We start from the raw sequence: 72,089 nt of genomic DNA on the forward strand, positions 1-72,089 counted from the left end.
TTTGCTCCACACAGAATTTGGCCAAGCAATCTACTTATTGGGCTGTTTGTGTTGAACTGTGAGAGAAAGGACGGTAGCTAACTGTGTGGAGATGTGTGGACTCACACCCCCGAGCCACTCTGCCATCTAGTCATGGGTAGCACGTTAGGGAGCCTGGGCCTGGACCATTCACTGGGGTCTCTTTCTCTTCAGGGGCCACAGGCAGCAGCGATAGCAAGCAGGGCCTTGTGATTCCTGCCACGTCCACTGATTCTCAGCCACTCTCAGATCAATAGCAGTCTTTCAGCAAAGCAGAGGCCTATTCAGGCTAACTTAACCAGGGCGGAGCAATTCCACTCCTAAAGCATGACGGATGCATCCTAGCGTCATCCCGTCATTAGTCAGTCACCACGGGTGAAAACACAGACTCGCCTCTAATGGGAATTTAACGCACTTCAATGTACCTACAGCCAAATAGGAACAAAAGGCTGCTGCTCTTCACAGACGATGACTCAGAGAGGATATTAGATCTCCACAGCCAAGGCGGCGGACATGTATCATAAACAGAATCTCTTCATGTGTACAAGCAGGCAAATAAGAATTGAGCCTGATACATTTCATGTACCACCGGCGGGTATTGCTCTGTGAATGGATCATTTATTTTGGACGGAGGGAGCAAGTGTGTTGTGTGTGTGTGTGTGTGTCTGTGTGTGTGTGTGTTTGTGTGTGTGTGTTTTAGTCCTACATTCAGTATATAATTGATTGAATTAATGACAATGTAGGTGGACCTCCCTATAGGGACGTCATGATATCATAAGGCTGATATGGGTTTAGCCTCGCTTCATTGGGGCAGGCTAGGAAGACACACGGCCGGTCTAAGATGCGCCCGACACGGCATGAATGTGGAAATACGTGCCCCTCCCACCCAGCATGGACTCTAATCTAATCTCATTGGACAACTTCTAAGAAACCCCAGGAAATCTTATTTATGCTCCTGTGACTCTTTAATTGATCTAATTATCCACTCAATTTAACATTCGAAAACTTTCCTTTGAAGAATTCTCGTTAGTAGTTGTTTTTGTTTTTTTACCACGGCACCTAGCTGAGTACATATTTTCGCTCTTTAAAAGAAGTTAATGTGTGAGTAGGTTCATATTTGTCACAATAATGACATACATAATTACAATTATTTAATACACTGATGCCTTCAGGGATATGACCAATACAGCATTTCACTGCTAAATGCATTTCCATTAAAAAAACAGTATATAATTAGATTGCATGACGTGCTCTATGGACATATTCCGTTTCAGCAGTTGATCTGCAACTGGTTTGCAAATGCCCAGTGGTTCCTATAGCCTCCCTGGGCCACCAGGTCCGTTCCGTGCCTTGCCCTTCACCCTGCCATGTGCAACACTGTTTGCCCTCACACTGTGGAGAGATAGGGCCAGCTGTGGGGCTCTACTGGTGTTCATGGACTTTTGTCCCCGCACCCCCTCCTCCCCCCCCAGTATTGAGCTCTGGAGTCCTGGAGGACGAATATAAAACATGACAGTATTGGCAGGTCCCCAGATAGCTGACCGCTCGACTTTCCAGGGGGTGTTAGGATTCATAATAGCCCCATACACTTCTATCAAATGTGTATTGAGCGCTTGTGACACATAAAACTGCCATGCCCATGATGAGAAATAACCACTGTCAGCTTCCATCTGTGCTTCAAAAGATTTAAGCTCGGATAGAGGGAGAGAGTAAGACTGTTGGTTGCGCCGGAGAGAGAGAGAGAGGAGGAGGGGGCAGAGGGCAGACTGCATGGCAGACCAGTATGATTGATGCGCAAGTATGACTCTCTCTCACACACACACACACACACACACACACGCACGCACACACACACACACGCACACACCCACGGGCATATACAACACTCTGATTCTTGCTAGTACTGTCTTACAGTGTTGTGTTGCTCGTACTAAAACACAGATGATGTGTCGAAACAACTTAGTGAGATACCACCACTACTTAGTCAGACTGACGGATTCACAGCATGCTCCCTCTCCCACAGGGGGGTTGCAGGTAGCCCTTACTGTTAGTTGATTGTTAGCCTGAATAGCGGAGCTCTGTGGGGGGTGGTCTTATCAGAAGCGTGTGGTGCCTCTGTATCACGTCATCAGCCCTCCAGTCCACATGAGTAAGTACAACCGCCACACACACACACACACACACACACACGCACAACTCCCATCCGACAGTGACTAACCAAAGTACTGACGTCACTACGTAATGGTGCATGCATCTGCTCAGCCTGTTAAATTGGAACATGTTGACCTGGGGAATATGACATGTACAGTTTCCCTATACCTTTCTCCCAACAGCTTTGAGCTCAACATTACGTCTGCAGTACACGCCGGAGGAGGAGGAAAGTGTGCCCTTCTCACCCCTCCTGCCTGCCCCCCCCCCCTCCCCTCGTCTCTGAGTCAGATTGTTCTCTGTGAATTAGATCTCGCTACCGATCTCCCACCCCCCCCCCCCCCCTTCTTCTTTCTCCATCTCTGAGTCAGATCCAGGTGGATAGTGCAGAACCATGTGTGTCGCTCTCCTGATTGGAGGTGTCCCTGGGGAGATGAAAGGGGGGGAGGTTCAGGGCCCCACACAAATTAAAGCAAACCCTGTTTTAATGAGGAGCCTGATTATTAAGTCCACTCAGGGACCCAGTGCAAGTGCTTAGCATTTGCTCTCTAATTAGGAAAGCTAAACAGTCCCTCTTGCTGAAGATCAACCATTAGGAGAGGAATGGCTCAGTCTGTGTGTTGGGTGCAGATTGTTGTGCCAAAGCAGGGGAGGAAAGAGAGAAGGACAGGGGGATGGACAGAGCTGACAGACAGATGTATAGCAACAGAGCAAATAATGAGTAAGAGTGAGAAAAAGAAAGAAAGAAGCACTGTTTGAGCATTAGAACATGTGTGTGTAGTCATAAGATATCCAGTTGACCGAGCGAGAGGAACAAATGAACAAATCCGGATGTCACACACACACACACACACACACACACACACACACACACACACACACACACACACACCTCTTAAAAGATTGCTCTATACCCCAGCATTCAGGTGCTTTCACTGTATTTGCTACAAGGCTACCATCTAGTGGTCAGTTATGACATCATCAGCCCAAGACACAGGCATAAGCCATTGAACAATTTAAATTTTGTTTATTTTATTTAAACTTTGTTTAACCAGATAGGTCAATAGAGAACCAATTCTCATTTGCAATGACGACCTGGCCAAGAGGCCAAACAGAAAGCAAGTCTGTACAACACAACACAGTATATACAATATAAAACATGAGTACAATAAACAACAAAAGTCAATTTTAAAAACATATACAACATCACAATATATACAGTATATAAAACAGCAGGGACCAGAGGGAAGTTATTTCAAAAGCAGATGCAGTGATCATAGACTATATCTAGTGATGAGTTTGTAAAAGAGGGCAACAACATGAAGGTGTTGAGTTTTAGTTTATTTTGCAACTCATTCCAGTCCTTAGGGTCAGCAAACTGGAAAGGGTTACGGCCAAAGGAGGTGCGGACTTTGGGGATGACTGTCTATAACGATGAATTTGCTGGAGCGTAGATTGCATATGATGGTGGAAATGTTCACTAGTGAGCGGAGGTGCTTTGCGGAGGTTTTGCAGATGATGGATTCATAAATGAATTGATACCAGTGGAATTGGGAATACAGGTCGCAGTGATGAGTGTTGAAAGGGGCACCGGTGACAAAGCGGATGGCAGTGTGATAGAAGTGTGATAGAAGTGTGATAGAAGTGTGATAGCAGTGTGATAGAAGTGTGATAGAAGTGTGATAGAAGGTTTTTGGGGGCAATCCTATAAATTCGGTCGCCATAGTCCAGAATGGGTAGAAGGCCATTTGAGTTAGCAGCAGCATGAGCAATGCCCTGAGGGACACCCATGGACAGGGACAGTGGGTCAGATAGCAAGTCCTCAGCTCTCACAGACTGTACACGGCCAGAGGAGTAGCTGCTGAACCATGCCAGACATCCCTCTGCGAATCCCACGTCCTTAAGTCTGTCAAGCAGGATGCCGTGGTCCACGGAGTCAAAAGCCATTGCCAGGTCAATAAATACAGCTACACAATAATGCTTAGTGTCAATGGCGCATATGATCATTTAACACTTTGAGTGTTGCAGAGGCACACCCGTGGCCAGTTCTAAAGCCAGATTGCATAGTGCTGAGAATACTGTAGGACTCCAGGTGGTGGGTGAGCTGATTGTTGACCAGTTTCTCAAAGACTTTGGAGAGGCAGGGCCGGATGGATATGGGCCTTCGGAGAGGCAAGGCAGGATGGATATGGGCCTGTAACAGTTTAGGTCTAACTTGTCACCTCCCTTGAAGAGTGGGATGACAGCAGTAGATTTCCAGTCCTTGGGGAATTCCGAGGTTTGCCGGGAGAGGTTGAACAGACAGGTGATGGGGGCTGAGACAATGTGAGCTGCCAACTTCAAGTAGAAGGGGTCCAGATCATCCAGCCCGGCTGATTTATAAGGGTCCAGTTTAGGCAGCTCCCCAAGCACCTCATTCTCCTCTACTGGCTGGAAGGAGAAGGGCGGGAGGCTTGGGGGGGGACCAGTGCTTGGGAGACAGCAAGGTTGACAGTGGGAGTGGGTATGGCAGCTGCAAAAGCATGACCAGCCCTAACAAAGTGCTTGTTAAAACAGTCCACCATGGAGCCTTTATCTGAGATGACAATGTCCTCAATTTTAATTGCAGTAGGTAGTTGAGAGGATGGGTTTTTGTTTTACATAGTTTTAACAGAACTGTTCCAGAACAGTTTGGGGTCAGAGCCGCATGTGGAGAACTGTTGTTTGTAATCATTTTCTTTTGCTTTCCTGATCAACCAGAGCGGATATTTTTGCTGCCGGATCAGCTCAGACAGTTCAGTGTTAAACCAAGGGCTATAGTGGTTTTTGGTTCTATTTCTTATTTAAAAAGGAGCATGACTGTTCGTGGAAAAGGTCGTTTCAATACTGAACTCTTACCCTCCGAGACGCCCACTCGGCATTCACAATTCACAATAACAATCATTCATCATCAGTGGATATTAAAACTTTCCAAGTAAGAGATGGGAATAGCACCTGTGCAATTACCTCCAAGGATTTGCTATTGTTCCGTGCAGTTTTCGATAATAAAATGAAGTAAATTGTTCAGAGATAGAAGCCATTGTTCTGGCGCCTGCTGTAGCCTACTCTAAGTATACACATAGCTGCAGAGTGCACCAAAGAGCCAGCAGTAATCACTAACATTCAGATATAATAACCACCTGCATTTCTCTCCTTTGAAGAAATTGCTTGCACTCCGCATGGTGAATAAGGCCGCTATGTGTGAAGACAATGGATGTGGCCTAGCGATATTAAGCAGTCTCTCGCCTCGGTGGTATAACCTCGGTGGTATAACCTCGGTGGTCTTCAGAGAATGGCGAGGGTATCATTGTGTCCTGGTCTTCCTCTCATTCAAATTCAAAACAGCTGCTTGATTCATCTTTCCCCATTACCCAGAGTGCTGCTCGTGGTTTGCCAAGCACTTTTGTTTTGTTATTTACAGAACTGAATTTTGGATGGGTGTGGTGATAATAGCGAGAAAAGGGCCCAGGCCTTCCACCCTTCGCTCCTCTCTGAAATCTGTCTTACCTACAGCGACTCCCCTCCACATGGATCATGTTCTGCCAAACAAAAATGTTACACCACTGAGAAGTGGAGTCACTTCATCATGGGAGACTGATCTTCACTAACACCCATAACTTCACATACTCTCCAGCCTGAGGAACTGAAGGTGACAGACTGCATATGCCTGACCCTCAGTGTGCTTCCTTCTCTTCCCATAGGCAGTCACAAGGTGATTGTTGGGCTGCCTCATCTCTCTCTCTCTCTCTCTCTTTCTCTCTCTCACTCTCTGTCTATCTCTATCTCTGCCTCTCTGTGTCTCTGTCTGTCTCTCTGACTCTGTCTCTCTCTCTGTCTCTGTCTCTCTCTAACGCAGACAGTTCACCACTAGCATGGACACCAGGCTGTCTATTTTTAGCTTTGTCACAGATGGGCCCGTGCGTGTGTCAGGGATCAGAATGTTCTTTATCTCAGCTGTCATGCTTGCCCTGTGAGTGGAATTGGTCCTCTTCACTGGCAGGGGCTAAGTATAGTATAAAAAAGTACATTCTTTTCTTTTCTTTTTTTACAATTATTTTAAAGTAGCTTCAAACTAAGCAAAGTCACCTTAATAAACCAACGTTTAATACCAATACTTGTAGCACATCATTTCTGTGAACCCTGATCTATCCATCTATTTGTAACTATTGTTGATGTATTATTATTAGCTGTAGTGATGTGGTGAAATGACCCTTTCCATCCAGTCCCAGGGGAACTCGAGTGAACTCGAGTGAAGACCTGCAGTGAAGACCTGCAGTGAAGGTGCAACATGGATCATCTAAAGCAGGTTCCAGCAGGTGTCCATTCCTTGGGAGATAACGACTGGGACAATAGGGAGATCACGCCAGAGACACTTCAAGCCAATGCAGTAACGATGCAGTTTTCTTTTTTTACCAACATGGCTGCATCACGGCGTCAAGTAGCACACTTTTTTTTAACACAGTTGAGGGAGGGGTGGTTGGGGGGGTCTGTAGAGAAGGCAAATTAGTCAAGCCAGAACCAGGAGTCCATCTCGTCAGCCTGTCAGTGGGCATTCAGATTGTCTTCTAAAGAATGAGTCTAAAACCATTCTTAACAGAAAACTAACCATAATAGCCCCTCTGCATAGCCATTGCCAGCTTCATCCTTATACCATCCTTATATAAGAGGAGAGGAATGATTAGCAGCCAATTCCCCCTGAGGATTGGACTAGATGTTGACCTTGAACTGTGGCTGAATTGTCAAACACATGAATTATGATTGTACTATAGTTGCCTCACATGCAAGTCCTGTCCTTAGAGTATACACAAGAGGGGGTCTCACGTGTCGATCAAAGACAATTCACTCAATATCTGGATCTTCACAGGAGCCCTCCTCGAATCAAGCTGCCTACTTTGTTCATGTCCCGTTGCATAGTGAGTCTCTTCCCTGAGGCAAGGTAAAGCAGTCCCCAGGTACAGTCAAATGAAAAGTGTCATGTTTGTGTCACCTAAACAATACCACAGACATCATGTGACAGTGGTCAACAAAAAAAGATCACTGATCACAATTGTCTCCATCTGACCAGCAACAGACTACCCTACTTGTATTGTAAAAAGGTGGTAGTAGCCCCAGAAATACACAGTCTGGAATGGACCAGCCATTTAAAAGGCTTGCAGAGTAAAGATACAACAAGTGATGTTTCTCAATCTCAAACCTGAAAAGAAAGAAAGAATGACAGAAAGAAAGAAAGAAGGACCTTAAAAGGAGAACACTGGCTACTCGGAGAGCGCATGGAACTTAACAACAGTGTGATCCATCGATTATTAATCGATGCATCACCATCGGTATAGCGCACAACACCCATATGAAAATCATTAGATGAAACTAGTTCTGTGTTCTCAGCAGTTGGTGCATGGCCTCTGGGCTCCACTGCTGTCTCGCAGAGAAAAAGGTTGCTCAGTTGTGAAGAAGGTCAAAAGCAGCTCAGTTTGAAATTGTGGTGTTTCCATGGTAGCGACACGAACAAACATTGTACAAACCTTGGCGATAGATCGAGAAAAGATTGTGCATGAAAGCTCACCATAGGACACTGGAGAAGGTGGCCAATAGGAGAATGAGGTCCAAACTCCTGGCCATCATAGACAATCCCTTCCATACCCTACATGACGTTCTACTGTGGCAGAACGGAGAAGCTCTTTTAGCAACAGACTACTACAACCACGCTGCACTAAGAGATATTTTATGCCTGCCCTAATTAGACTGTACAACTCCTCCTCCGGCTGGCTCGATCGGGGTGATCAGAGTCAGGCTGGGGGATGTTAAATCATGCTGGACTGTTCTTATTGTATATTCATATTTCAGATGTCTATTTTATTTGTATTCTATTATTCTATTGTTACTTTATTTTGTTGTTGTTTGTGAGCTGCTGTAATGCCTTAATTTCCCCTCGGGGAAAAGTATCTATCTATCTATCTATCTATCTATCTATCTATCTATCTATCTATTTATTTAAAGAGTTCAACTAATGTCAAGTATAAACACAGCTCAGCGAGCAGGTAGCTATATTAAGACTGATAGAAGAGACACAAAGTACATTGTCATTGTACTATGAACTCCAGACGGAAATATCCAGATTTGAATCTGGTAATTAACATCAATGACAATGATTCCCAATGACATTAAATTTGGGATTCAAACAACAGCAAATCGGTCACCCCATGTTAGAAGTAATAGAGAAATTACTAATGACAAAATTTAAATATTTTTAGGCGTTTATTAACGCCTTCCAGTTAAACTTTTTGTCTACTATAACCCCCTAGTAGTAGTGGTAGTAGTCAAAAGTGTAAATCCATCCACCATAAATACACATGGGATTTGTTATCTGTGTTAAATCTACCACTAGCTCTTTGGTTTTCAGTACATTGAAGTCTAGATAGTTGGCCTCACCCCATTTCACAGGAAGTCTATCGCCGCCCTGTGAAGGGCATGGATGCACACGGTTGCAACACAGTGCGCTTTACAGGACAATTAAAAACAGAGAAGAAATAAAAAGACAAAACATGAGAAGATAAATATGACAAAACAGAACAAAATAAAACACAACAGCCATGGGAGTTCAAGACAGTAAAAGCAGAGAACAGGTGAGGACTGTAGAGATGTACAGTATACCTGCTAGATTAAAAAAAAGAAAGAAAAAAATAACTGACCGACTAAAATACTAAAAACACCCTAAGTAAAATCAAGGGTCAAAAGGTATGTTTTTAAATGTTTCAGCTGCCCTCGGGTTTACTGGCAGGGTGTTTCAGAGGCTGGGCAGAGGCATACTCTTGGTCCTTGGCTTTGGAACAATTAAAAGGCCTGTGCCAGGTGACCTGTGGGATCTACTGGGTACATACTACAACTATTAAATCATCTTAAATTCAATTCTAAAACTAACAGGCAATCAATGAAGAGACTTTAACACTGGTGTTATGTGTGCTTTCTCTCTGGTCTGGTCTTGGTCAGGACTGTGTTCTACGACCTTTGACCTTTGACCTATGACCTTTGCTTTATTTGGAGAACATTACAATAGACGAGGATGCTAGTAATAGTGTCATGCATTAGTCTGTCATTGTCACTCTGACAGAGAAAATGTTGCACTGTAGCAATGTCCCTCAGTGATAAGAACATATATTCATTCTTGATATGAGTTTTAAAATGAAGATCTGAGTCAATGATTACAGCTAGATTTTTGGGCTGGTGCTTGGTGTTAAAGGCCCAGTATGTCATGACATTCAAGCTTTCTAAAAGCTTCCTAATGGTTGGAATGACTTTGTTTAATCAGTCACGCTCAGGGAATGCTTTGAAGTAATATTTCATTTACAAAAGCTGTTTTTGTACTGTTTTAGTCGAGACTGGGTTTGCATATAAACGGGTGGTTACTACCAGGGGTGTTCTAGGGGAGTCTTGTGTTTCTGCATCCACACACGATTCGAAGCGGCTGCCACCAGACAGAAAGGTGAAAATGGTTGAGTTGTGACTTTAACCAGTGTCAGTCAAGCCTTAAAATAACATGCAATTAATTTGTAATATATTATAATAATATAGTATATAAAAAGTAACGTCAGGTTAAGTGATGACTCCAGTGCGCCATGGAATATGCGTCTTGGTAGTAGTTTTTTGGTTTAAAAACCTGAATATTTTTACGGACAAATAATAACCATGATTGTTTTCCCCGTTGCTTTCGTGTCCAGGAAGGGGAAGGTTTCAAACAGTCAAATATCTGTATTTAAGTCAAATCATTGATGGTACAACAAAGCCTCTATCTATGGAACATCTGCTGTATACATTCTTAATTCTGGTAGGCTACCCAGCGCGTCATACGAGGGGGGCGGAGCCTTCGGCTCGGCGCAGGAAAACGTGAGCGCAGGAAAATGTGCACGTTACGTGTTTGAAAATCCCCCCCGTCCGTTTTTACAAATATTTCGAAGCTTGTTTACAATGACATCGTCAACAGAGTAAAACAATCTCGGTTCTGCTGTAAGGCAATCGAACTAAGCGCATGTGACATTTACAAGTTATATTCCTCGATAATCAATCGCGCGCCTATCATAAGACATCATTAATGTCCTATACGATCTATAACATTACATGACTCACCTCACGGTAAACAGTGAGACATTCTCCCGGCCGGTAGGTGGCAGCACTGAAAGTTCACGTCGGATGTTGTGATTCAACGTTGTAATCGCGACTCGAGAAAGCAGCAAAGAACAACAACATCATCAGTTCTGCAGCTGCCCGCGGTACCTATGACACATTTTTTACACAATTTTATTATAATGAAGCGAACGCGTTTTATTTCATAACACATTAACACGGTTGTCTGAGATGTGTCAAAAACACTTTATCTCCACGTTTTCTTGAATGTGACTGTGGCGCTATGATTTGCAGATCAGCCCGAGAGAACCGTTGTTTCTGGGCTATGAAGATAGCCAATTAATTTAGGGACACGCGCGAGCTTGACGATCACCCGACGAGACCCACAGAGTAGCCAAGCGAACGGATTTTAGCCCGAACGGTGTCTCGGGAGGGTGGTTTTAGTTTGTGTCCATGACAATGTCTCTGACTGCATGCAGTCCATAGGAATTGCATAGAGGAGGATGCTATCCGGTTAGCTAAGCTAGTAGTAGCATCAATTACACACTAATGTGCATGCATGCCGCAGCCTTATAGCTAGCCATGTTTGCAACGGGCAGGCCTTCTCTCTCCACCCCCCGATAACTTCAACTTCTGCTCTTGCAGACTTCATCTCTTTGGACCCAGGAACGTGCTGGCCGGTGAGCAGGGTGTCGGATCGAGACAATGGACCACAGAGCGCTCAAGAACCCCTATGCAGACTATGATGGGGACCCTGCGTGTGCACAAGGACTATTCGACTGTCAGGGCAGGGTAAGGCCCCAATAAGATGATTTTTTTTTCTGTCATAGATATTGCTTTAAAAAAAAAAAAACGTGTCTACTTTGTCTAATTTAGCTACCAAACAGATTTTTCTTGTAAAAGGATTATTAACATTTAAAGACTGTGCGTGTGTGTGGTCTGTCAACTATAAAGCTCTCAGCAGATTTTGCTGGACGGTTGAGCAGTAAGGTCAGTGAACTCCTATCCGTCATGGAGAATGGGCTCAGGTCTGCTGACCCGAGGGACTGCACCAGTTATACTGGTTGGACAGGTAAGCAAGCACACCATCTTTATCTTGAGTAAATAATAATACATTCCAACTCAAATTACTGAAGATTACGCTATGATCTAGACTCTAGATCATAGCGTAAAAACACCATCTCATCAGTCTCTAGATTCTAGAGACTGATGAGATGGTGTTTTTTCGGCACATGTCCTATTGCCAGTCAAATAAGTCTCTATTAAATAATAAAACTCTCCTAACCTCAGTCTCCCTTTCCCCCCCTCCTCCATAGGTATTGCCCTTCTCTACCTGCATCTACATGGAGTGTTTGGAGAGCCCTCCTTCCTACAGAAGGCGCTAGAGTACGTCGGCCGCAGTCTGGCGTGTCCGACGCAGCGGCACGATGTGACTTTCCTCTGTGGTGACGCGGGACCACTGGCCGTAGCTGCAGTGGTCTACCACCGACTGCAGAGGGAGCAGCAGGCGGATGAGTGCCTCAGCAGGTCAGCCCTGGTCGCCCAGTGTCTCACAGGATAGAGTACTACTACTACTACTACATGACAGTAGAGTGGAACTCTGATCCTGGAGAGCTGCAGTGTGTGTGTACGCTTTTGTTCAAAGCCCAGCTGTAACCCTAACCCTGACATACTTGGTTCAGATATGTTCATCTTCAGTTTAGAGCAGGGGTTTTCAAAGTCCAAGACAGTGAGCCTCCCCTAAGAGAATTGTGACATACACAGCCTAACCCTAACCCCACAGTAAAAAAAGAAAGAAAGAAAAACAGTAAAATAGACAGCAAGACTGAATCCATTGAAAACTATTTGGAAATTTCTTTTAACTAAACGCAAGTTAATATCCAGCGGTATAATCACCAATCCAACGGCATTATAACACTTTTCTCTGACAGTAAATTCAACAGGGTTGTGCCAGGTTGTACGGAACTAAAAAAGGCAACCGTCGTTTCAAATCAAATGTTTCAGAAGGCGTCAATTATATGCGAGCCACGGTACTGTCTGATAGGGTCTAGTTTAGCCGCTTAGCACACATTTCCTTGGCAGCTGGCAGCACTAAGTTTTCCCCAATAGTGTGCGGCTAACCTGCTTTGGCAATGCGTAATGCCACCCGATATGATGCCTCAGTAGCCTTGACATTAGTTTGACTGAATTGTTGAATGACCCGCTTTTCTCCTAGTAACACTTTGAGTTTCCTTTGGAAAAACTCTGGTGGTTTGGATACTAGCGAAGTTTTGCAGGTCTCATGCTGTCATTAGCCAGCACCTCTTTGCAAATGAGACATTGCGGTCGTGGGATGTCGTTTGAACTTATCCAGGTAAATCCTAAATTGATATACGCTTCATCGTATTTCCTACATTTTGGTTTGCTGCCAGAAGGCTCAGGCTGTGGCACTGCTGGTGTCAGAAACCTCTTCATTTTGTATTTCTACTCTCTCACGCTCTTTCACACTCTCTCTCACATCGTCGCTAGCCAGACATCCGTTACGGACAGACGTTTTGGCGCGTGACTAACTATAAAGCAGGGCGCAAGGCTACATTTATTTAATTTATAGAACGCAATACAGCCTGCAATGTCCTCACATTTAGTCGAAATTTAGATATACATCTCTCCCGTTATTCCTTTACATTTCCTTTGTCTTTAAAAAAAAAATCACATTTCATTCAAAAACATTAAACCAATAATGTTGGTTTAAGGCTCCGAAAATCACATTTCATTCAAAAACATTGAAACAACCAATATTGTTATTTTACACAGGCTCCGCGCCTCCCTTCAAGCTCTCTGGCGCGCCTCACACTTTGAAAACCCAGTGGTTTAGAGCATTACTACACGTTCTAGCTGGGCTGGGACAAAAGACTACAGGGACACTCCGACTCTAAGGTCGAGACAGTCAGTCGGGTAGATACTATTTGAGAGGTTACCGTCCTACAGAGTTGTAACGAGTCCTCTCCTCTATGCTCCTTCCAGGCTGCTGCAGCTCTATCAGACAGTGGTGAAGGGGGACGGGGGTTTACCGGACGAGCTGCTCTATGGCAGGATGGGATACCTCTACTCCCTCATCTTCATCAACCAGCAGTTTGGCCATTACAAGATCCCTATCCAGTACATCCAGCAGGTCAGTCGAGTCTAACGTCTAACTCTTTTGTTCACATGTCTAGGGGATGCCATTAGTACAGCGTTACTACCGCATACTTAGATAGATATGATACTTTATTGATCCCTGAGGGGAAATTAAGGTGTTACAGCAGCTCATATCACCAACGACAACGACAACAACGAAATGAAGTGGTGAGTCCAGGGTGACACCGAGGACCGAACCAGCTTTCCTAAAAAAGCTTGTTCAGCCTCTTGGTGTCACCCTCCTTGATGCTGCCCCCCCCCAGCATAGCACCACGTACAGCACTGCACTGGCCACCACTGACTGGTAGAATGTTCAGCAGACGTCCTGCACATGCCAAAGGACCTGAGCCTCCTCAGGAAATAAAGCCGGCTCTTGTACAGGACATCTGTGTTACCAGTCCAGTCCAGTCCGGTTTATTGTCCAGGTGCACCCCCAGGTACTTGTAGCTCTGGACCTCCTCCACCTCCTCTCCCTGGATGGAAACAGGAGACAGGGGGACCATAGTCCTCCTAAAGTCCACCACCATCTACTTTGTCTTGCGGATGTTGAGTAGCAGTTGGTTCTGCTCGCACCACTCAACAAAACTGTCCACCAGTCCTCTGTACTCGGTCTCCTGGCCTCCACTGACACATCCCACAATAGGCGAATCGTCCGAGAACTTCCGCAGAGAGGGCAAGTATCTGTGTTGTGCCTAAAGTCCCAGGTATAGACAATGAAGGATACCTTATCTAGTGGATATCCTCTAATTTATTTAGTTGCATTTAGATCCATCATCCACTTCAATGATTTATTCCTAATAAGCAACTAGAGGGGGTCTGAGCTCTGTGGTATACTGTGACTCTTGTGTCTCTCTCAGATCTCTGAAGCTGTGTTGGCGTCAGGGGAGAATCTGTCTATGAGGTTCCGGGTTCAGGAACAAAGCCCTCTGATGTACGAGTGGTACCAGGAGCAGTACATCGGCTCCGCCCATGGCCTGGCCGGCATCTACTACTTCCTGATGCAGGTAAAGCCGATTGGCCCGGACACGATGCCTCCTCGCACTCCTTTCCAGGAAGTCCACTTCCATTTGGTTCGGGGGAAATGTCTTGCCCCTGTTCTCATTCTGATCCATGGTGTCTGTGAGTTATTCGTTGAGTGCCTGTGTTCTCTTGCCCTCTTGTAGCCAGGCTTTGTGGCCGGGGAGGAGCGGGTGCACAGACTGGTGAGGCCCAGCGTGGACCACGTTTGCAGACTCAAGTTCCCCTCGGGGAACTACCCGCCCTGCATAGGAGCCACGCAGGACCAGCTGGTGCACTGGTGTCACGGAGCCCCGGGGGTCATCTACATGCTCCTGCAGGCCTACAAGGTAAACCTGGCCTCTTTACCGCCACCTGACAGGTAGTCCATCAGTACCACGGCCACCATCTTCCCCCATGTATTGCAGGGGCCGTGTTGAATAATAGCCCGCCCCAGGGCTCTTTCTTTTCAAAGTGTGGAAGGGGCCACCTGGTGGTGAACTGGATTTGCTGTGTGGAGCACATCATGTATACCAGTGTCAGTGTCTTGTAAATATAGATACACAAGCTTTCCCCTCTTTCACATAGTCGCTAGACGTGTCTATAGAAATGTGCTTCTGTGTTGTACATATGACAGAAGGCGTGAGTCTGTCTGACCTCTCGGATTCGACACAGACCTTATTGACACGATCAGACCTTATTGACATACTGTATCTAGTGTAAACTTGACATGTCTCTCTCTCTCTCGTCCCACGCCCTATCCGCAGGTGTTTGGGGCCGGTCAATACCTGGAGGAGGCTCTGCAGTGTGGAGAGGTGGTCTGGCACAGGGGTCTCCTGAAAAAGGGCTACGGGCTGTGCCATGGGGCAGCGGGGAACGCCTACACCTTCCTGGCGCTCTACAAGCTCACCCAGGACCCCAAGCACCTATACCGAGCCTGCATGGTGAGAGCTCCCCATCACACCAACAACACCCCACCCAGTGGATCTCCATTGACATGATGAATGTCGTTAACAAAGAGCTAAAGATTTTTTTAATTTAAGAGGAAGATGGGGTCCGCATGTATAGCAACCGTAGCAAGCTATTCTATAACTTTTACATCCTCAGCTTGAGAATAAGACTCTGAAGGTCACATTAAACATAAAAGCCTCACTTTTCAGATGGTCTAACGTTACTTGAATAATTTCTGATTTTCAATCCGGCCAACAGCATAGCTCTCACTCAATGATTGAGTGCACTTCAAAATGTGCAACATTTTAGCATAATTATTTTGAAGTGCACTCAATCATTGTGTGAGAGCTATTCTGCTGGCTGGATTGAAAATCAGAAATTATTCAAGTCACTTTAGGCCATCTGAAAAGTGAGCCTTTTATGTTTATTGACAATTGGTAGGTCGCTGTCAGTATGTGTTGGCATCAGCAGAGATCGGGTTAAATATTCACTAAGTCTCTTTTGGACGGCTTCCACATGGCCGATGTCCCATGTGTAGTTTAATTAGGATGCGGCTATTCATATCCAGCTGGAAATAGTCTGTCGGATACCTATGGTAACTCTGTTACCACATCGAAGTGGAACGGCCATTGATCCCAATGGCTTCTAATGTTTCACTTTCTAAGCCAGCTATTTGTTTGGCGGTGAGATTCTAGCCTTCGTTTCCATTCTCTTGAGACGGTAGTCTGCTACAATCCTCCGTTACTCCTGGAATGTGACTGTTGTTTACTCCCTGGTCTTTTTTCCCCCCTCCTCTGTAGTTCGCAGACTGGTGCATGAACTACGGCAAACATGGTTGCCGGACCCCCGACACTCCTTTCTCTCTTTTTGAAGGTAATTCACCGCAAACTGTCCTTTAAAATATCCCACTTAGAAATTGAATAGTTTTTTTGTTTTTTCAAAATGATCAGAAAAAGTGCAACGTTGTTTTACATGTGCAATCAGTGTGTAATTTCCTGTCATTTCCTACAGGCATGGCTGGAACTATTTACTTCCTGGCCGATCTTCTGCAGCCCTTCAAATCAAGGTTTCCAGGCTTTGAAGTGTAAATGTATCCACAAATACCTGCAGCAGGAAATATGATAGACAACCTAGCCCTAAATCTCTCTATCTCTCTCTCTCTCTCTCTCTCTCTCTCTCTCATACACACACATGCACCCACACACACTCACTGCAGCTACATTCGCAGTTGATAATCAAGGCGAGTTTTCCATTACAATAATATCTTTCCATGGGGTCTCCCCTGATTGGCTGAATGATTGTGTCTCATCATTAGCCGACTATGTCGTGTAGGGAGTGAAGCAGGGGGCGCTGTTGCAGTTTGAAGCAGTAACTACTGTGTGTATGCTTCGGGCTGCTCCTCTCCTCTGTTCTGGGGCTTTACAGTCTCATTAATCCGCTGAATCCTACTCTCTAGCTATGTATGTATATTGAGTGGAAAGAGAGAGCACCGCTCAGCAATTTATATTTCCTTGACTGTTGTTTCATGCTAAACTATTGAGACTGATTGATGACTTTGTAGCTCTTATTAATGTTTATGTTTAATTTAGATAACTGTTTATTGAATAACTGGAATGAGTATTCCATTTTGCATGTAGATTGTTCATTTTGCAGATTGTGCTGCAATTTAAAACTTGTTTTGTAAAACTGTACTGAATATGCATCATGAAACGTTTTGTGTGATGTAGGCTTTCTTTTTCCTTTGGTCATAGTAACTTGGCTGCTTCACATTTCTGTCTGCTTATCAATAAACAAGAGTATTTGTATGTCCTGCTGATAACTGTCTGTTACCTGATGTTGTAGTAACAGAATAAAACCACTGAGGGGAGCCATAGAGTTATTTTATTTACAACAGCAACATTGAGCAGTGACAGTGAATCGATAGATCACTTAACTGACCTTATCACAGGATAATGTTGACAGTTTCTATTTCCTAACCGTGGTCTCCCCTCTATTGACCTGACACAGGTTAGTCACAATAATGCACTGACAAAGTAAACTTCTTTCAATAGTCATGTCAACTGGATCCAGGTCAGTTGTGGGGGAGGACATTAGCTGAGTGAACATATTTACAGGGCGATAATTGGGCTTGTTGGAGAGCTGGATGACTAGTGAAACGATCTCTCCTGTCCTATCCCCTATGGTACATGCCATGGATCTCTATTCCTAATAAGGCTCATGTAAAAATCCCTGAGGGAGTAGGGACACAATGCCGCAGCTCTTTTTTAAGACTGCTCCTTTACGATGTGCGGATTTGGCTCACGCAGGGGGGGAGGGGGACGGATGTAGCGAGGGTGCGGACGGAGTGTCTCTGAGACCCCTTGAGGAGCTACTGCTGCTGTCCCCCTCTATGAGATCGTATGAGGAGAAACTAAACACCTCATGGCTGTGGGTTAAATATAGTTCTCATCTGTCCAGGGGCGAGGTCTCCCAAGCATGTCCTCTCTACTACACTATAGGCTACAGGAGAGGAGACAAACACATACCGTGTCCCTGAGATGGCCCTCAACACTCAGAATAGGTCGATCATTATTGTTGGGGTATGCTATTGTAGTTGGCCTTGACCCCTGGTAGGCTGGGTAATATCAACAGTTATGTCACCAATGACATGGACCTTGACCAGGCCTATGGTGCGACATTTCTACTACATTTCAACATTTTCATTCAGCCAACAAATTACTTCAAAAGTCAAATAGCAACCTGTTGTATTGATGACTTCAAATACAGCACCAAACCAAATGCTGAATTGTTGTGCAACATTAGAAAGCAGGGGTATTATTGTGTTGCTCTCAGATGTTCACACTATACAGTTAGGTCCATAAATATTTTGGACAGTGACACAATTTCCATAATTCTGGCTCTGTACGACCCCACAATGGATTTGAAATTACATTGAGATGTAATTGACGTGCAGACTTTCAGCTTTAATTCAAGGGGTTGAACCAAAATATTGTATGAAAAGTTTAGGAATTGCAACCATTTTCATACACAGTCGCCCATTTTCAGGGGCTCAAATGTAATTGGACAAATCAACATAAACATCAATAAAATGTAATTTTTTAATACTTTGTTGAGAATCCTTTGCAGGCAATGACTGCCTGATATCTGAAACCCATGGACGTCACCAAATGCTGCGTTTCCTCCTTTGGATTGCTATGCCAGGCCTTTACTGCAGCTGTCTTCTGTTGTTGTTCATTCGTGGGTCTGTCTTTAGTTTTGTCTTCAGCAAGTGAAATGCATGCTCGTTCGGGTTGAGATCAGGTGATTGACTTGGCCATTGCAGAATATTCCACTTCTTTGCCTTAAAAATCTCCTGGGTTGCTCCCGCAGTATGTTTTGGGTCATTGTCCATCTGTACTTTGAATCGCCGTCCAATCAACTATGCTGAATTTGGCTGAATCTGAGAAGACAGTATATCCCTAAACACTTCAGAATTCATCCGTCTGCTTCTGTCTTCTGTCACATCATCAATAAACATGAGTGACCCAGTGGCATTTGAAGCCATGCATGCCCATGTCATCACACTGCCTCCACCGTGTTTTACAGATGATGTGGTATGCTTCGGATCATGAGCCGTTCCAAGCCTTCTCCATACTTTTTTCTTCCCATCATTCTGGTACAGGTTGATCTTAGTTTCATCTGTCGAAAGAATGCTGTTCCAGAAATGGGCTGGCTTTTTTAGATGTTTTTCGGCAAAGTTTAATCTGGTGTTTCTATTCTTGAGACTTATGAATGGTGACATTTTTGTGGTGCCGAGCTCACCATTGCATTCTTTTTTTCTCAGAATGTACCAAACTATTGATTTGGCCTCTCCTAATGCTCCTGCTATCTCTCTGCTGGATTTTTTGGGTTGTTTTTGCCACCTAAGGATGGCGTTTCACTTGCATTGAGAGATCCTTTGACCGTATGTTGTGCGTTCACAGCAACAGTTTCCAAATGCAAATGTGACACTTTTGCCACTCAAATACCACTCAGACCTTTTACCTGCTTAACTGATGAAGACATAACAAAGGAATAGCCCAGATCTGTTCATGAAACAGCTGTTGATTCAATTGTCCAATTACTTTTGGACCCTTGAAAAAGAGGGGGCCACTTTATTAAAGAGCTGTAATTCCTAAACCCTTCCTCCAATTTGGTTGTGAATACCCTCATTTTAAATCTGAGAGTCTGCACTTTAAGCCCATATTCGTTATATATCACTGTAACTTGAATATGTTTTGGTAAACAGCTAAAATAACATAATAACAAAATTATGTCAGGATTATGCCGTCTTCCTCTCCCAGTCTGATTGTATAATTTGCTTGTGGTGTCACAAAAACAACTGGTTTCTATATTATGTGGGCAGTTACACGTCATTACACCCATCATGACCGCCACAAGTGCATGAGTGCTTGGTTTATGGCAGCATCAAAGCCCCATCTGCAAACTGTAGGCCTATAGTAGCTATTTATGCTCTATTTTCACCATTTGATTTTGTAAACTTCCAGTGGCTTTGTCTGTGATGTCACTGGCCAGTTCAACACCTTTACAGTTTTTCTCAATCGCTTACACACCAACATCAGAACTTGAGACACAATGACCAAAACCTGAATCTTGTGTATCTCACACCAATTCTTCACAAATACAAACACATTTCCTGCTTTTCACTCATTTTGCAGTTATAAACCACACAGTTATCAAAACACGAAACACTACATTTGGCACAATCTTCCTTGATAAAATCTCTTGTGTTCACATGGAAAACACTACCATTCAGAATGCTTAACTCAAACCACCAATCACACTCATATGGGCACCTATTGCTTTTGAACTAGTAATCATAGCTTTAGCAATACAATGTGAGCTCTCCTGTCTTGGAGAACAATGGATGCAAACTTTGTAGAGAAAGGTAAAGCAAGAGGTGTGAGAGTCAGAGGAGGAGGAGGACGAGCAAGAGGACAACCTACGACCTCGGAGAGCAATTGTCTCTGATGAGATTTGGGCCACTTTGGCTGACCACGTTGATGAAGTGGGTTTCAACCTTACAAAAAGGACGGCAACGGGGAATGTTGGAAACATTGTTGAGGTTGGGGAACATCATCGTGTGCACAGGCATAGATCACCAAGACGTCCTCCATCACCGTTCAACCCTTGGCCCCTACAATAATGCCCATCTCATAATTTTTCTGGACACACGACACAATATCCTCACCCCAGCCGAGCAGATGGATAACCCAGAGCAGCCCAGGTACGTTGTCATCTGGGACAACGTACGTTTCCACCGGGCTGCTCTGGTCCGCAACTGGTTCATCTACCACCCACGTTTTTCCGTTCTTCATCTGCCACCATATTCCCCATTTCTCAACCCCATTGAGGAGTTTTTTTCAGCTTGGCGTCGGAAGGTACATGAACGCAGCCCCCATGGGGTGCATATCCCTTCTACAAGAAATGGAGGACGCATGGTGATATAGCTGCTGAAGCAGTAGGCTGGTCTGCGTCGTGCCAGGCGATACTTTCCCTGCTGCTTGGACAGGGGGAGAATATTGCCTGTGATGTCGATGAGGTCCTATGGCCAGACAGAAACGAAAGGCAGGATGCAGCCTGATTCTCTTTTTCTTTACAGTATATGCGGGAGGCGTACTTTCCTTTTTTCTATTGTTTGTTCTGTATGAAGAACGTTTTACAAATCCAACTATTTGCTGAGATGTATACAATATTTCAGAATAAAAAATACATTATATTCTTATATTTGTGTGTTTTATATTTGAGTATGAAAACATAACAGTTTATAACAGGCTATGTATGTAGTGTAACACTGAAAATGCAAAAGGCCTACTGATAATGCTATCATGGTAATGTTTTCCACTGATCATAGTGTTTTCCATTGAGCGCATGAGTGTTTAATTGGTTCTTAGAAGTGTCTATTCATTTGATGGTGTGTGTGTGTGTGTGTGTGTGTGTGTGTGTGTGTGTGTGTGTGTGTGTGTGTGTGTGTGTGTGTGTGTGCGTGCGTGCGTGTGTGTGTGTGTGTGTGTGTGTGTGTGTGTGTGTGTGTGTGTGCGTGCGTGCGTGCGTGTGTGTGTGTTACGTGTGTGTGTGTAACGACACATTTTCATTTTAAGAAGACACAACACTATTTCGAATGCAGTGTTTGCTTTTGCAAGAGATTTGTTTAGGGTTTTGTGTGTGAGTTTTGGGGGATTTGTGTTAAGAGTTAAGAGAAGCCATGCTTTCAGAAAATGTATTAAAGCGATATAGAAAAAACTGTAATAATAGTCATTCACCTTTATTCACCGAACAGATGCACAATTGTATCGGGGTAATTGAATCCGTCTTTCCTTCTGCATTGGCCATTATTACACTGTATGGTGAAGTCATGCAGGATAGAATATAGAAAAACCCAAGTTGTCTATAATTTAATCAGATTTCGGGACGATCTGATCAGCACCACGCACCGCGGACAGCTCCAATTACGCTCCGATGAGTCTTATTAGAGTCGGTCACAGAGAGCACACACACACACACACACACACACACACACACACACACACACACACACACACACACACACACACCACCTCACACACACTTACACACCACCTCACACACACACACACACACACACACACACACACACACACACACACACACACACACACACACACAAGCGTGAACAGATGTGTCTGTGATGTGTATGAGTCACACAGCAGACACCTCACAGCGCGGAGGAAATGACAGATTGGCTGACTTTCTTGCCCATCTGTCATTGACGTGATCGTCACAGCACTTGTTCGCGCTTTCATGAACATCGACTCCAGACATAAATACGCTACTAGGCCTACAGAAGGCTACCTCACTGTGCCCGTTGACCGCAGACGAGGGAGAACAACATCAACTTGATTTGATTGATCGGTTGCTTTATTGTGTTATCATCGCCAAATGAATTCGTTTTCCTAGGATCTTACTAGTCATTCTCGAACACGATCTGTTACATATCGTCAATGCGAACCGGTATCTTTTAGACAGCGCAACATTGCTTTTTTACTCAGATATTTGTCACATGTTGCATGTGTCCTTGATGGGTTTCATTACGTCACTTACGGGACCACATTGTTTGTGTTTGAGTTTTGATCACTACCAGATATAACCATAAGAGGACCAGGTTTAAAAATATCACCTTGTAAACGAGAAGCTTCCCCGAGTTGTAGGCAGTAGGCTAGTCGATTGATGGGTTTTTATCAGTTCAGTGAGGCTCATATCCAGTACATTTCAGTTCCATATCAGATTTGAAATGTCAACGAATAACTTGTTTATGGGACATCAATGTAAGTGATTTAAAACGCTGACCAAAGACAAGGAGCATTGAAACAGTCCCTTAGCTGCCTAAAAATAACCCAGTCCCCTTCTAAAGGCCTACTCCCACTCCGAGAGGGGACCACAGCTCCCCTTCCCGTTTGCCCTAAGAAAGTTAAAGAACTTCCAGAACGTCATCTGATCCACCCTGTGACATCAGACCCAGCCATAAATAAGAGGGGCTTTGACCATGCTTCAGGACCACTCTCTCTTGGGACTCTCAGCTACTCTTCTCCTTCCCGCTCCTCCATCTCCTCTCTATAATGGTGTGTACTTTTGGACATTTGTGTGGGGCCATGTCGCTGAAGTTATTTTGAGATTCTTTATACCAATCCATCCGTTGTGACATTGATTTGGATCTAAAAGTGTGACACTGCTACAGAACTACAATGGCATCAATGTGATCGTTATAAAGAGAGGATATGAGGACTGGTCTTTTCCCTACTTTGTGGCGTACTAATGTCTTTGAAGAAACCAAGAAGGGGGTGTCAGATTGATTTATCCCATTGTGCTAAAGAATGAAAACATGGAATATATCCCTCATTCAATCTTCACATTTGTGCCATTCAGTGTATTCATTTATTTCCATCTTCACACTAGTGTAACTCATTACCTGGCATCTAATGCATTTGTGACTAAACAGACGCAAATGCATTTTTAGAATGTTTTTCTGTAGAGACCTTTTGCACCGTGTATATGATCGTGTGGTGTAAGTATGCTGTGTGGTGTTGGAGTGGTAAGAATTGGGACTGATGTGTTGTTGTTGTGCGTCTGACAGGCCGATGCCGCTGCACCCGCTGCACCTGCAATGTCCGAGTTCACAGCGGACCAGCTTGAAGGTAAGTAAAGCCCAGGCGTGATGCGTGTTTGGTGAGAAAAGTGGATCATTTGAGCCTTTCACAAGTGAAGTCAGGTTTTTTTTTTTACATTCCCTCTGTGTTGTTCAAAGTAGCACTCACAGGTGTAGACAAAGAGTTTGTAGCACCTGCACTCCTAATATGATCACTAATCGATAAGAGAGTGGAAAGACCTCACATAGAACCCAGTTTGGAGCCCTTGACACCACTAGAGCAGAATCCACACAGGGGGTGGTCAGCTGTTGGGAGCATTTGTGTCCTGTCTATTCTGAGCCCGGTGCCAGGTCTTGAATTGCACAGTGGTCCTTTAGAATAGTGTGAAATCTCTGGTTGGACGTTTAAGATGCAGAGCATGTGGCATCTCTACACAGCAAGAATGTAAACCCATGATCCTCTAGCCTTTTGTTCCTCGCTGAAAGACATGGCCCTTCATGAACGTCCTTCACAAAGTATTATGTCTACAGTTGTCCTGTGTAACTGGTGGCAGTCCAGTATTATATATGCCATATGTTTGTGCACATGTGGATAGTTAGTGTATTTATCCGTTTTTTTTGTACTGTATGAGAAGTATACGTATGGCAGCAATAACTGCAGTAGTACCTATTTGATTGAGTAGCCCTGGTGAGGCGCACAATGTATCAGGGCAGATCACGTGATTCCTCACCTTCTTGTATTCAGCTTTTTATCAGATAATTCACTGGCAGAAAACTCCCCTCTTCCTGCATAATGAGGAGCACTTGTAGCAGCTTAGATGCAGTCTGGAATGTAGTAGGCGCAGGCCATGCAGGGGGTGTCGGTTGCACTACTGTCAGCATTTTTATGTTTAACTCGAGCCAGGCGGAGACAGCCGTGCCCATATATGGCATGGGTTAGTTTCTCAGGGCGTATCAATTGCCTGCCGGTGCTCTAAATGCCACCCAAACGCTGGCGGAGGGGGACAGCTGCTGCTGTTCGGAAATCACATGAGAACATTAATCTGTCAGGAGATCACTCTCATTACGCTTTGTCATTTGCTTCCTGATGGGAGTCCATAGAAATAGCTATCCCTTGTCCTAACCCGCTCCCTATCTTTCTCTCGTCAGTGTATACACAACTGTTGCTTGTAATTAGCAGGGGGAAACGAGGGAAGCTTTTGGTCTTTGACCCTGCCGCTTAGGATAGGACACTTGCCGACATACCAGTGCTCTATTTCGATCTGTCCTCTGTATCCTCAGCATAACATTTGCACGTTTTGCCATTTTCTATTCTTGTCATATTTATGATAAATGAAAGACAATAATTGTGTTATATCCACAATCTCATGGATTTCTTTTGTAACCTTACATGAATTATATTAATATTCCCATTTATTTAACCATGTTGGTAACATTTTCTGGTCTAAATCGGCATGTGTCTGCTTTTTCTATACATTCTGTTATGTCTGTCTGCATTTTCTACCCATCTCACCAAAAACTCCTCTGTATCTCTCTTCCAGACTTCAAAGAGGCTTTCGGTCTCTTCGACAGAGTTGGTGACAGCCAGGTGGCCTTCAGCCAGGTGGCCGACATCATGCGCGCCCTGGGACAGAACCCCACCAACAAGTCGGTGAAGGCGATCCTGGGTGACCCATCTGCTGACGGTGAGACCCCCCATAAGCTATGAGTGGTTATGATGATGTGCCTGGTTGGAATTAGTCACACGTAAAGACACAGAACTCTCTTCCTATGTCATAAAAAACACCACAGCTGTTGAAAGAGACACGGTTATAGAATTGTGAATAGAAATTGTAGTAGACATAGTTACTACCCATAATGGGAGAGCCAATCATTTTTTTGTCCATACAGTCGATTCTGTGTGGATTATATTGCGTTACGACATGTGTTCGTCTGTCATTCTAGTGCGACCCGTGTCACCTGAACGACTGTCGGTATGGACGGAGTAACACCGACAATCTGTCAGAAAAAAAACTATGGTGTGTAATCTCGTTCTGCTCCCCATCTTTTCAGACATGGAGAACAAGAGGATCGGTTTCGACGCTTTCCTGCCCATGCTGAAGACAGTGGATGCCTGCCCCAAAGGTGCCTATGATGACTACGTTGAGGGTCTCCGCGTCTTTGACAAGGAGGGCAACGGCACAGTGATGGGCGCTGAGCTGCGTATCGTTCTGGGAACACTTGGTGAGTCAAAGGCCCAAATATAGACATAGCCAAGGACACTCCAGTAGGCCCTGTCTATGTTGAGCTGCTACTGAATGTGAAATGTGAGACTCAAGAAATGTGAAATGTGAGACTGAAATGTGACTCCTTGTGCCACTCTTAGGCGAGAAGATGACTGAGGCAGAGATTGAGGCCCTCATGACAGGACAGGAAGACGAGGATGGCAAAATCCACTACGAGGGTAAGTCTGTTCACTGAGCAGAAGGAATATCAATGATCATTTCACAGATTGTGTAAAACAGTACCATGATATGAGCATTGCTATAGTGTCATCATGTTTGGTAAGGCTATATACTCTCAATGTGGATATCCCACCGTCAATGCTATTATGGCTAACTATTTAAATGTGTAATGATTTAGATTAGTGTATAGGAGGGGAGACTGGGGACCTATGTAACAGGGGTCAATTGTAACACCTTGCTTTTCTTCAATCAATAAAAAGTGAAACTCACTCAGTACAGTTAGGTTTACTCCCTGCATGGAAATAGTCAGTGAAATATCTATTTTAAAGGTCTTACATTTCCCCCCCGCCTACTGTTACAATTGCCCCGGCCCCTGTGATCCCTGCATCCTCTTTAGAGACCTACAAATGTATGAATGGTAAACTGATGTTTAAAAAAACAAAAAAACATGCTGTGTAGACATAGAGCTCCCAGAACTGTGTACTAATACTTCCTCTTTGCTATTCTCCCCTAGCTTTCGTCAAGCACGTCATGTCTGTGTAAGACACCTCTTGTTGCTGAAGAAGCTGAAGTTTGTCTGCAGACCCCATGGTGTCAGGACATCCACACTGTTTCTAAGACCAACCTAGGAAAGAAAAGGACTATGGGATGTCAAAGCTTATCCATTCAGTTATTTTTCTTTTTTGTTCGTCACTTTTCACTCCCCCCTTTGGAAGCTACGTTTCCACTGCAGACCCTCTCCTGGCCCTCCCTCCCTCTGGGGTGTTTCTCTCCACATGAGATGGGGGAGCAGGGATGACCACTCATCAAGTGGGGGGTTGTTCCCTCTACCCCGCTCACCCAAGTCATGACATCACTGCCCCAGCAATGCCAAAGGTGCTGGACACGATCGTGGATTGGCCGCCAAACCTCCCTCCTTCCCTGAAAGTTGTATTTATTTTCACTCTGTGATTTCAGAATAAATGTTTCCAAAAGGACATCCCACCTGGCTTGATTCTTGGTCTTTCATTATGTATAGGACATAGTGTATAAAATGAGTCCATTGATCAATCATTACTTTTAGATACGACAGGCATAGAGTATTTGCATGAGCACACAGTGAAGATTGAAGCTATTTGATATACTGTAGCTATAGGATATAGCCTGTTGCCTGAAAGATGACACTTTGCTGAGACTTACTTCAGTTATAGCTACATGCTGTCATGGTAAGATCATGGGAGGACAGAGGACATTTAAAGATTTGAGATCAGCACATCTCTGGTGTCAACTCAAGTATCATATTTACATTGCCCTGTGTACTGTCAGTATATGGACAGTGAAGCACGTTTCTTCTTTTAGCTCTATACTCCAGAAGTTTAGATTTGAAATCAAACCGTTAATATGAGGTTACGATGCAGTCCGGTATTAAAAGTATTAGGCTATCCATGATTCAAATGAAAACAATTAGGATCTACATCTAATGAAAGTGACATATTATACAACATACTCTAACACATAGAAGTACTATAGTACATACAGTGAAATAATGATCCTATACTCCTCCAGTAGTAGTATACTGTATTATTATGACCTTAAATTGAAGACAGACTACATTAATCAGGATATATTCACCATCTCTCCCAGTCTGGTGAGTAGGGTCGTGACTCTCAGAGATTGGGACCCCATCAGAGTTTGGTTGAGGAGGAGGAGCTACAGGCGACGAGGACGTGTGGACACGTCAAAAATGTACGTCTGGACATGTCAAACATCTATGCTAGGACATGCTTTTCTAAGTCGTTTATTGCCTTGATGACCTTCCATAACAGCGTGGACCAGAAGGGGAGACACACCACGTACGCACAACATCATTATGCCACGACTGTCACTCATACTTCTTGGTCACCCACCTGTTTTCCCTGGTCTTCCCCCCCCACTTGGCCACCGTTAGGTCCCTGGCTTTTATTGTTTTATTGTAGGTCCCTGGCTTTTTTTGTTTTATTGTTGCTTTTAGTCCTTTTATATCCTTTATCTCTTCTTTTAATTTGATCATATCTTGTATTGTGTTGCATTTTATTTAATATTCTGCACTTTGCCTGTTCTACATCTGTGAAGCACTTAGGTTCAGCTGCTGCTGTATGTAAATGTGGTATATAAATAAAGTTGACTTGACTTGACTTCTTGACTTGACCTACCTATTGTAGGTAGCCTATGCATTTTCTAAATTGCAGTGCCTCTGCTTAAGTGTTTGGACAGTGAAGCATGTTTCTTCTTTTGGCTCTATACTTGAAATCAAACAATTAATGTTATTATAAAACCTTTATTTGTGCAGGGTGTCCCACTGAGACCAATGTCTCTTTTTCAGGAGAGCCCTGCTTACAATATGAATGACAAATGCCTCTAAACTCATTGGATGGTGCTTCATAACTAAGTAACAAGCTCACACACTATTACCCCCACATGTATGACTGAAGGACAACATTTACACAGGTTGCGAAACGCAAAACCTCCTATCTGCAAAATTCACTTTCTCATTTTCTTGCAGAATGCTATTTGTTAAGGATACGCATCACAGAATATGAATGAATGAATGAATGAATGAATGAATGAATGAATGAATGAATGAATGAATGGACTTTATTGTCATTGCTACAGTACAGGTACCAAACAACGACATTTAGGAGGGGTGGCTCCCCTGGTGTTAGGAAAGGAAAAAAAAAAAACTTTAAAAAAAAACACAAGAAGGGAAGGAGCTGGTTTACATAAATAAAGGCTATGTACACAATCCACTGTACTATACTGTACAGATAGACGACTAGGGTTGTCATATTGCACAATAGTATTGTTTCACGTTATTTAAAGTGTCACAGTTTGCAGGCTTGAAATGTACATGTTTGTGCCTCAGCACTACACCTGATTTTTTCAGTCCAGCAGCTGCCATACAATCCGTCCAGACTGTCCAGGGCCCAGAACTTAGGTCTTTGCTGTGTGAATACACTGTTTGGGGACTATGTTACTATAGTATGTGTTAATAGAAAATGTTTTGCAGTTGGAGGTTTTGCGTTTCGGCCATCGATGTCATTAAATGAGATAAACCATGTCAGTCACTGGTTGGGGGGGATGCAGAGAGGTATGATACCGTACCTGACCACCAGGAGGCACCATTGTACAACACGGCCGTGGAGTTCCAGTATGTTGTGTATTTCTTTACAAGGTTCCACGGACGGCTAATGTTCCTGTGGAAAACACTGTTTACTTTTGTTGTTATAACTTGTCAGTGAGTGTTCCCCATTGATAAAAGGTATTTTGATATTTATGGTTTAAGTCTCGCAAAAATAAACCTGTATACCAGTGTTTGTATTGTAGTGTGTGTGTGAGGCTCACTGTAGCAGCAGGGTCAAAATTACTCTACTGTCACCTAGTGGTGAGTACTGGTACGTGCTTTGTTTCACCTTAAATGCATGGACCCACAGAATGATGTCGTCGTAGTACCCTCTGGTGGCTTTAAGCTGTCAATGTAAGAGTATTTTCTATTCATATGGTGTCAATGAATTACACTGGTAATGTACATGATGAAATCCAACAGTGAAATAAGAAAAGACAAGGAATACAATAGACTGAATGCAAACACAAACACATTTACTGAATCATTTAGGTGGGCTTCCGGGTCTTCCTGGAGGTCTTCTTGACGGGGTTACAAGGCCCTTGTTGACAGCTGACTCCATCCTTCTGAAGAGGGCTGTTAGAGACACACGATAGGGAGAGACAAGAGTGAGTTGTGTTAACATTAACTTAACACAGAATTTATGTTTTACATCAAATGTACGTAGCTGATTCATGCAGTTGAACTCATATCAACCCTGTAGCAGAAGGATCGTCCTATCAGTGAACTTCCGGATGCAGCCTTTAACCTTGGGCTCCTGTCCTGCCTCTGGGGCCTGGCTGTCCTTCCTGGTGCTCTTCTTGGAGCACTGTGAAAGAAACAAGTATTAGAAAACAAAACATCATGGCAATGATAGGCCTGCCTGTAATACATGGAAGTGGTAAGATACTGTAACTACTAAAATACTGTGTATAAGAGGAGAGTGTGTATATAGACGACAGATAACATTGAACAGTTGTTTACAAAGAGAAGACAAACTCTGACTGGAATGTATAAAGTACAGTAATATTTGGTTCACCTTGAAGCCGGCCTTGAGCTGGCTGAGCATTGGGAGGAATCTGAGGAATCCTTTAAGCTCAGCCTGGGCCTTCTCAGCCTCACCCTCAGACGCACTCGGCAACACACACATCCTGACTGACCCTGATGTTAAAGAGTGACTAGGCTTCATGCAACTCTGGCACCCACCGGTTGATTGATTGATTGAAAACTTTATTAGAAGATTTGCAGAAGTAGGTACATGAAAGTACATATTACATACAAGGTCATCTAACAGGATAAAAACCCAAGAAAGCCACTGGCTTATTTCAATTGGGGTCCTTGATTCTAAATTCATCGTTACATGTAAGACCGAAAAGAAAAAAAAATAGTACTATCTACAAGATAATACAGACAAATAACTAGTACTATCTACAAGATAAACATACATCCGACATGGGAAGAACAATACAACAAAACATAAGGTATGTACAGCGGGTAGGACAGGTGGGGACATACACCACAGGTGGGGGCGGGGGACAAAACACAAAGTATGTACAGTGGGTAGTTCGGGCAGGGGGACAGACATATAATATGTACAATGGGTAGTTCGGGCGGGGGGACAAAACAACAAGTATGTACAGTTTTTGATTTAGAGGGTCCAGTTACGGATTGCAGCCTCCTGTAAATGTTTTTTGAGAGTGGTTTTGAAGGTGGGCAGTGTTTTGCACTCCTTTAAGATTATAGGAAGGGCGTTCCACATTTTTACTGCATAGTTTGCAAACGAGTTTAACCCCTTGTTTGTGGTGCAACGCGGTTGAACGTGGTTCGTGAAGCTTCCTCTGGTATTGTATGTGTGGACGTTCACTTTTTGGAAGTATGTTGACAGGTACTTGGGTGTCTTTGTGGTGTAGCGTATCTTGAAGACCAGGTCCAGTGCAAGCTGCTGCACTCTGTCAACTACTCGTAGCCAATCAAGGCTCAAAAAATGAGCAGCGGTTAGATGTGTCCTAGGGTTGAGGCCTAGCAGAAGCCTAACCAGTTTATTTTGGGCTGTCTGGAGTCTTGTTTTTTGGGCCTTTGTGGTTCTATAGTACCATGATGTTACGGCATAGTCGAAGTGACATTGAATGAGAGCTCCTGATAGGGTCCTCAGTGTGTTTTTACTGACAAGTGAGGATATCCTGTACAAGAATCTAGTTCTATGGTTAACTTTTTTGATTACTTTTGCTGCCATTTTATCTCCGGAAAGATTTGCCTCTAAGATGGAGCCCAGGTATGTAATATCCTCTTTTCTTGTGATAGTAATGTTACCCACTTTTATTTTGTAATTTACAGCCTTTCTGAGTTTAGATGGGGATCCGTATAGGATGGTTTCAGTTTTACCTAGGTGTATTGATAGTTTATTGTCAGCTAGCCAGATGCAGATTCTACTCAGTTCAGTGCTTAGCGCTTTTTCCACCTGCAATATGTCCCTGTCAGAGACCAGCAGAGCCGAGTCATCCGCGAACAGGAACAAATTGCAATCACATGCTGATGACATGTCATTCACATATATTAGGAACAGTAAAGGTCCCAATATGCTTCCTTGTGGAACGCCGCAGGTCACTGGGAGGGGGGGGGACAGTGTTCCGTTCACACTAACCACCTGTTCCCTCCCCTCTAAGTAGGATTGCATCCAGCTCACCGATGTTCTATCGAACCCAATTGCTTTCAGTTTATCTAACAATATGTGGTGATCTACTGTGTCGAAGGCCTTCTGTAGGTCCAGCATGACCATGCCGCAGTACTTGCCCGAGTCCACCTCATGGTTGATGTGGTCGTTCAAATAGAGAAGGCATGTGTCAGTGGAATGGGATGTTCTGAATCCTGATTGAAATTCATACATCAGATTTTTTTCGGTAAGGTACCTATCAACCTGTTCATAAAAATATTTTTTACATAAGTTTCGAGATGGAATTAAGAATAGAAACAGGTCGGTAGTTGCCTGGGTCTAATTTGCTTCCTTTTTTATACAGTGGGGTTACCCTTGCTATTTTAAAGTCAAGGGGGACGTGTCCCTGTTTGATGGAGAGGTTTATTATGTGGGTGATGATTGGGGTAATGGAGGCAGCTGAGTCTTTTAGAAATCTGGCTGGAATATTGTCATGGCCCGTGGCCTTTTCTGAGTGTAGAGCGCCCAGTTTTTTAAACACCTCATCGTTTGACACCATGGAGAGTTTAAAATCATCTTTGCGTACACCCAGTTTATTGTAGAACGCACGGATGTGCTCTACACCATAACGCCCTGAGTGGGGTGGTAGATTGTTAACTAATTTAGTGGCTATGGTTGTAAAGAAAGTGTTTAAGCACTTAGCCACATCCAGCTTGTCTGTAAAGAGAGAATCTCCAGATTTTATGCTGATGTTTGTAGACCTGGTTTTGAGTTTTTGACTGCAACCTAGTTGGCTATTAAGTAGCTTCCAAAGGTCACGTGGTTTGTTTAAGTTTTCTTCGATTTTGTTATCGAGGTATTTTTTCTTAGCAGATTTGGTCATGGTAATTACCTGATTGCATAGTTTGTTGCATTGTTTTTTAATTTTCTCAAAGTGGTTTTTGAGATCTTCGTTTAAGTGTTTCACTAATTTTGATTTGCATTTTTGAACTTCAGAGCATTTTAGGTCTCTGACTTTCATAGCATTTAGAATGTCCGAATTCATCCATGGTTCCGATCGGGCTTTAACCCTGGTGGTTCTCATGGGGGCTATACTGTCAATAATATTTAGGAATTTGGTTTTGAAACCTAGCCATGCCTCCTCAACCTGTGTGCTTTTTAGTTCATCTAACCAGTCTTGATTCTCCAGTTTATGGTTTAAGGCCTCACTAGAATAGGATTTAAGGTATCAAAGAGAATGTGGCGGGGGGGGGAACATGTGACAAGCTGACCATCGTCAATCATATCACCATCCCTGGCTCCTCGGATGACCCTGACTCCAGAGAGACTGAGACTGTCTCCATGACTTGGTGGACCATGGCCCTTGTGAACAGATCCACAGGTTCATGGTTACATGGTTGTAGATCTGTGAGCTGCTCTCCGAGGGCCACAGAGCTTCTGCGGCTGGAGGAGACACTGGAGGAGGAGGCTTTCTGATCCAAACCCCAGGATGTGGGAGGCAAAAGGAAAGAAACCAACAGGCGCTTCACCGACTCCTCGGCGAAGGCCTAGATGATCTTAGAGGGACACAGCCCCTTTGTAACCCTTTGATGGTGGAAGTGAACTATCTTGATTCTGACATCCTCGGACAACTGTGTGATGCAGCTCCGTTCAAGGGTTTTTGGAAGGGAACGAGAGAAGGGATACCGGTCTGTAGTTGTGGACAGAGGACGGGTCAAGGGTAGGTTTCTTGAGGAGAGGCTTGACTCTGGCTATTTTGAAGGCAGCCGGGACAGATTCTTACGAGTCGGAGGACGCTTTTTGACTAGGGGTGCCAAAATCTTTGCACCCCACTGTATATTAATTTACGTATAATAACCCTATACACAATTTAGAATAGGTACAGTTTTGCCCACTCAGATGGTAGTACCAATATCATGGACTATAATAGGCGCCCCCCTCCCCTCTCTGGAAGAGCTGTACAACACACGCTGTCTCAGGAAGGCCTCCAAGATCTCCAGGGACCCGACCCACCCTGGGCACGTACACTTTACCAGGCTGCCCTCGAAAAGGCGGTTCAGGACCCTGGCCGCTAAGACAAACAGACTGAAGAACAGCTTCTACCACAGGGCCGTCCAGGCCCTGAACACAGCAAAGACCTAAGTTCTGGGCCCTGGACAGTCTGGACGGATTCTATGGCAGCTGCTGGACTGAAAAAAATCAGGTGTAGTGCTGAGGCACAAACATGTACATTTCAAGCCTGCAAACTGTGACACTTTAAATAACGTGAAACAATACTATTGTGCAATATGACAACCCTAGTCGACTATCTGTACAGTATAGTACAGTGGATTGTGTACATAGCCTTTATTTATGTAAACCAGCTCCTTCCCTTCTTGTGATTTTTTAAAAAGTTTTTTTTTTCCCTTTCCTAACACCAGGGGAGCCACCCCTCCTAAATTTCGTTGTTTGGTACCTGTACTGTAGCAATGACAATAAAGTCCATTCATTCAATAGAGGGGGAAACACTATCTGACAAAGGACTACATACAGTTCCATACGCAGGAACAGCTTCCATCCTATAGATGGCAGCAACATTCAACGGCCAACTGCACTCTTTCTCTCAGCATAATGTGAAGAAGAGAGTCCGCTTCGAGATATTTTAGTCGTGTCGGAAGGTGTCAAGCAGTGCGAGGGAAATGTTTGTACAAAAGGCTGTTAAAACGTGTTTATCTGGAGTTAAAAATGTGTCTCGGGGTGGACAACTACTCTTCACAAATGGCAGGTGGGTGTCATAGATTTGAATGGGGATAGTGTGATTACCGTGTCTTAATGTCAAGAAGACAAGTGAATGAAAGTGTGTGGCATTGGAACTATTTCAGACTATAGACTGGATAGATCCATAGATTAGAGTCTATGGAAGCTTTACACTAATGTTCATCACACTACTTTTTAATGCTTGTCTCTGTTTTCCTTCTTTCTTATTGAGGCGGTAGGAAAGGATCGCATAACATTGTGTGTTGATGCACTGTGAAGCTTGGACTCTCTCTGTAACCTTTGGCACACTAACCAGAACTCCCCTACGCCCTATGTGTTTAGCCCATTGCAGCCATAACTTGTTAATACGTTGAGAGTCCCCTTCGTAAACCTGATTATACTGTGTCATTATACGTGTTGATTTTTCCTTCATCTTCTTCTATAATAAGGCTGCACTGCACTGCACCTGCCCATGATCCCCTATCCAGTTGAAGAATTAAGTCACAGCTTATTTGTTTATAGCAAGGATATATGCATGAGATTTAGTATCCTTTGACAAATATTATTTGGCTGTACATACTGTGGATTTAAGAGTTTTTGAGGATTTAGACAATCACGCTGAATGGTTTATCTATAGGCCTTATGCGTATGTGCCTCTATCTCCCAGAATGCAGCACACCCAGCCTGATGGCGAAGCTGCCTTGCCCTTTCGCCCGGAGACATCCAGTGCCAAGTCTCTGATGGACATCGGCACACGCAGGATCTTCACTGAGGACCATGACCTCTTCAGACAGAGTGTCCGACGCTTCTTCCAAGAGGAGGTGGTGCCCAACCATAAGGAGTATGTATTCTCTGAGCCAATCCCTGTGCCTACTATTGACCTCTGGTGCTTCCTTCGTGTTTGCACGAACGATTGTCTCGTCCGTTGGACAACAAGGACTACAATGCTCTCTTTTGTCTCTCCAAAATCACAGATGGGAGAAGGCAGGTCAGGTGAGCAGAGAGCTCTGGTTGAAAGCTGGGGAGCAGGGCCTGCTGGGAGTACTCACCCCAGAGGAGCACGGAGGGATTGGAGGAGACCTGCTATCTGCAGCCGTGGTGTGGGAGGAGCAGTGAGTACAGTCCCCACTCCGGGACCCAGGATATTCTCCAAGCCAACATTCTATTTGCATCACATCTGTTTTTGTCTTGATCAAAAACACCTTTGCCCTATGAAGTTGCTGATGTTATAATCATGTGTACAGTGAACTATGAACGTGTATGATGAACTATGAACGTTAAGCAGTGCAAGTGTGGAATTCGATCCAAAATGTCAAGGAAAACAGTCTTCCTGGCTTTAGCTTCATGGTGTTCCTACTAGGAACAGTCAGAGCAGATAGAAATAGCTTTTTTGTGCAACCGCCTAACTCAGACAGTACCCGACCCTCCTCACCCAATTCTCCACTGTGCCTCTCTGTTGCAGGATGTATTCCAACTGTTCAGGCCCAGGCTTCGCCCTGCATTCTGAGATTGTCATGCCCTACATCAGTAACTACGGCTCCAAAGCCCAAATTGACAAGTTCATACCCCAGTTGACTGCTGGGAAATCCATTGGGGCTATCGCCATGACAGAGCCTGGGGCTGGCAGGTGAGGCCCTTAATGGCTAACACACACATTTACTGCTTGAGAATTTTTACTTGATGCTAAAGTTCCAGGTAGATTGTTTTAAGACCTACAGTCGTTATTAATGTGCCTCCTTTGACTTAAATGTATGTGTGGTCAGAGCGCCTGGGTGGCATAGCTCATAATCACAGGGTCCCAGGTTTCGATTCTGACCATCGACCTGTCATCCCTCCCCCCTCTCTCTCTCTTTCTCTCTCATCCTTCTTGTCAATCTCTACTGCTGTCTCTATCTCCTCTTTCCATCTTAGCGATCTCCAAGGTGTGAGGACGTACGCGAAGCAGGATGGCAGTGACTGGATCCTCAACGGTAACAAGGTACGTTCAGGTGCGATGCAATTTAACCACAGGTAGGTTTCCTTTTTTTGGGCGGGGGGGGGGATAGGCCCAGTTTGACCATGCTCATCTGTCACCTGTCACTCTCTAGGTGTTCATCACCAACGGCTGGATGAACGACGTGGTGATCGTGGTGACCGTGACGAACCGGGAGGCACGTACCGCGGCCCATGGGATCAGCCTCTTCCTGGTGGAGGATGGTATGAAGGGCTACCACAAGGGCCGCAAGCTGGAGAAGATCGGCCTGAAAGCACAGGTGCAAAGACAGCAGCCATAGCATGCCTCTAGAGGTGTTACTAGATGTAAACATTAACTTCTAATTGACGTCCATTCACACTAGATATTGTGTTAGTTGACATGAGGGTGACGACACAGAATATGACATCCTCTCCCCTCTGTCCCTTTTCCGTAGGACACTGCAGAGCTGTTCTTTGAGGACGTTCGACTCCCCGCTGACGCTCTCCTGGGACAAGTCAACAAGGGCTTCTACTACCTGATGAACGAGCTACCACAGGTATGAACATTCTGCAGTCCAACATCAGCACCTCTGAGATTAATATGAATGTCTCTATTTCTTTTCATACTCTCTGCTTTACCCTCGTCCTTTCAGGAGCGCCTGCTTATCGCTGACATGGCCATGGCTAGCTGTGAGTTCATGTTTGAAGAGACCAGGAACTATGTGACGCAGAGGAAGGCTTTCGGCAAGACCATCTCTCATCTGCAGGTCTGACTACCAACTTACTCTTTTGAACAGTGTCCAGTGCTTTTAGGGGGGTAGTACAGTATGTTTATTTGACTGGAGTGGTCCACTTACCTCATCTCTCTTATGGCCACCGTATACAGACAGTGCAGCACAAGCTGGCGGAGCTGAAGACTGAGATCTGTGTGGGCCGAGCCTTTGTCGACAGCTGCCTCGAGCTCCATTCAGGGAAACGTCTGGACTCCTCTACCGCCTCCATGGCCAAGTACTGGTGAGCACACACCAGCAATACAGTTCTCCAATACTTTGAATATTCTTTACTTTGAATATTTATTCTTGGCCAATGCTGACCGATCGGTATCCGCTGTTACTTCCTTGTTATCCCCAGGGCGTCAGACCTCCAGAACAAGGTGGCCACTGAGTGTCTGCAGCTCCATGGAGGGTGGGGCTACATGTGGGAGTACCCCATCGCCAAGTGAGTGACAGACACACAAGTAGAAATTAACATTGCCGTGGCTTATTTTAAATATTGTGTTTTTTGAGGAACTAACATTCTTCAGATATTCAACGTCTACTTGGCATGTGAAAAACTAAAATGGTGGTAGGTGCTAGGCAGACCTATAACTCTATGCACTAATTAACTAACACTAATTATTATGACTGGTCCTCCACTGTGCAACCACTCATCATCGTACATATTAAGCTGTGGGTGCTGATCTTAGTCTCTCTCTCTCTCTCTCAGGGCATTTGTAGACTCCCGTATTCAACCCATCTATGGCGGCACCAATGAGATCATGAAGGAGCTCATCGCTCGCGACATTGTCAGCAAGAAGTGAGACCACTATGCAAGAAGTCCCATTTTCATCGTTGAGTGGGGCTAAGGAGTGGCCCTTAAACCAATACCAACGTTTGTTGTCGGTGCCTTTTAAAAGTGCTTTTCTTATTCCTTTGCTATATTTCATAGTGTTCTAGGCTTATTTCTTCCTGCCTTTGGCCTCTACAAACAGAATGCACATGCACATAATGAAATTGTATATTTTTGTAATACCTTCTATTAGCCAGTTATTAGTTAAGAGTTAACATAACTCTTGAAGGTGCTCTCTGATAACATCCATCCTTTTGAATGCACTTTGAGAAGCAATGCATTAGGACTTATGAACTTATGATTTGTTAGAATTAACAATGTTGTATGCCATTTTGAGGCATTTGTTTTATTTAAACACACCCGTAATAAGTTGTTATAGATAATAATGTACAGTATGTCCTGCCTATTGAAACGTAATCTAGCAATACATGTTCTAAGATCCTTCCAAGTGTTTTTTGTGGTTATCTTTTTGTTCTGTTGTACTTGTACTCTTATTGAGTTCAAACTTCCATTGCAAAAAGATATGTGACATTAAATCTATGAGCCCTGTGTTTTGTCTTACAGTTTTGATATTCAGGTACAGTATGTGCTCACATTTCAAAACTCTTAAAACTAAACTCAAAATTGTTAATGAAAAATACACTTTTTCAAAACTACAACACACTCTTCAGTTGACTGAATACACCACACAGACGATGCACTAAAAGCACTTTTTCATCTCAGTAAATCACTGTTTCAGACTTAAATACACGTATAAATACATGCATTTGCTTTTCGCAATGCAATACCTATATCTTTTGATATAATTGTATCTTGTCATTGCATACAATCATTTGCTCTACAACATAATCCAACTGCTCTTAAATGATAACCATTTTGTAGACCTATAGACAACACACTGCTTTCTTAACAATAAGGCTTAATCATTCTTACTTGTTTGTTGTTGATTACTGTTACTATTTTTTAAATATTATAATATATTATTATAATATTAATACTATAACTTACAGAACTCAACATGATTTTGTTGTATGGCCGCACAAAATGGCCCCACCAGAAAAAGATACACAATATGGCTGATGAAATAATTAGGAGAGGGGAAAACAGCCTTGAAGGGTTTGAAGGAAAACAGCAAATGATATTAGTATTCCTCAGCCATGAATAGGATGAGAAAAGGGCAGGGTGACCCAGCTATGATAAGATGGAAAAACAAGGTGAAATGTATTGGTGGTGAACATCCAATAAGGTATGAATAATGTACATATAAGGTACGTATGTAAACTGAGAAATATGAATATTCATATAGTTATAAATAAATAAAATAACGTATAACTATCATGTACCGAGTTGTGTCCAGCAGTTGCTCTCCAGACGGACTCTGCTTTTGTTGTTTGCAATAAAAGTCTGGGAAAACCAACAGCTCTGGTCTTTGTTAATTTATTTCAAAGTGTCTAGTGAAGTTTTCCATGACAGTACCACAGGTCCAAAAGTTTGGATGCAATTTCCTTAGGACCAGAGTTGTTTATGAAAATTCACACCCTGAAAAAGTGCAACCAACCTATAGGCCTACTTATTCTGCCATAATAATTAAAATGGTTAGACAGGGACTCTAGAACGTTAACATCCACCGTAGATGCTGAAATAAAGTTTGATGGAATCAAAGCCTGAGTGTGCGCGTGACCCCTGACCCCTGATGAAGGCCCAATCCCGATTCCCCCTATGGCTCGTTTTCGAGTGTGACTCGATTCGAAGCCAAGGCCTTCGAACAGAGCCACAAGCCATAGGGGTTGAAATCTACCCCTATGAATTGGGACAGCCCTTCAAGACGTCATCAGGAGTATCGTAGAAAAGCATTGATGCTGGCGACTCATTCACAACTTCACTTTTACGCTATCAATCGATCAAACAAGTCATCAAATAAAAAAGAACAATGCTTCATTATCAGACCATGACAGAATAACGGCGCTCTAACCTGTATGAAACCTGTGCTCCTACCCTGCCAGTCTGCACTGATTTAGGACAACAGTGCAACAACTTCGCGGCTGAACTTTAGTTACATTTACGGCGTCATATACCATCAATGGGAAACATGGAAAAATGCATGACATACATATTTAATTTTATGACATTCCGAAATCCGAAGTGACAGGAACGCTGGAGAAACAGCCGCTGACCACTGCATTAACTACATGTCCTTGATGAGTCTCCCGCTCACTGCCCTCCATCAAAAATGTCACATCCATCAATAATATTACATAATAACAACTGCTCGGATTAGATTGCGACTTTGCGAGTTGTTTTGGTATGCCTCAATACAATTTATACCACCAAGGGGGGGGGGGGGGGGGAATTCGCGCCTATCATGCACATATCAGCCTGTGGATAGAACACTTTAGATAGATAACTTTACATTAAATATGTCTACCATCATCCGCTGTCAAACACCACAATTTATTTCATGATTGTACATCTCTGAAATGTTAATCGCGCACATTTCTATGGGTCAGTTGCCGGGTCAGAGGAACAGGGTGACTGTCAGCCTGTGACAAACGCGCAGATATGTGGAAGTGATCAGGCATAACAGCAATTTTTTTGTTATGCTTGTTATAAAGAAAAGGTCTATAATGCATTGTAATGACATTAAACTAACGTTTGATAGATAACTTTACATACATATGTGTACCATCATCCGCTGTCAAACGCCACAGGTAATAATTGATTTATGATTGTACATCTCTGAAATGCTCGACTGTCATGCAGCCTGTAACGTTAGACACACAGCACATTGGCATAATAACGTTTTGTTGTTGTTGTGCTTGTTATAAAGAAAAGGTCTATAATGCATTTAAATGAATGATACAACCCATTAATAATATTACATAATAACAACTGCTCAGATTAGATTGCGGGTGCCGCTACATGGAAATAGGTAAAAATGCGCATCATGTACAAGTCAGCCGAACGTTTGACAGATAACTTTACATATGTGTATCATCATCCACTGTGAAACGCCACAGGTAATAATTGATTTATGATTGTACATCTCTGAAATGCTCGACTGTCATACAGCGTTGCGTTACTGTAACGTTAGACACAGCACCGACATAAAAGCGATTTTTTTTGGTTATGCTTGTTATAAATAAAAGGTCTATAATGCATTGTAATGGCATTAAACTAAGATAATAAGATGGTTATCATAATTTTAAAAAATCTTTATTAATAAGTAATTACAGAGAAAGTAAAATGACATTTCCGCATTGAATAGAGCGACATGTGGTGGGTTGACATAATTCACCCACAGAACTATGGGTTGGGAGTATTGTTCCGCACGGACAGTTAAGTGCGTGGTACCCAAGTTGTTTAGTCAGTTATAGTTACTGCTTGAAGTGTGTGGTTGAGACTCGTTCATGTCATTCAATAAACTTTTAGCTTTGACATTTGATACGCCGCCTACGACTCCCGTCTCTCGGCACTACAAAGTATAATAATGTGATTTCCCCAAAAAAATCTGTCGCCCACTCTATTCTACTCACATCTCCTATCTTCTATCTCCCCTGTTTCATGCAAACACCCCGGGACTCCCAGTATTGGCCCGACACTGAATGTCCGTTAATGCAACGCAAATTGTGAAAAAGTCAAACACTGTGCTGATCACTCTGAAGCAAGCCAACTACCAAGAAGGCTCATCAATACACCCTCTGCAGTCCACTGAAAGCAGCCCCAGCTGTGGGAATGGGGGCTAGTATAGGGAATGTTTTGCACTGGTGACTCAAGACAGACACATGACAAAGGTCCATTGTGTGCCCCAATAAAGCGTTCCTTTGAAACACTTCATCTTGCATCACTAATGGTTATTGTAGGAGCTATTTCATTAGTTAGTCATTTTGTTATTATTATTTGTTATTTTTGTATTTGGTTATTCTATTTGTAACCACTAGGGGCAGCACTTGGGATAAAGGTAGCCGGTGTGCATGTCAGGTGAGGCACCACTAGAGGATATGTTTTTTTACCAGAGTACGAGAGAGGCAGCCATTGAACGTGAGTGTTTTGTTTTGTTTTTTGTAATTTCTGTGTGGGGCAGTCCCACTCATATTTTTCATTTTATTAGACAGATGTAGTGAAGACAGATAGGAAAGTAAGGAGAAGAAGGGAGAGAGGTCATGTCAGCAGGGCATGGGCCGAATCCGAACCCATGCCGACATGGGCATATGTGTGCACTGTAGACCATGGTGCTAGACCACTGGACCATACCCAGGCCACTGAACGTGAGTGTTTGCTTGGAAATGGACAATAAATAAATAAACTTAAACGTGGATCTCTAGCCTGGACATTTGACTTAAGTATCTGAGTACAGCCTAACTGAAATGGTGCATCAGTGACTGAGGCGTCGACCCGGACAAATGAGCTGGTGCTCCGCCACATCATCACGGACCACATGACTAACACCATCGAGTCCACGGCCCAGTCTGTGTGGAGGGTGGGGGGTCTTTCTTGTTCTGGTCCAGAGGGCCCTCTGGCTGGACAAGACTTAAGATCACAGACTGTGAACACAACGACACACTTGATGGTCGCGCGTCACCCTGGCTGGGTTGGAGGAGGAGGAGGAGGAGGAGGGGGGAAGGAGGAGGAGGAGGAGGAGGCGGGGAGGAGGAGGAGGGGAGGAGGAGGAGGGGAGGAGTGGGGAGGAGGAGGAGAAAGTGTAATTAGTTAACAAAACAGCACTGAGCTCGTAATGCTTTTCACTTACTACAGCTGCTGGTGTGTGTGTGTGTGTGTGTGTGTGTGTGTGTGTGTGTGTGTGTGTGTGTGTGTGTGTGTGTGTGTGTGTGTGCGTGCGTGCGTGCGTGTGTGTGTGTGTGTGTGTGCGTGCGTGTGGTGCCTTTCGAGATGTAAGGACATGGAGGTGTGGTTTTTTAAAAGACTGTTCAAAACGTCCTTCAGTGTTTTAGCTCTTAGATTAACTATGAATGTTACTGCTAGGGTTATATCTCTCATATCCCTATTCGAACAAAATGTCAATCTTTCAGCCCTGGACTCAATGCATGGTGAGGCCAGGCCTCCTCTGCCCACCCATTTTCAGTGATTTGGCCAATCACATATTGCCATGAAAAAAAATGCATTACATTGACTTCTACGAGAAACCACTTTCCTGGGGGAGGCCTGATCTCCCTCAATACAAACGGATAGGGATTCTGGCCTGTAGGTGCTTTACAATTGCAATATTGGGTTTTAGCCATGGAAAACTTCAGATTTATGAACAAAACGGAAATAATGTTAATATTAAAATATGTTTTTTGTTAAATAAATAAATACAATAAATATAATTATTGCTTTTTTTAAATCTCTCTCTCTTCTCTCAAATTATTGGGGAGGCCAGGCCTCCTCCACCTCTATAAATAAAACTAGGCGCAGCAAACTAACAATTCTTTATTAAATACATCAATCAATTCTTTAAATGTTAGTGTCATATAAATGTAATCTGTATTTTTTTTTTCCTGCTGATATTTAAATCCTACATATCCTCTTCCTTCGAGCGTCGTCTCCCGCTCTGTCACTACCTTGGTTGCGTCCACCACAAAGAGCGCGAGACTATTTCATCCCAACGACTGGTCCACAATCTGCACCATCGCCACAAGAGAGACAGGTCCTAATCGCGACTGCCGCGCTGGTTGTGTTTTCGCTATAAATTGTAGTTCGCTAGCTAACTTGTATAGTTCGTTTAGGCTTTCCAAAATCTACTTAATTTGCCCAACACTGACATCATCAGGACTAAGAGTCAACGATGGAGCCCGAAGTATCAGTAAGTCATGTTAGCTTTTGCACTGATGTTTTCACTTAGATGCTGTGTGTGATTGTGTTGATGTAGATCTAGTTCGCTTGGTAATAATCATCTATTAACGTGTTAATATTGTGCATCTTTGACTTTGATTCTGGTTGGTGAGTCTTTTAGCTTGCTTAGTCGTTTTCTTCTCTTGGCGCCTAGGCTCGCAGAGCTAGCAATCGGCATCGGCTTAGCTAGCTTTCCATCGGACGCTAACCCTAACCCATTGATTTATTTTATGAATATTGCGCCTTAAAATTCATTTTAAAATGATGCATTCCCCCACAGATCGAGCCCAGTGGTTAGTAGTTTAATGCATTGCAGGTTGTACTATATCAATATGGTTAAAATCAAGGCCACTGTAATATGGGGAGACGTGTATTTGAAGTGCAAAAGGTCATGAAGGTTTCGTTGCTATTGTTTTGAGAACGGGTCACTCGCAGACACAATAAAGTGCACCTTCAAAGAGCAGGTGTGCCAGGGTATCCGCGGTGTCTTGAAACGTATTACAAGTTGATAACTCCATTTTGGGAAAATCAAGACCCTTAATAAGTATTAAAAAGTCTTATCACGATTTTACGAGGTCTTGAGTTTTGTAGGTATTTTTCTGAATTAGACTCTGTCCAAAGAGTTTGAGTCCTAAAAACGTTTAGTAAAAGTTTGTGAATTAATTAGTTTTTATTAAAAAAACAAAGATGAACCGGAAATGGTGTTGTATGACAGTGGTCTAGTCTATTGCGAACTAAAACTGTTAAGTTAAAGGTGTCACTGATGTGAACGGTTACAGCTCGAAGTGGTGGGGAGGTCTGGAAAAATATTGACACAGTCTTTAAAAAGTCTTAGAAAGGTATTGAAATTAACCTCAAGATTCCTGTATATACCCTGTAAGTGAATCATGTATCTATCAGTCATCATAAGAATAAATCTACTAGAGCCATGGCCATTAGCAGTCACAATGCTAGAAGGAAGAATCTTCTTTTTAATTAAAATGTAAAATGTATTTACAGTGGAGATAATTGATGTGGCCTAATTCTGCTTTTTCAAGTTTACTTGCACACAGACTCAGACCAGCACTCCCTCTCCTGATCCGGTGTATCTGGAGACTGGTAACACCAGTCCCTCTCACCATGCCCGCCACTCCGGCACAGTCATCCCAAATCGCATCTTTGTGGGAGGAATTGACTTCAAGGTGAATTACCTGTTTACTTGCTCACTTGATAACCTATTTGTTTACCGGGGCCAAGTTTAAGCCATGCAACCTCACTTGACCCTTTTGGGGGGATTTAAGGGAGCATCAAAGTATACAAACATAATTAATTCATGAATGTGTGTGTGTGTGTGTGTGTGTGTGTCTGTCTGTCTGTCTGTCTGTCTGTCTGTCGGGGTGGGGGTGGGGATGTGCATGTTCCCATTTGTGAGTAGACAAATGAGAACGAGCTGTGGCGTTTCTTTTCCCACCATGGAGATGTATTGGACGTGAAGATTGTGACTGACCGTGCTGGGGTGTCAAAGGGGTGAGTTCAGATATAGATTTGCAGTGGTTAGATTGCACCTAGACCCGATTTAGCTCAGATTAACCAACCATAATACATATTTACATTACAATAATGAATAAACAACATACAGTAAGTTGAAATGTCATGCACGTACAGAGGATCTTTGCCTTGTTATGTTCTTTCCATCCCATCCCATCCATCCCACAGATACGGTTTTGTCACCTTTGGTACTGAAGAGGATGTCCAGAAACTCCTTCGTCGTGTAAGTATAACATTCACTCAAGTTATAGTCACATAGAGCCAACACACTGCATACAATGGATATGGAAATACACTTTAAAAAAACAGAAACAGTAAGGGGATTTACACCCCTACTTCTACTATAGATTAGACACAGCTGATACACATGTACGTATCTGTCTCCACAGATGAGGTTACACATGTGTACATGTCAGGGCTTGCCATTAAGCTTTTTCAGGTACTTGTCCTTTGGATAAGTGAATATATATTTTACTTGTCTGAGAGCTCAAGTTACTTGTCCAAATACAAAGATTTTGAAAAAGCAATATGTGTTAGTGCAAATAACACATTTGACTACTATTGATTTGATAATTTGATCAATTAAAAAAATATATTAATTAAACAATATTTTGTAATTATTAAAAATTGTTATGAAGGGGTAATCAGTGATTTCTTTTAGACTAAGATTGGCCACGTGGTCTGGGGTGGTCTAGCACCGCGGTCTACAGTACACACATATGCCCATGTCGGCATGAGTTCAAATCCGGCCCATGCCCTGCTGACATGCCCTCCCTTCTTCTCCTTACTTTCATGTCTGTCTTCATTATATCTCCTTACTTCATGTCTGTCTTCATGTCTGTCTTCATTATATCTGTCCAATAAAATGAAAAATATGAGTGGGACTGCCCCACTCAGAAAACAATTCTTAAAAAAACAAGAAGATTGGTCACAATAGGCATGAGTATTTCAGAATATTTACGATAACTACAAGAGCACCTGATGTAAGAGCCTCAAGGAGAATGAGGCGCGGCATAGCTTGCAAATATTTTTTTTACTATTCAGATCGGAAGGAGGAGTTATTTCTTTGCAGATATTAATACGTATTAATTTCTTTTTTTGTTTTGACTTGTCCGTCAGAGAACTGCAGGAGGAAGTCCACTTGTCCGAACATAAAATATACTTGTCCTGGACAAGTGGACAAGCCGTAATGTCGAGCCCTGCATGTCCTGTTAGTCTACATAATAGTGTTAGTTAATGCTCTCATTAATATGTGCTGGATTCCTTCTCCCCTTGTCCCCACTAACCATCCCCCCTCAGGCTGACATACTCAACATCAGGAACAAGAAGCTCAGCATTGGCCCAGCCATTCGCAGGCAATACATAGGAGGGCATCGTAAGTATGTGTAGTGATAAGTAAAGCAGCTTAATAAAGCACCTTATAGTGGTAGAATGAACGTTGTAACGTACTTACAGTAAATTGACATGTTTAAGTTTTATTAAATATACCGTAGCATTCTGTATGTACATACTGTATTAGTATGGTGAATTATCATGTTATGTGGACAGTTAGTGTTATTTTTTCTATTGCACATAGGTTGGTGGTTGAAATCTTGTCTCCCCGCCCCCTCCCCCCTTCTACCCGCTTTACTCAGCCAATAGTTTCTCTGTGTCAAGCCCTACCCCTGGTATGACCATACCTGCTCCCTGTGGCACCACAGGTTACCCCTACCCAGGTTACCCCTACACTTTCCACAACGGAGTGGCCTATTTCTACTCCTCCGAGATGAGACCTCCTGCTCCTGCACACCACTGGCCTGTGAGTATGTTCCCCACTCAGCCTCAAGTGGGCGCTACTCTACAAACAGAGAGACAACCACAACCGGACTGTCGGGAGACTTGTAATGTTTGATATTGGAGTTGCTCCAATCGAGCCTCCAACTTGTGACCTTTGACTTGCCAACATACGTCACCGTCTGCTCAAATACCCGATGTTAACCAGCTACGCTATCGAAAAGCTAGCAATTCGACAGGGGGCATTTGAACTTGAGGAGATGTTTAAATAGAATTTTCAATAAAGTTCTGTCTGTCATTTTCTTTCATTTCAAATAATGTATAGGGATAGGCCTCCCCTGGACTTTGAATATGACTTAAGCTAAGATCTCACCTAGGGCAAATTCATTCATGTCCCAGTCAGTGTCTGCAAATTCATTCATGTCCCAGTCAGTGTCTGCAAATTCATTCATGTCCCAGTCAGTGTCTGCAAATTCATTCATGTCCCAGTCAGTGTCTGGCTCCCCGGTAATGGTGACCCAACCACCTCAACCCATCTACCAACAACCAACCTACCATCACTACCAGGTCAGAGCAGTCTGTTTTGCACCCTCTCACCCCCCATTACAACTAGGTTCACCTATAATAGCATCGTTACCATGAGCAATAACAACAGGCAGTTGTTTATTTGTGGGATATGTTCAATGCTGTTGAGAAAGGTGATATGTGACAGCAGCTGGTGAAACTGGGAACAAGTCGGCAGCCTATTTAATGTTCAGACTTTTATTCTGAAAAATGTAAATACATTTCAGTGTTGTTGAAAATCAACGCTAGTCAACTAACACAGCTTGTTTTCTGAGCCTGCTAACAATGTAAAGTAGTATTATAGTTAACTAGGTAGTAGTCTGGATTACTCACTGAATCCATTGCATTGCAATGTTTTGGCTTGACTAGCGAGTGTGTCACTGATTTTCACAACGTACATTTTTACAGAATAAAAGTCTGAACATTTTGATCGGTTGGCGACTTGTTCCCCGTTTCACCACATGCTGTCACATATTGTGTGACTGCTCCGTACACTGCTTGATAGTGAGCTGCTCTTTTATGCCTTTGCCGTAGGCCCCCGCCCAGTGTATCCCTGGCCATCTGCAATGGAACCATCCCCAGGTAAAAGCAGAGGAGGCCCTGTTTTTGTGTCACCCCCTGGACTTTTAGGGGGGGGGGGGGGGGCAAGGTGCATCCTTTGAAAAAGCAACTCATTGTGATTGTGTGTGTGCTTGTGCATGTGTCAGTCTCCAGCCCCCTCCAGCCCTGTGTTGCCCTGGTACATGCAGCCCTCTGAGCTTGTGTACCAGCCCCTGGAGATGCCCCCTGACGGAGGTTGTGTCCAGCCTGCCGTGCCAGTGCAAGAGACCCCCATCCCAGAGGTATTCTTAAAACCAGTGATCTAGTTCAATCAATCAATGTGATTTTGGTGTGTAATACTTTTTGTAATACTGTAATTATTATTTTGGTTGGTGTGTAATACAGTTTTTTCATAAAGTTATGTATCACCACCACCAGAAGATTCACACAATTTGCATGATACATTATATCACTCATAATCTACGTGTTGTGTCATAGCCGCAGTTCATCGACCACATGGTGCAACCGACCTACCATCAAGTGTATGCGCAAAGTCTGCCGGCTATGGCGCCTATCATGCAGCAAAGTCTGCCGGCTATGGCGCCTATCATGCAGCAAAGTCTGCCGGCTATGGTGCCTATCATGCAGCAAGAACCAGTAAAGGTATAAATTAATCTTATAGTATGATACTACACGTATATGATGGATGTTGATAACTGGCCTTTTGGGATGACTTACAGTGAGTTGTGCCGAATCGTAATGCATTGTCTTTTCATGTCCCCCTCAAGGACCAGAAGTTTCATTTTATGAGACAAGGTTTCCCTCACTCCTCTGTCAGCCTGAAGCCCAGGGGTCACCACAGCCCCCACTACACCCATCTGCGTAACGAGTACATGGCTGAGAGCTCTGACTCCTCTCCCACGTCTGCCACTGATCCCCTCAATTAGAGTTCAACCATGTTTTCAGCCATATTGTTCTTCATGTAATACTTTGATATTATAGGGTATTTTGGGTAGATCAGTGCCAAAAAAAATCTATTTTATATATAAGGAATCTGTTGAAAGGAGACTTTGCCATGTTGGCATTGCCATGACAATTGTTGGTCACATGAGAATGAATTTGACACATAATTATCAAGGCAATGCAAAAATGGCAAAATCAACTCTCTTTTTTTCAACAGATTCCTCATAGTAGCCCATGTAACATATGGGTTTTAAAACACAGCTAGCTCAAGTCCTACTCAGCCAGACATCAGATCCGACTTCTGCTCCCTATACAGAACTCAACCATGAATGTCATTGGGGCCAGACCAGGGCCATGACATATTTAACTGACTCATTAAATGATGATGGCTCATATCCAGCTTGGTACGGTACATTACAGCCTCGCCTCGGGGGTATCTGTACCAGTCCAGACCAGCATGACGTGGCCCATATCAGTGCCATAACAACATTGCTATGTGTTGGTGTACCTGTGTATGTGTACCTTTTTCATACAGATGAGGACATGTTAACCAATTGATCCCATGGATGACAAGTATTTTCAATCAATTACTGTATATACTGTAATTCAAATGTGTTGTATTGTGTTGATGATATAGGCTACGTTTGCACACTTGATGTGAACTTGATGTTCTGGGGGAGGGGCTACTGTCAAAGGCGGCCAATCGTGTGCAGCACATGTTGCAAATCATGTGCAAGCGAATTGTACTATTGGTTAATAATTGGTTTAAATAAAATGAAAGCCGAATATGGAGTCATATCTTCAATTTAACAGCTTCCTTGGTGAAGTTCATTGCAAACTGTCTGGAAATGCAGCTTCTTCAAATAGTTTGCCCACTGCTTTGTTTTTGCCACAGCAGGCTAAACATGTTTTATTCCATTGTTGTCAAACGTTTTGGCATAGCCTACCATGCACAAATGCAGTAGGAAACATCGTCATCCAGTGAATGTTTTTGGTTATAGCATCCAGATTGATCTGAAGATGAATTAATGTCATGGACATCACGAGACAACTCCTTCTGTCATTGTTGTAATCGGGACAAATAGCCCAAATGCGAGGAGTTCTCATGACTCCATCCCGACCTGGCATTACGCTGCTCTCTCACTATGCGATCACTTCGCGTGGTGTTTCTAAAAGATGCAGAACATGTGTGGAGTAATAGTAATAATAAGCATGTTACCTTTTCTGTTGTATATATCAGAAAAGTAATACATACGAATGAAAATACTATTAATTAAAAATTAAGGCATTTCAAATGGGGAAGTGCAGGGTTTTTAAATTATCCCGCCATCAACGCATTGAGGTTATTTAAGGTCAAGGCCTTGGAACATTCCATCCTTCTAAGTTCATGGGTAAGCGGAAATAAAACTAGGCGCAGCAAACTAACAATTATTTATTAAATACATCAATTCTTTAAATGTTAGTGTCATATAAATGTAATCTTTAAAAAAAAAAATCTGCTGATATTTAAATCCTAATAAATATCCTCTTCCTTCGAGCGTCGTCTCCCGCTCTGTCACTACCTTGGTTGCGTCCACCACAAAGAGCGCGAGACTATTTCATCCTAACGACTGGTCCACAATCTGCATCTGCGCCACAAGAGAGACAGGTACTCATCGCGACTGCAGCGCTGGTTGTGTTTTCGGAATCGCTATAAATTGTAGTTCGCTAGCTAACTTGTATAGTTCGTTTAGGCTTTCCAAAATCTACTTAATTTGCCCAACACTGACATCATCAGGACTAAGAGTCAACGATGGAGCCCGAAGTATCAGTAAGTCATGTTAGCTTTTGCACTGATATTTTCACTTAGATGCTGTGTGTGATTGTGTTGATGTAGATCTAGTTCGCTTGGTAATAATCATCTATTAACGTGTTAATATTGTGCATCTTTGACTTTGATTCTGGTTGGTGAGTCTTTTAGCTTGCTTAGTCGTTTTCTTCTCTTGGCGCCTAGGCTCGCAGAGCTAGCAATCGGCATCGGCTTAGCTAGCTTTCCATCGGAGCTAACCCTAACCCATTGATTTATTTTATGAATATTGCGCCTTAAAATTCATTTAAAAATGATGCATTCCCCCACAGATCGAGCCCAGTGGTTAGTAGTTTAATGCATTTCAGGTTGTACTATATCAATATGGTTAAAATCAAGGCCACTGTAATATGGGGAGACTTGTATTTGAAGTGCAAAAGGTCATGAAGGTTTCGTTGCTATTGTTTTGAGAACGGGTCACTCGCAGACACAATAAAGTGCACCTTCAAAGAGCAGGTGTGCCAGGGTATCCGCGGTGTCTTGAAACGTATTACAAGTTGATAACTCCATTTTGGGAAAATCAAGACCCTTAATAAGTATTAAAAAGTCTTATCACGATTTTACGAGGTCTTGAGTTTTGTAGGTATTTTTCTGAATTAGACTCTGTCCAAAGAGTTTGAGTCCTAAAAACGTTTAGTAAAAGTTTGTGAATTAATTAGTTTTTATTAAAAAAACAAAGATGAACCGGAAATGGTGTTGTATGACAGTGGTCTAGACAGTGGTCTAAATGGTGTTGTAGGACAGTGGTCTAGACAGTGGTCTAGACAGTGGTCTAGACAGTGGTCTAGACAGTGGTCTAGCGAACTAAAACTGTTAAGTTAAAGGTGTCACTGATGTGAACGGTTACAGCTCGAAGTGGCGGTGAGGTCTGGAAAAATATTGACACAGTCTTTAAAAAGTCTTAGAAAGGTATTGAAATTAACCTCAAGATTCCTGTATATACCCTGTAAGTGAATCATGTATCTATCAGTCATCATAAGAATAAATCTACTAGAGCCATGGCCATTAGCAGTCACAATGCTAGAAGGAAGAATCTTCTTTTTAATTAAAATGTAAAATGTATTTACAGTGGAGATAATTGATGTGGCCTAATTCTGCTTTTTCAAGTTTACTTGCACACAGACTCAGACCAGCACTCCCTCTCCTGATCCGGTGTATCTGGAGACTGGTAACACCAGTCCCTCTCACCATGCCCGCCACTCCGGCACAGTCATCCCAAATCGCATCTTTGTGGGAGGAATTGACTTCAAGGTGAATTACCTGTTTACTTGCTCACTTGATAACCTATTTGTTTACCGGGGCCAAGTTTAAGCCATGCAACCTCACTTGACCCTTTTGGGGGGATTTAAGGGAGCATCAAAGTATACAAACATAATTAATTCATGAATGTGTGTGTGTGTGTGTGTGTGTGTGTGTGTCTGTCTGTCTGTCTGTCTGTCTGTCTGTCGGGGTGGGGGTGGGGATGTGCATGTTCCCATTTGTGAGTAGACAAATGAGAACGAGCTGTGGCGTTTCTTTTCCCACCATGGAGATGTATTGGACGTGAAGATTGTGACTGACCGTGCTGGGGTGTCAAAGGGGTGAGTTCAGATATAGATTTGCAGTGGTTAGATTGCACCTAGACCCGATTTAGCTCAGATTAACCAACCATAATACATATTTACATTACAATAATGAATAAACAACATACAGTAAGTTGAAATGTCATGCACGTACAGAGGATCTTTGCCTTGTTATGTTCTTTCCATCCCATCCCATCCATCCCACAGATACGGTTTTGTCACCTTTGGTACTGAAGAGGATGTCCAGAAACTCCTTCGTCGTGTAAGTATAACATTCACTCAAGTTATAGTCACATAGAGCCAACACACTGCATACAATGGATATGGAAATACACTTTAAAAAAACAGAAACAGTAAGGGGATTTACACCCCTACTTCTACTATAGATTAGACACAGCTGATACACATGTACGTATCTGTCTCCACAGATGAGGTTACACATGTGTACATGTCAGGGCTTGACATTAAGCTTTTTCAGGTACTTGTCCTTTGGATAAGTGAATATATATTTTACTTGTCTGAGAGCTCAAGTTACTTGTCCAAATACAAAGATTTTGAAAAAGCAATATGTGTTAGTGCAAATAACACATTTGACTACTATTGATTTGATAATTTGATCAATTAAAAAAATATATTAATTAAACAATATTTTGTAATTATTAAAAATTGTTATGAAGGGGTAATCAGTGATTTCTTTTAGACTAAGATTGGCCACGTGGTCTGGGGTGGTCTAGCACCGCGGTCTACAGTACACACATATGCCCATGTCGGCATGAGTTCAAATCCGGCCCATGCCCTGCTGACATGCCCTCCCTTCTTCTCCTTACTTTCATGTCTGTCTTCATTATATCTCCTTACTTCATGTCTGTCTTCATGTCTGTCTTCATTATATCTGTCCAATAAAATGAAAAATATGAGTGGGACTGCCCCACTCAGAAAACAATTCTTAAAAAAACAAGAAGATTGGTCACAATAGGCATGAGTATTTCAGAATATTTACGATAACTACAAGAGCACCTGATGTAAGAGCCTCAAGGAGAATGAGGCGCGGCATAGCTTGCAAATATTTGTTTTACTATTCAGATCGGAAGGAGGAGTTATTTCTTTGCAGATATTAATACGTATTAATTTCTTTTTTTGTTTTGACTTGTCCGTCAGAGAACTGCAGGAGGAAGTCCACTTGTCCGAACATAAAATATACTTGTCCTGGACAAGTGGACAAGCCGTAATGTCGAGCCCTGCATGTCCTGTTAGTCTACATAATAGTGTTAGTTAATGCTCTCATTAATATGTGCTGGATTCCTTCTCCCCTTGTCCCCACTAACCATCCCCCCTCAGGCTGACATACTCAACATCAGGAACAAGAAGCTCAGCATTGGCCCAGCCATTCGCAGGCAATACATAGGAGGGCATCGTAAGTATGTGTAGTGATAAGTAAAGCAGCTTAATAAAGCACCTTATAGTGGTAGAATGAACGTTGTAACGTACTTACAGTAAATTGACATGTTTAAGTTTTATTAAATATACCGTAGCATTCTGTATGTACATACTGTATTAGTATGGTGAATTATCATGTTATGTGGACAGTTAGTGTTATTTTTTCTATTGCACATAGGTTGGTGGTTGAAATCTTGTCTCCCCGCCCCCTCCCCCCTTCTACCCGCTTTACTCAGCCAATAGTTTCTCTGTGTCAAGCCCTACCCCTGGTATGACCATACCTGCTCCCTGTGGCACCACAGGTTACCCCTACCCAGGTTACCCCTACACTTTCCACAACGGAGTGGCCTATTTCTACTCCTCCGAGATGAGACCTCCTGCTCCTGCACACCACTGGCCTGTGAGTATGTTCCCCACTCAGCCTCAAGTGGGCGCTACTCTACAAACAGAGAGACAACCACAACCGGACTGTCGGGAGACTTGTAATGTTTGATATTGGAGTTGCTCCAATCGAGCCTCCAACTTGTGACCTTTGACTTGCCAACATACGTCACCGTCTGCTCAAATACCAGATGTTAACCAGCTACGCTATCGAAAAGCTAGCAATTCGACAGGGGGCATTTGAACTTGAGGAGATGTTTAAATAGAATTTTCAATAAAGTTCTGTCTGTCATTTTCTTTCATTTCAAATAATGTATAGGGATAGGCCTCCCCTGGACTTTGAATATGACTTAAGCTAAGATCTCACCTAGGGCAAATTCATTCATGTCCCAGTCAGTGTCTGCAAATTCATTCATGTCCCAGTCAGTGTCTGCAAATTCATTCATGTCCCAGTCAGTGTCTGGCTCCCCGGTAATGGTGACCCAACCACCTCAACCCATCTACCAACAACCAACCTACCATCACTACCAGGTCAGAGCAGTCTGTTTTGCACCCTCTCACCCCCCATTACAACTAGGTTCACCTATAATAGCATCGTTACCATGAGCAATAACAACAGGCAGTTGTTTATTTGTGGGATATGTTCAATGCTGTTGAGAAAGGTGATATGTGACAGCAGCTGGTGAAACTGGGAACAAGTCGGCAGCCTATTTAATGTTCAGACTTTTATTCTGAAAAATGTAAATACATTTCAGTGTTGTTGAAAATCAACGCAGTCAACTAACACAGCTTGTTTTCTGAGCCTGCTAACAATGTAAAGTAGTATTATAGTTAACTAGGTAGTAGTCTGGATTACTCACTGAATCCATTGCATTGCAATGTTTTGGCTTGACTAGCGAGTGTGTCACTGATTTTCACAACGTACATTTTTACAGAATAAAAGTCTGAACATTTTGATCGGTTGGCGACTTGTTCCCCGTTTCACCACATGCTGTCACATATTGTGTGACTGCTCCGTACACTGCTTGATAGTGAGCTGCTCTTTTATGCCTTTGCCGTAGGCCCCCGCCCAGTGTATCCCTGGCCATCTGCAATGGAACCATCCCCAGGTAAAAGCAGAGGAGGCCCTGTTTTTGTGTCACCCCCTGGACTTTTAGGGGGGGGGGGGGGGGGGGGGGGCAAGGTGCATCCTTTGAAAAAGCAACTCACAGGCCCTGCAGGGTGGGGGAGACCTGGAGATGGAACTTTTGGAACTTTTTACTTATTGAGCCTGCACTGTTTTATGTTTTTTATTGAATGTTTTTCTGTTTTCTGTACTGAATGTTTTTCTGCCCTAACTGAGCTGTTTGACAACAAAATTTCCCCATTGGGGACAATAAAGGTTTTCAATCAATCAATCAATCAATCAATTGTGATTGTGTGTGTGCTTGTGCATGTGTCAGTCTCCAGCCCCCTCCAGCCCTGTGTTGCCCTGGTACATGCAGCCCTCTGAGCTTGTGTACCAGCCCCTGGAGATGCCCCCTGACGGAGGTTGTGTCCAGCCTGCCGTGCCAGTGCAAGAGACCCCCATCCCAGAGGTATTCTTAAAACCAGTGATCTAGTTCAATCAATCAATGTGATTTTGGTGTGTAATACTTTTTGTAATACTGTAATTATTATTTTGGTTGGTGTGTAATACAGTTTTTTCATAAAGTTATGTATCACCACCACCAGAAGATTCACACAATTTGCATGATACATTATATCACTCATAATCTACGTGTTGTGTCATAGCCGCAGTTCATCGACCACATGGTGCAACCGACCTACCATCAAGTGTATGCGCAAAGTCTGCCGGCTATGGCGCCTATCATGCAGCAAAGTCTGCCGGCTATGGCGCCTATCATGCAGCAAAGTCTGCCGGCTATGGTGCCTATCATGCAGCAAGAACCAGTAAAGGTATAAATTAATCTTATAGTATGATACTACACGTATATGATGGATGTTGATAACTGGCCTTTTGGGATGACTTACAGTGAGTTGTGCCGAATCGTAATGCATTGTCTTTTCATGTCCCCCTCAAGGACCAGAAGTTTCATTTTATGAGACAAGGTTTCCCTCACTCCTCTGTCAGCCTGAAGCCCAGGGGTCACCACAGCCCCCACTACACCCATCTGCGTAACGAGTACATGGCTGAGAGCTCTGACTCCTCTCCCACGTCTGCCACTGATCCCCTCAATTAGAGTTCAACCATGTTTTCAGCCATATTGTTCTTCATGTAATACTTTGATATTATAGGGTATTTTGGGTAGATCAGTGCCAAAAAAATCTATTTTATATATAAGGAATCTGTTGAAAGGAGACTTTGCCATGTTGGCATTGCCATGACAATTGTTGGTCACATGAGAATGAATTTGACACATAATTATCAAGGCAATGCAAAAATGGCAAAATCAACTCTCTTTTTTTCAACAGATTCCTCATAGTAGCCCATGTAACATATGGGTTTTAAAACACAGCTAGCTCAAGTCCTACTCAGCCAGACATCAGATCCGACTTCTGCTCCCTATACAGAACTCAACCATGAATGTCATTGGGGCCAGACCAGGGCCATGACATATTTAACTGACTCATTAAATGATGATGGCTCATATCCAGCTTGGTACGGTACATTACAGCCTCGCCTCGGGGGTATCTGTACCAGTCCAGACCAGCATGACTTGGCCCATATCAGTGCCATAACAACATTGCTATGTGTTGGTGTACCTGTGTATGTGTACCTTTTTCATACAGATGAGGACATGTTAACCAATTGATCCCATGGATGACAAGTATTTTCAATCAATTACTGTATATACTGTAATTCAAATGTGTTGTATTGTGTTGATGATATAGGCTACGTTTGCACACTTGATGTGAACTTGATGTTCTGGGGGAGGGGCTACTGTCAAAGGCGGCCAATCGTGTGCAGCACATGTTGCAAATCATGTGCAAGCGAATTGTACTATTGGTTAATAATTGGTTTAAATAAAATGAAAGCCGAATATGGAGTCATATCTTCAATTTAACAGCTTCCTTGGTGAAGTTCATTGCAAACTGTCTGGAAATGCAGCTTCTTCAAATAGTTTGCCCACTGCTTTGTTTTTGCCACAGCAGGCTAAACATGTTTTATTCCATTGTTGTCAAACGTTTTGGCATAGCCTACCATGCACAAATGCAGTAGGAAACATCGTCATCCAGTGAATGTTTTTGGTTATAGCATCCAGATTGATCTGAAGATGAATTAATGTCATGGACATCACGAGACAACTCCTTCTGTCATTGTTGTAATCGGGACAAATAGCCCAAATGCGAGGAGTTCTCATGACTCCATCCCGACCTGGCATTACGCTGCTCTCTCACTATGCGATCACTTCGCGTGGTGTTTCTAAAAGATGCAGAACATGTGTGGAGTAATAGTAATAATAAGCATGTTACCTTTTCTGTTGTATATATCAGAAAAGTAATACATACGAATGAAAATACTATTAATTAAAAATTAAGGCATTTCAAATGGGGAAGTGCAGGGTTTTTAAATTATCCCGCCATCAACGCATTGAGGTTATTTAAGGTCAAGGCCTTGGAACATTCCATCCTTCTAAGTTCATGGGTAAGCGGAAATAAAACTAGGCGCAGCAAACTAACAATTATTTATTAAATACATCAATTCTTTAAATGTTAGTGTCATATAAATGTAATCTTTAAAAAAAAAAATCTGCTGATATTTAAATCCTAATAAATATCCTCTTCCTTCGAGCGTCGTCTCCCGCTCTGTCACTACCTTGGTTGCGTCCACCACAAAGAGCGCGAGACTATTTCATCCTAACGACTGGTCCACAATCTGCATCTGCGCCACAAGAGAGACAGGTACTCATCGCGACTGCAGCGCTGGTTGTGTTTTCGGAATCGCTATAAATTGTAGTTCGCTAGCTAACTTGTATAGTTCGTTTAGGCTTTCCAAAATCTACTTAATTTGCCCAACACTGACATCATCAGGACTAAGAGTCAACGATGGAGCCCGAAGTATCAGTAAGTCATGTTAGCTTTTGCACTGATATTTTCACTTAGATGCTGTGTGTGATTGTGTTGATGTAGATCTAGTTCGCTTGGTAATAATCATCTATTAACGTGTTAATATTGTGCATCTTTGACTTTGATTCTGGTTGGTGAGTCTTTTAGCTTGCTTAGTCGTTTTCTTCTCTTGGCGCCTAGGCTCGCAGAGCTAGCAATCGGCATCGGCTTAGCTAGCTTTCCATCGGAGCTAACCCTAACCCATTGATTTATTTTATGAATATTGCGCCTTAAAATTCATTTAAAAATGATGCATTCCCCCACAGATCGAGCCCAGTGGTTAGTAGTTTAATGCATTTCAGGTTGTACTATATCAATATGGTTAAAATCAAGGCCACTGTAATATGGGGAGACTTGTATTTGAAGTGCAAAAGGTCATGAAGGTTTCGTTGCTATTGTTTTGAGAACGGGTCACTCGCAGACACAATAAAGTGCACCTTCAAAGAGCAGGTGTGCCAGGGTATCCGCGGTGTCTTGAAACGTATTACAAGTTGATAACTCCATTTTGGGAAAATCAAGACCCTTAATAAGTATTAAAAAGTCTTATCACGATTTTACGAGGTCTTGAGTTTTGTAGGTATTTTTCTGAATTAGACTCTGTCCAAAGAGTTTGAGTCCTAAAAACGTTTAGTAAAAGTTTGTGAATTAATTAGTTTTTATTAAAAAAACAAAGATGAACCGGAAATGGTGTTGTATGACAGTGGTCTAGACAGTGGTCTAAATGGTGTTGTATGACAGTGGTCTAGACAGTGGTCTAGACAGTGGTCTAGCGAACTAAAACTGTTAAGTTAAAGGTGTCACTGATGTGAACGGTTACAGCTCGAAGTGGCGGTGAGGTCTGGAAAAATATTGACACGGTCTTTAAAAAGTCTTAGAAAGGTATTGAAATTAACCTCAAGATTCCTGTATATACCCTGTAAGTGAATCATGTATCTATCAGTCATCATAAGAATAAATCTACTAGAGCCATGGCCATTAGCAGTCACAATGCTAGAAGGAAGAATCTTCTTTTTAATTAAAATGTAAAATGTATTTACAGTGGAGATAATTGATGTGGCCTAATTCTGCTTTTTCAAGTTTACTTGCACACAGACTCAGACCAGCACTCCCTCTCCTGATCCGGTGTATCTGGAGACTGGTAACACCAGTCCCTCTCACCATGCCCGCCACTCCGGCACAGTCATCCCAAATCGCATCTTTGTGGGAGGAATTGACTTCAAGGTGAATTACCTGTTTACTTGCTCACTTGATAACCTATTTGTTTACCGGGGCCAAGTTTAAGCCATGCAACCTCACTTGACCCTTTTGGGGGGATTTAAGGGAGCATCAAAGTATACAAACATAATTAATTCATGAATGTGTGTGTGTGTGTGTGTGTGTGTGTGTGTGTGTGTGTGTGTCTGTCTGTCTGTCTGTCTGTCTGTCTGTCTGTCGGGGTGGGGGTGGGGGTGGGGATGTGCATGTTCCCATTTGTGAGTAGACAAATGAGAACGAGCTGTGGCGTTTCTTTTCCCACCATGGAGATGTATTGGACGTGAAGATTGTGACTGACCGTGCTGGGGTGTCAAAGGGGTGAGTTCAGATATAGATTTGCAGTGGTTAGATTGCACCTAGACCCGATTTAGCTCAGATTAACCAACCATAATACATATTTACATTACAATAATGAATAAACAACATACAGTAAGTTGAAATGTCATGCACGTACAGAGGATCTTTGCCTTGTTATGTTCTTTCCATCCCATCCCATCCATCCCACAGATACGGTTTTGTCACCTTTGGTACTGAAGAGGATGTCCAGAAACTCCTTCGTCGTGTAAGTATAACATTCACTCAAGTTATAGTCACATAGAGCCAACACACTGCATACAATGGATATGGAAATACACTTTAAAAAAACAGAAACAGTAAGGGGATTTACACCCCTACTTCTACTATAGATTAGACACAGCTGATACACATGTACGTATCTGTCTCCACAGATGAGGTTACACATGTGTACATGTCAGGGCTTGACATTAAGCTTTTTCAGGTACTTGTCCTTTGGATAAGTGAATATATATTTTACTTGTCTGAGAGCTCAAGTTACTTGTCCAAATACAAAGATTTTGAAAAAGCAATATGTGTTAGTGCAAATAACACATTTGACTACTATTGATTTGATAATTTGATCAATTAAAAAAATATATTAATTAAACAATATTTTGTAATTATTAAAAATTGTTATGAAGGGGTAATCAGTGATTTCTTTTAGACTAAGATTGGCCACGTGGTCTGGGGTGGTCTAGCACCGCGGTCTACAGTACACACATATGCCCATGTCGGCATGAGTTCAAATCCGGCCCATGCCCTGCTGACATGCCCTCCCTTCTTCTCCTTACTTTCATGTCTGTCTTCATTATATCTCCTTACTTCATGTCTGTCTTCATGTCTGTCTTCATTATATCTGTCCAATAAAATGAAAAATATGAGTGGGACTGCCCCACTCAGAAAACAATTCTTAAAAAAACAAGAAGATTGGTCACAATAGGCATGAGTATTTCAGAATATTTACGATAACTACAAGAGCACCTGATGTAAGAGCCTCAAGGAGAATGAGGCGCGGCATAGCTTGCAAATATTTGTTTTACTATTCAGATCGGAAGGAGGAGTTATTTCTTTGCAGATATTAATACGTATTAATTTCTTTTTTTGTTTTGACTTGTCCGTCAGAGAACTGCAGGAGGAAGTCCACTTGTCCGAACATAAAATATACTTGTCCTGGACAAGTGGACAAGCCGTAATGTCGAGCCCTGCATGTCCTGTTAGTCTACATAATAGTGTTAGTTAATGCTCTCATTAATATGTGCTGGATTCCTTCTCCCCTTGTCCCCACTAACCATCCCCCCTCAGGCTGACATACTCAACATCAGGAACAAGAAGCTCAGCATTGGCCCAGCCATTCGCAGGCAATACATAGGAGGGCATCGTAAGTATGTGTAGTGATAAGTAAAGCAGCTTAATAAAGCACCTTATAGTGGTAGAATGAACGTTGTAACGTACTTACAGTAAATTGACATGTTTAAGTTTTATTAAATATACCGTAGCATTCTGTATGTACATACTGTATTAGTATGGTGAATTATCATGTTATGTGGACAGTTAGTGTTATTTTTTCTATTGCACATAGGTTGGTGGTTGAAATCTTGTCTCCCCGCCCCCTCCCCCCTTCTACCCGCTTTACTCAGCCAATAGTTTCTCTGTGTCAAGCCCTACCCCTGGTATGACCATACCTGCTCCCTGTGGCACCACAGGTTACCCCTACCCAGGTTACCCCTACACTTTCCACAACGGAGTGGCCTATTTCTACTCCTCCGAGATGAGACCTCCTGCTCCTGCACACCACTGGCCTGTGAGTATGTTCCCCACTCAGCCTCAAGTGGGCGCTACTCTACAAACAGAGAGACAACCACAACCGGACTGTCGGGAGACTTGTAATGTTTGATATTGGAGTTGCTCCAATCGAGCCTCCAACTTGTGACCTTTGACTTGCCAACATACGTCACCGTCTGCTCAAATACCCGATGTTAACCAGCTACGCTATCGAAAAGCTAGCAATTCGACAGGGGGCATTTGAACTTGAGGAGATGTTTAAATAGAATTTTCAATAAAGTTCTGTCTGTCATTTTCTTTCATTTCAAATAATGTATAGGGATAGGCCTCCCCTGGACTTTGAATATGACTTAAGCTAAGATCTCACCTAGGGCAAATTCATTCATGTCCCAGTCAGTGTCTGCAAATTCATTCATGTCCCAGTCAGTGTCTGCAAATTCATTCATGTCCCAGTCAGTGTCTGCAAATTCATTCATGTCCCAGTCAGTGTCTGGCTCCCCGGTAATGGTGACCCAACCACCTCAACCCATCTACCAACAACCAACCTACCATCACTACCAGGTCAGAGCAGTCTGTTTTGCACCCTCTCACCCCCCATTACAACTAGGTTCACCTATAATAGCATCGTTACCATGAGCAATAACAACAGGCAGTTGTTTATTTGTGGGATATGTTCAATGCTGTTGAGAAAGGTGATATGTGACAGCAGCTGGTGAAACTGGGAACAAGTCGGCAGCCTATTTAATGTTCAGACTTTTATTCTGAAAAATGTAAATACATTTCAGTGTTGTTGAAAATCAACGCAGTCAACTAACACAGCTTGTTTTCTGAGCCTGCTAACAATGTAAAGTAGTATTATAGTTAACTAGGTAGTAGTCTGGATTACTCACTGAATCCATTGCATTGCAATGTTTTGGCTTGACTAGCGAGTGTGTCACTGATTTTCACAACGTACATTTTTACAGAATAAAAGTCTGAACATTTTGATCGGTTGGCGACTTGTTCCCCGTTTCACCACATGCTGTCACATATTGTGTGACTGCTCCGTACACTGCTTGATAGTGAGCTGCTCTTTTATGCCTTTGCCGTAGGCCCCCGCCCAGTGTATCCCTGGCCATCTGCAATGGAACCATCCCCAGGTAAAAGCAGAGGAGGCCCTGTTTTTGTGTCACCCCCTGGACTTTTAGGGGGGGGGGGGGGGGGCAAGGTGCATCCTTTGAAAAAGCAACTCATTGTGATTGTGTGTGTGCTTGTGCATGTGTCAGTCTCCAGCCCCCTCCAGCCCTGTGTTGCCCTGGTACATGCAGCCCTCTGAGCTTGTGTACCAGCCCCTGGAGATGCCCCCTGACGGAGGTTGTGTCCAGCCTGCCGTGCCAGTGCAAGAGACCCCCATCCCAGAGGTATTCTTAAAACCAGTGATCTAGTTCAATCAATCAATGTGATTTTGGTGTGTAATACTTTTTGTAATACTGTAATTATTATTTTGGTTGGTGTGTAATACAGTTTTTTCATAAAGTTATGTATCACCACCACCAGAAGATTCACACAATTTGCATGATACATTATATCACTCATAATCTACGTGTTGTGTCATAGCCGCAGTTCATCGACCACATGGTGCAACCGACCTACCATCAAGTGTATGCGCAAAGTCTGCCGGCTATGGCGCCTATCATGCAGCAAAGTCTGCCGGCTATGGCGCCTATCATGCAGCAAAGTCTGCCGGCTATGGTGCCTATCATGCAGCAAGAACCAGTAAAGGTATAAATTAATCTTATAGTATGATACTACACGTATATGATGGATGTTGATAACTGGCCTTTTGGGATGACTTACAGTGAGTTGTGCCGAATCGTAATGCATTGTCTTTTCATGTCCCCCTCAAGGACCAGAAGTTTCATTTTATGAGACAAGGTTTCCCTCACTCCTCTGTCAGCCTGAAGCCCAGGGGTCACCACAGCCCCCACTACACCCATCTGCGTAACGAGTACATGGCTGAGAGCTCTGACTCCTCTCCCACGTCTGCCACTGATCCCCTCAATTAGAGTTCAACCATGTTTTCAGCCATATTGTTCTTCATGTAATACTTTGATATTATAGGGTATTTTGGGTAGATCAGTGCCAAAAAAATCTATTTTATATATAAGGAATCTGTTGAAAGGAGACTTTGCCATGTTGGCATTGCCATGACAATTGTTGGTCACATGAGAATGAATTTGACACATAATTATCAAGGCAATGCAAAAATGGCAAAATCAACTCTCTTTTTTTCAACAGATTCCTCATAGTAGCCCATGTAACATATGGGTTTTAAAACACAGCTAGCTCAAGTCCTACTCAGCCAGACATCAGATCCGACTTCTGCTCCCTATACAGAACTCAACCATGAATGTCATTGGGGCCAGACCAGGGCCATGACATATTTAACTGACTCATTAAATGATGATGGCTCATATCCAGCTTGGTACGGTACATTACAGCCTCGCCTCGGGGGTATCTGTACCAGTCCAGACCAGCATGACGTGGCCCATATCAGTGCCATAACAACATTGCTATGTGTTGGTGTACCTGTGTATGTGTACCTTTTTCATACAGATGAGGACATGTTAACCAATTGATCCCATGGATGACAAGTATTTTCAATCAATTACTGTATATACTGTAATTCAAATGTGTTGTATTGTGTTGATGATATAGGCTACGTTTGCACACTTGATGTGAACTTGATGTTCTGGGGGAGGGGCTACTGTCAAAGGCGGCCAATCGTGTGCAGCACATGTTGCAAATCATGTGCAAGCGAATTGTACTATTGGTTAATAATTGGTTTAAATAAAATGAAAGCCGAATATGGAGTCATATCTTCAATTTAACAGCTTACTTTGTGAAGTTCATTGCAAACTGTCTGGAAATGCAGCTTCTTCAAATAGTTTGCCCACTGCTTTGTTTTTGCCACAGCAGGCTAAACATGTTTTATTCCATTGTTGTCAAACGTTTTGGCATAGCCTACCATGCACAAATGCAGTAGGAAACATCGTCATCCAGTGAATGTTTTTGGTTATAGCATCCAGATTGATCTGAAGATGAATTAATGTCATGGACATCACGAGACAACTCCTTCTGTCATTGTTGTAATCGGGACAAATAGCCCAAATGCGAGGAGTTCTCATGACTCCATCCCGACCTGGCATTACGCTGCTCTCTCACTATGCGATCACTTCGCGTGGTGTTTCTAAAAGATGCAGAACATGTGTGGAGTAATAGTAATAATAAGCATGTTACCTTTTCTGTTGTATCAGAAAAGTAATACATACGAATGAAAATACTATTAATTAAAAATTAAGGCATTTCAAATGGGGAAGTGCAGGGTTTTTAAATTATCCCGCCATCAACGCATTGAGGTTATTTAAGGTCAAGGCCTTGGAACATTCCATCCTTCTAAGTTCATGGGTAAGCGGAAATAAAACTAGGCGCAGCAAACTAACAATTATTTATTAAATACATCAATTCTTTAAATGTTAGTGTCATATAAATGTAATCTTTAAAAAAAAAAAATCTGCTGATATTTAAATCCTAATAAATATCCTCTTCCTTCGAGCGTCGTCTCCCGCTCTGTCACTACCTTGGTTGCGTCCACCACAAAGAGCGCGAGACTATTTCATCCTAACGAACTGGTCCACAATCTGCATCTGCGCCACAAGAGAGACAGGTACTCATCGCGACTGCCGCGCTGGTTGTGTTTTCGGAATCGCTATAAATTGTAGTTCGCTAGCTAACTTGTATAGTTCGTTTAGGCTTTCCAAAATCTACTTAATTTGCCCAACACTGACATCATCAGGACTAAGAGTCAACGATGGAGCCCGAAGTATCAGTAAGTCATGTTAGCTTTTGCACTGATATTTTCACTTAGATGCTGTGTGTGATTGTGTTGATGTAGATCTAGTTCGCTTGGTAATAATCATCTATTAACGTGTTAATATTGTGCATCTTTGACTTTGATTCTGGTTGGTGAGTCTTTTAGCTTGCTTAGTCGTTTTCTTCTCTTGGCGCCTAGGCTCGCAGAGCTAGCAATCGGCATCGGCTTAGCTAGCTTTCCATCGGAGCTAACCCTAACCCATTGATTTATTTTATGAATATTGCGCCTTAAAATTCATTTAAAAATGATGCATTCCCCCACAGATCGAGCCCAGTGGTTAGTAGTTTAATGCATTTCAGGTTGTACTATATCAATATGGTTAAAATCAAGGCCACTGTAATATGGGGAGACTTGTATTTGAAGTGCAAAAGGTCATGAAGGTTTCGTTGCTATTGTTTTGAGAACGGGTCACTCGCAGACACAATAAAGTGCACCTTCAAAGAGCAGGTGTGCCAGGGTATCCGCGGTGTCTTGAAACGTATTACAAGTTGATAACTCCATTTTGGGAAAATCAAGACCCTTAATAAGTATTAAAAAGTCTTATCACGATTTTACGAGGTCTTGAGTTTTGTAGGTATTTTTCTGAATTAGACTCTGTCCAAAGAGTTTGAGTCCTAAAAACGTTTAGTAAAAGTTTGTGAATTAATTAGTTTTTATTAAAAAAACAAAGATGAACCGGAAATGGTGTTGTATGACAGTGGTCTAGACAGTGGTCTAAATGGTGTTGTATGACAGTGGTCTAGACAGTGGTCTAGACAGTGGTCTAGCGAACTAAAACTGTTAAGTTAAAGGTGTCACTGATGTGAACGGTTACAGCTCGAAGTGGCGGTGAGGTCTGGAAAAATATTGACACGGTCTTTAAAAAGTCTTAGAAAGGTATTGAAATTAACCTCAAGATTCCTGTATATACCCTGTAAGTGAATCATGTATCTATCAGTCATCATAAGAATAAATCTACTAGAGCCATGGCCATTAGCAGTCACAATGCTAGAAGGAAGAATCTTCTTTTTAATTAAAATGTAAAATGTATTTACAGTGGAGATAATTGATGTGGCCTAATTCTGCTTTTTCAAGTTTACTTGCACACAGACTCAGACCAGCACTCCCTCTCCTGATCCGGTGTATCTGGAGACTGGTAACACCAGTCCCTCTCACCATGCCCGCCACTCCGGCACAGTCATCCCAAATCGCATCTTTGTGGGAGGAATTGACTTCAAGGTGAATTACCTGTTTACTTGCTCACTTGATAACCTATTTGTTTACCGGGGCCAAGTTTAAGCCATGCAACCTCACTTGACCCTTTTGGGGGGATTTAAGGGAGCATCAAAGTATACAAACATAATTAATTCATGAATGTGTGTGTGTGTGTGTGTGTGTGTGTGTGTCTGTCTGTCTGTCTGTCTGTCTGTCTGTCTGTCTGTCTGTCGGGGTGGGGGTGGGGGTGGGGATGTGCATGTTCCCATTTGTGAGTAGACAAATGAGAACGAGCTGTGGCGTTTCTTTTCCCACCATGGAGATGTATTGGACGTGAAGATTGTGACTGACCGTGCTGGGGTGTCAAAGGGGTGAGTTCAGATATAGATTTGCAGTGGTTAGATTGCACCTAGACCTGATTTAGCTCAGATTAACCAACCATAATACATATTTACATTACAATAATGAATAAACAACATACAGTAAGTTGAAATGTCATGCACGTACAGAGGATCTTTGCCTTGTTATGTTCTTTCCATCCCATCCCATCCATCCCACAGATACGGTTTTGTCACCTTTGGTACTGAAGAGGATGTCCAGAAACTCCTTCGTCGTGTAAGTATAACATTCACTCAAGTTATAGTCACATAGAGCCAACACACTGCATACAATGGATATGGAAATACACTTTAAAAAAACAGAAACAGTAAGGGGATTTACACCCCTACTTCTACTATAGATTAGACACAGCTGATACACATGTACGTATCTGTCTCCACAGATGAGGTTACACATGTGTACATGTCAGGGCTTGACATTAAGCTTTTTCAGGTACTTGTCCTTTGGATAAGTGAATATATATTTTACTTGTCTGAGAGCTCAAGTTACTTGTCCAAATACAAAGATTTTGAAAAAGCAATATGTGTTAGTGCAAATAACACATTTGACTACTATTGATTTGATAATTTGATCAATTAAAAAAATATATTAATTAAACAATATTTTGTAATTATTAAAAATTGTTATGAAGGGGTAATCAGTGATTTCTTTTAGACTAAGATTGGCCACGTGGTCTGGGGTGGTCTAGCACCGCGGTCTACAGTACACACATATGCCCATGTCGGCATGAGTTCAAATCCGGCCCATGCCCTGCTGACATGCCCTCCCTTCTTCTCCTTACTTTCATGTCTGTCTTCATTATATCTCCTTACTTCATGTCTGTCTTCATGTCTGTCTTCATTATATCTGTCCAATAAAATGAAAAATATGAGTGGGACTGCCCCACTCAGAAAACAATTCTTAAAAAAACAAGAAGATTGGTCACAATAGGCATGAGTATTTCAGAATATTTACGATAACTACAAGAGCACCTGATGTAAGAGCCTCAAGGAGAATGAGGCGCGGCATAGCTTGCAAATATTTGTTTTACTATTCAGATCGGAAGGAGGAGTTATTTCTTTGCAGATATTAATACGTATTAATTTCTTTTTTTGTTTTGACTTGTCCGTCAGAGAACTGCAGGAGGAAGTCCACTTGTCCGAACATAAAATATACTTGTCCTGGACAAGTGGACAAGCCGTAATGTCGAGCCCTGCATGTCCTGTTAGTCTACATAATAGTGTTAGTTAATGCTCTCATTAATATGTGCTGGATTCCTTCTCCCCTTGTCCCCACTAACCATCCCCCCTCAGGCTGACATACTCAACATCAGGAACAAGAAGCTCAGCATTGGCCCAGCCATTCGCAGGCAATACATAGGAGGGCATCGTAAGTATGTGTAGTGATAAGTAAAGCAGCTTAATAAAGCACCTTATAGTGGTAGAATGAACGTTGTAACGTACTTACAGTAAATTGACATGTTTAAGTTTTATTAAATATACCGTAGCATTCTGTATGTACATACTGTATTAGTATGGTGAATTATCATGTTATGTGGACAGTTAGTGTTATTTTTTCTATTGCACATAGGTTGGTGGTTGAAATCTTGTCTCCCCGCCCCCTCCCCCCTTCTACCCGCTTTACTCAGCCAATAGTTTCTCTGTGTCAAGCCCTACCCCTGGTATGACCATACCTGCTCCCTGTGGCACCACAGGTTACCCCTACCCAGGTTACCCCTACACTTTCCACAACGGAGTGGCCTATTTCTACTCCTCCGAGATGAGACCTCCTGCTCCTGCACACCACTGGCCTGTGAGTATGTTCCCCACTCAGCCTCAAGTGGGCGCTACTCTACAAACAGAGAGACAACCACAACCGGACTGTCGGGAGACTTGTAATGTTTGATATTGGAGTTGCTCCAATCGAGCCTCCAACTTGTGACCTTTGACTTGCCAACATACGTCACCGTCTGCTCAAATACCCGATGTTAACCAGCTACGCTATCGAAAAGCTAGCAATTCGACAGGGGGCATTTGAACTTGAGGAGATGTTTAAATAGAATTTTCAATAAAGTTCTGTCTGTCATTTTCTTTCATTTCAAATAATGTATAGGGATAGGCCTCCCCTGGACTTTGAATATGACTTAAGCTAAGATCTCACCTAGGGCAAATTCATTCATGTCCCAGTCAGTGTCTGCAAATTCATTCATGTCCCAGTCAGTGTCTGCAAATTCATTCATGTCCCAGTCAGTGTCTGCAAATTCATTCATGTCCCAGTCAGTGTCTGGCTCCCCGGTAATGGTGACCCAACCACCTCAACCCATCTACCAACAACCAACCTACCATCACTACCAGGTCAGAGCAGTCTGTTTTGCACCCTCTCACCCCCCATTACAACTAGGTTCACCTATAATAGCATCGTTACCATGAGCAATAACAACAGGCAGTTGTTTATTTGTGGGATATGTTCAATGCTGTTGAGAAAGGTGATATGTGACAGCAGCTGGTGAAACTGGGAACAAGTCGGCAGCCTATTTAATGTTCAGACTTTTATTCTGAAAAATGTAAATACATTTCAGTGTTGTTGAAAATCAACGCTAGTCAACTAACACAGCTTGTTTTCTGAGCCTGCTAACAATGTAAAGTAGTATTATAGTTAACTAGGTAGTAGTCTGGATTACTCACTGAATCCATTGCATTGCAATGTTTTGGCTTGACTAGCGAGTGTGTCACTGATTTTCACAACGTACATTTTTACAGAATAAAAGTCTGAACATTTTGATCGGTTGGCGACTTGTTCCCCGTTTCACCACATGCTGTCACATATTGTGTGACTGCTCCGTACACTGCTTGATAGTGAGCTGCTCTTTTATGCCTTTGCCGTAGGCCCCCGCCCAGTGTATCCCTGGCCATCTGCAATGGAACCATCCCCAGGTAAAAGCAGAGGAGGCCCTGTTTTTGTGTCACCCCCTGGACTTTTAGGGGGGGGGGGGGGGGGCAAGGTGCATCCTTTGAAAAAGCAACTCATTGTGATTGTGTGTGTGCTTGTGCATGTGTCAGTCTCCAGCCCCCTCCAGCCCTGTGTTGCCCTGGTACATGCAGCCCTCTGAGCTTGTGTACCAGCCCCTGGAGATGCCCCCTGACGGAGGTTGTGTCCAGCCTGCCGTGCCAGTGCAAGAGACCCCCATCCCAGAGGTATTCTTAAAACCAGTGATCTAGTTCAATCAATCAATGTGATTTTGGTGTGTAATACTTTTTGTAATACTGTAATTATTATTTTGGTTGGTGTGTAATACAGTTTTTTCATAAAGTTATGTATCACCACCACCAGAAGATTCACACAATTTGCATGATACATTATATCACTCATAATCTACGTGTTGTGTCATAGCCGCAGTTCATCGACCACATGGTGCAACCGACCTACCATCAAGTGTATGCGCAAATTCCGGCGGCTATGGCGCCTATCATGCAGCAAGAACCAGTAAAGGTATAAATTAATCTTATAGTATGATACTACACGTATATGATGGATGTTGATAACTGGCCTTTTGGGACGACTTACAGTTGTGCCGAATCGTAATGCATTGTCTTTTCATGTCCCCCTCAAGGACCAGAAGTTTCATTTTATGAGACAAGGTTTCCCTCACTCCTCTGTCAGCCTGAAGCCCAGGAGTCACCACAGCCCCCACTACACCCATCTGCGTAACGAGTACATGGCTGAGAGCTCTGACTCCTCTCCCACGTCTGCCACTGATCCCCTCAAGTAGAGTTCAACCATGGTTTCAGCCATATTGTTCTTCATGTAATACTTTGATATTATAGGGTATTTTGGGTAGATCAGTGCCAAAAAATCTATTAAATCTGTTTTAAAGTAACACAACAAAATGTAGAAAAAGACCCGGGGGGGGGGGGGGGGGTGATACTTACTGAAGACACTGAGCAATACCTAGGAATTGTGTCCTATAACTGGTTGACTTTTATATGTGGTTTTCATAAAGAATGATCACTGGAAACATAACATTATCTGCATGTTTTTGTAACGAACTGGATTTCGCTGTAGGCACAACTGTTTGTTAACTCTTAATAAGATATACAAATTAAACTATAGGTAGTGAGCAAAACATCAGTGTCAAGTTAGTATAGTATGTGCTATAGACAGCTGACGTTATGAAGAAGTGGGACTAACATTCACTGTAATGGGTTGTTCTGAGATAGTTACAGTTACTATGTTGTTCTAGCAATGTGGATCAAAATAAAAAGATGAGAAATGGAAACATACTTGACACATGGTTGTAAATATATCTGATATTTTAATAAGAAAATGAGAATGGATATCCACCAGGGACAAAAAGACAACACAATCAATAGATTGTTTTTTTGTGTTGTTTGAGAAATAGTTCATAATTTGACATGAATATAGAAATTGAATGAGACACACTCTTGCTTTGAAAACCTAAGGCAGTTCTGAATAGCTGTCATTATTATTCACATATAATGACAACAAATTACTCTCTTGAAAATAAATACAGTGAATAATAAGCTATTGTCCTGAATGCTATTGTCATAAAGCATCCCCACTCTATAGTAACAATAAGGAAAGAGACCCTTATACAGTAAGAAATGAAGATGCAGAGACTCCGGTCCAGT

The 72,089-nt window shown here is 42.9% G+C and overlaps 3 protein-coding genes across 3 annotated transcripts; all 3 read left to right on the forward strand.

The window, feature by feature from the left end:
* Positions 1-10,395: 10,395 nt before the first annotated feature.
* lancl1 (LanC antibiotic synthetase component C-like 1 (bacterial)) lies at positions 10,396-17,220 on the forward strand. Its single transcript, XM_080530597.1, has 10 exons — positions 10,396-10,445; positions 10,945-11,091; positions 11,254-11,371; positions 11,616-11,826; positions 13,303-13,450; positions 14,313-14,459; positions 14,619-14,801; positions 15,219-15,395; positions 16,203-16,275; positions 16,414-17,220. The coding sequence occupies exons 2-10, from the start codon at positions 11,005-11,007 to the stop codon at positions 16,488-16,490; spliced, it is 1,221 nt and encodes a 406-aa protein (XP_080386723.1). The 5' UTR covers positions 10,396-10,445; positions 10,945-11,004; the 3' UTR covers positions 16,491-17,220.
* A 6,361-nt stretch (positions 17,221-23,581) lies between these two features.
* On the forward strand, positions 23,582-26,550 carry mylz3 (myosin, light polypeptide 3, skeletal muscle; the record flags this gene model as incomplete). The annotated part of the gene is made up of 5 exons (XM_080533041.1): positions 23,582-23,612; positions 25,105-25,248; positions 25,616-25,786; positions 25,929-26,006; positions 26,522-26,550. The coding sequence occupies 5 exons, from the start codon at positions 23,582-23,584 to the stop codon at positions 26,548-26,550; spliced, it is 453 nt and encodes a 150-aa protein (XP_080389167.1).
* Positions 26,551-34,399: 7,849 nt separating this feature from the next.
* acadl (acyl-CoA dehydrogenase long chain) lies at positions 34,400-38,623 on the forward strand. Its single transcript, XM_080532795.1, has 11 exons — positions 34,400-34,539; positions 35,179-35,352; positions 35,486-35,623; positions 35,974-36,138; positions 36,423-36,489; positions 36,599-36,763; positions 36,920-37,021; positions 37,118-37,231; positions 37,351-37,478; positions 37,596-37,682; positions 37,950-38,623. Exons 1-11 carry the CDS (start codon positions 34,454-34,456, stop codon positions 38,041-38,043), a joined length of 1,320 nt encoding a protein of 439 aa, XP_080388921.1. The 5' UTR covers positions 34,400-34,453; the 3' UTR covers positions 38,044-38,623.
* Positions 38,624-72,089: the final 33,466 nt, after the last annotated feature.

The sequence above is a fragment of the Nansenia antarctica genome (genome assembly GCF_963989245.1).
Source record: "Nansenia antarctica genome assembly, chromosome: 5".
Taxonomy (NCBI): domain Eukaryota; kingdom Metazoa; phylum Chordata; class Actinopteri; order Argentiniformes; family Microstomatidae; genus Nansenia; species Nansenia antarctica.

Coding starts and splice junctions, on each gene's coding strand:
- acadl (XM_080532795.1), top strand. CDS start 34,454: ATGTTTGTACAAAAGGCTGTTAAAACGTGTTTATCTGGAGTTAAAAAT. Junction 36,490..36,598: donor GGATCCTCAACGGTAACAAG/GTACGTTCAGGT, acceptor GTCACTCTCTAG/GTGTTCATCACCAACGGCTG. Junction 37,683..37,949: donor TGGGAGTACCCCATCGCCAA/GTGAGTGACAGA, acceptor TCTCTCTCTCAG/GGCATTTGTAGACTCCCGTA.
- lancl1 (XM_080530597.1), top strand. CDS start 11,005: ATGGACCACAGAGCGCTCAAGAACCCCTATGCAGACTATGATGGGGAC. Junction 14,460..14,618: donor TCTACTACTTCCTGATGCAG/GTAAAGCCGATT, acceptor GCCCTCTTGTAG/CCAGGCTTTGTGGCCGGGGA. Junction 15,396..16,202: donor ACCTATACCGAGCCTGCATG/GTGAGAGCTCCC, acceptor CCTCCTCTGTAG/TTCGCAGACTGGTGCATGAA.